The following is a 72,089-nucleotide window of genomic DNA, read 5'->3' on the forward strand; positions in this document are numbered from 1 at the left end:
TCCCAGAATAGACCCCCTACCCATGTCTTCCACCTGCTTTTGTTTGTAGAACATTTCAAAGAGTAAATTTAATCAGAGGAGTGAGAAAATGTGGAAAGAAAGGAATACAGTCAAGACAAAATAATAATACTTTAGCCATTAAACAAAGTCAAGGACCTTTAGTTTTTCCTCATGGACTATAGAAAATATTCTGAACCATGTCCTTTAAGGTATCTTGCAGATACTGAAAACCCCTGCTGGGGGAAGAAGTTAACAAAACACTGCCCATTAGCATGTAGACCCTAGACTGGTTTGAACCAGAAGGTAGATGATGCTATCTCCCAATTACCTCACTACCAACCAATCAGAAGAATGTTCCTGAGCTGATCATGCCCTGCTCATTAAATACTGTAAATACTCCTTATGCTATCTCCCACTCCACCCCCCAACATGGAAGGGATACAGTCTTGAGGGCATTAACCTGTTGTGGTCCCCTTTGTCTGTCAAAGCATTAAAGTTATTTCTTTCTTTTTCACTCAAAACTCTGTCTCTGAGATTTATTTCAGACCGGTATACAGAGGTTGAATTCTGGCAACAAGGGGAACACTAACCATATTGGCTAAATTCAAACAGAATAATTTTAACAACAATAGAATGAAAATTATTTCAGACCAATTACAGTCAAGAATTTACCATTACATACACTAGAGAAGGCAATGGCAACCCACTCCAGTCCTCTTGCCTGGAAAATCCCATGGACGGAGGAGCCTGGTAGGCTGCAGTCCATGGGGTCGCTAAGAGTCGGACACGACTGAGAGACTTCACTTTCACTTTTCACTTCCATGCATTGGAGAAGGAAATGGCAACCCATTCCAGTGTTCTTGCCTAGAGAATCCCAGGGACAGGGGAGCCTGGTGGGCTGCCGTCTGTGGGGTTGCACAGAGTCGGACACGACTGAAGCGAATTAGCAGCAGCAGCAGCACACTTGACAAAAGAAACACCTAAAGATGTACTTCAGCAAGAAGAAATGTAATCTTTAAAGGAGAAACAGGGTGCAGGGAGAAGTAGTGAACCAAGAAACTGGTAAGCACATGGATAAATCAAAGCAAGTATGCCTCAGGAAACTAAAGCAATAATTTGTAATTTGCAGCAGGTTAAAACACTTTGAATTAATGTATGTAACAACTAACATGAAATATATCAGAGGGGTGAACTCAAGTATTATAATGTTCTTGTCTTTTTCTTGAGGGTAGCTTTTTATTTTAAACACAGTTCTATATTAACATTCTAAAGACAAGAAAATAAATGTTTGTCTTCTAAAACACAGTATTTATTTAAAAATGCAAAGTTTTCAGTTCAGTAAAGTCGCTGCAGTCATGTCTGACTCTTTGCAACTCCATGAAACGCAGCATGCCAGGTCTCCCTGTCACCAACTCTCGGAGTTCACCCAAAATCTATGTCCACTGAGTCATTGACGCCATCCAATCATCTCATCCTCTGTCGTCCCCTTCTCCTCTTGACCTCAATCTTTCTCAGCATCAGGGTCTTCTCAAATGTATCAGCTCTTCACATCAGGGGGCCAAAGTATTGGAGTTTCAGCTTCAACATTAGTCCTTCCAATGAAGACCCAGGACCGATCTCCTTTAGAATAGCCTGGTTGGACTACTTGCAGTCCAAGGGACTCTCAAGAGTCTTCTCCAACACCACAGTTCAAAAGCATCATCTTCTGCAATCAGATTTTTTTATAGCCTAACTCTCACATCCATACATGACCACTGGAAAAACCATAGCCTTGACTAGACGGACATTTGTTGGCAAAGTAATGTCTCTGTTTTTTAATATCCTGTCTAGGTTGGTCATAACTTTTCTTCCACGGAGTAAGCGTCTTTTAATTTCATGGCTGCCATCACTACCTGCATTGATTTTGGAGCCCCCCCAAAATATAGTCAATCACTGTTTCCACTGATTTCCCATCTATTTGCCATGAAGTGATGGGACCAGATGCCATGATCTTAGTTTTCTGAATGTAGAGCCTTAAGCCAACTTTTTCACTCTCCTCTTTACTTTCATCAAGAGGCTTTTGAGTTCCTCTTCACTTTCTGCCATAAAGGTGGTGTCATCTCCATATCTGAGGTTATTGATATCTCTCCCAGCAATCTCGATTCCAGCTTGTGCTTCTTCTGGCCCAGCGTTTCTCATGATGTACTCTGCATAGAAGTTAAATAAGCAGGGTGACAATATACAGTCTTGATGTATTCCTTTTCCTATTTGGAACCAATCTGTTGTTCCATGTCCAGTTCTAACTGTTGCTTCCTGACCTGCATATAGGTTTCTCAAGAGGCAGGTCAGGTGGTCTGGTATTCCCATCTCTTTCAGAATTTTCCATAGTTTATTGTGATCCACACAGTCAAAGGCTTTGGCATAGTCAATAATGCAGAAATAGATGTTTTTTTCTGGAACTCTCTTGTTTTTACAATGATCCAGCAGATGTTGGCAAGTTGATCTCTGGTTCCTCTGCCTTTTCTAAAAACAGCTTCAACATCTGGAAGTTCACGGATCACATATTGCTGAAGCCTGGCTTGGAGAATTTTGAGCATGACTTTACTAGAGTGTGAGATGAGTGTAATTGTGCAGTAGTTGGAGCATTCTTTGGCTTTGCCTTTCTTTGGGATTGGAATGAAAACTGACCTTTTCCAGTCCTATGGCCACTGCTGAGTTTTCCAAATATGCTGGCATATTGAGTGCAGCACTTTCACAGTTTCATCTTTCAGGATTTGAAATAGCTCAAATGGAATTCATCACCTCCACTAGCTTTGTTTGTAGTGATGCTTTCTAAGGCCCACTTGAAATGGGCCTTGGAAATAGGATGTCTGGCTCTGGATGAGTGATCATACCATCATGAATATCTTGGTCGTGAAGATCTTTTCTGTACAGTTCTGTGTATTCTTGCTACCTCTTCTTAATATTTTCTGCTTCTGTTAGGTCCATACCATTTCTGTCCTTTTTTGAGCACATTATTGCATGAAATGTTCCCTTGGTATCTCTAATTTTCTTGAAGAGATCTCTAGTCTTTCCCATTCTGTTGTTTTCCTCTATTTCTTTGCATTGATTGCTGAAGAAGGCTTTCTTATCTCTTCTTGCTATTCTTGGAAACTCTGCATTCAGATGCTTATATCTCCTTTTCTCCTTTGCTTTTCGCTTCTTTTCTTTTCACAGCTATTTGTAAGGCCTTCTCAGACAGCCATTTTACTTTTTTGCCTTTCTTTTCCATGGGGATGGTCTTGATCCCTGTCTCCTGTACAATGCCACAAACCTCCATCCATAGTTCATCAGGCACTCTATCTATCAGATCTAGTCCCTTAAGTCTATTTCTCACTTCCACTGTATAATCATAAAGGATTTGATTTAGGTCATACCTGAATGGTCTAGTGGCTTTCCCTACTTTCTTCAATTTAAGTCTGAATTTGGCAATAAGGAGTTCATGATCTGAGCCACAGTCAGCTCCCAGTCTTGATTTTGCTGACTGTACAGAGCTTCTCCATCTTTGGCTGCAAACAATATAATCAATCTGATTTCAGTTTTGACCATCTGGTGATGTCCATGTGTAGAGTCTTCTCTTGTATTGTTGGAAGAGGGTGTTTGTTATGACCAGTGCATTATCTTGGCAAAAAGCTATTAGCCTTTGCCCTGCTTCATTCCATATTCCAAGGCCAAATTTGCTTGTTATTCGAGGTGTTTCTTGACTTCCTACTTTTGCATTCCAGTCCCCTATAATGAAGAGGACATCTTTTTTGGGTGTTAGTTCTAAAAGGTCTTGTAAGTTTTCATAGAATCATTCAACTTCAGCTTCTTCAGCATTACTGGTTGGGGCATAGGATTGGATTACTGTGATATTGAATGGTTTGCCTTGGAAACAAACAGAGATCATTCTGTCATTTTTGAGATTGCATCCAAGTACTGCATTTCAGACTCTTTTGTTGACCATGATGGCTACTCCATTTCTTCTAAGGGATTCTTGTCCGCAGTAGTAGATACAATGATCATCTGAGTTAAATTCACCCATTCCATTCCATTTTAGTTCTCTGATTCCTAGAATGTTAATGTTCACTCTGGCCATCTCCTTTTTGGCCACTTCCAATTTGCCTTGATTCATGGACCTGACATTCCAGGTTCCTATGCAATATTGCTCTTTACAGCATCGGACCTTGCATTTATCTCCAGTCACATCCACAACTGGGTATTGTTTTGGCTTTAACTCCATCCCTTCATTCTTTCTGGAGTTATTTCTCCACTGATCTCCAGTAGCATATTTGACACCTACTGACCTGGGGAGTTCCTCTTTCATTATCCTATCATTTTGCCTTTTCATACTGTTCATGGGGTTCTGCAGGCAAGAATAATGAAGTGTTTGCCATTCCCTTATCCAGTGGACCACATTCTGTCAGACATCTCCACCATGACCCGCCTGTCTTGGGTGGCCCCACAGGGCATGGCTTAGTTCATGGTGTTAGACAAGGCTGTGTTCCTAGGTAAGAAGTATAGAAACACTTAATTCAACCAGAGAATATATATGGAGCTATTGCTGAAAGCCAAGCACTATTCAAGACATTGGGCATACAGAGGACAGACAGGCTGATATTTAACACTTGTTTCCAATTTTTAAAAACATTTACCCAAACTAAATGCTATAAATTCATATTAAACTTAATTCCAAGGAGTAAATAATGATGTCTATTGTATATAAGATTAACATGCTAATAAGAGGAGAAGGAGAAAGGTGATGAGGAAATATTAAACAAAACAAACAAAAGTTAACTCCAAAAACTAGATGCGAATACTTAGTGCCTATTTTCTGTGTGCTGTTGTTGTTTGTACATACGCATCAGTTCAGTTCAGTCACTCAGTCGTGTCCGACTCTTTGCAACCCCATGAATCGCAGCATGCCAGGTCTCCCTGTCCATCACCAACTCCTGGGATTTACCCATACTCATGTCCATAGAGTCAGTGATGCCATCCAGCCATCACATTCTCTGTCGTCCCCTTCTCCTCCTGCCCCCAATCCCTCCCAGCATCAGGGTCTTTTCCAATGAGTCAATCCTTCACATGAGTTGGCCAAAATATTGGAGTTTCGGCTTCAGCATCAGTCCTTCCAATGAACACCCAAGACTGTTCTCCTTTAGAATGGACTGGTTGGATCTCCTTGCAGTCCAAGGGACTCTCAAGAGTCTTCAACACCACAGTTCAAAAGCATCAATTCTTCAGTGCTCAGCCTTCTTCACAGTCCAACTCTCACATCCATACTTGACCATTGGAAAAACCGTAGCCTTGACTAGATGGACCTTTGTTGGCAAAGTAATGTCTCTGCTTTTGAATATGCTATCTAGGTTGGTCATAACTTTCCTTCCAAGGAGTAAGCGTCTTTTAATTTCATGGCTGCAATCACCATCTGCAGTGATTTTGGAGCCCAAATAAATAAAGTCTGACTCTGTTTCCAGTGTTTCCCCATCTATTTCCCATGAAGTGATGGCACCAGATGCCATGATCTTCGTTTTCTGAATGTTGAGCTTTAAGCCAACTTTTTCACTCTCCTCTTTCACTTTCATCAAGAGGCTTTTTAGTTCCTCTTCACTTTCTTCCGTAAGGATGGTGCCATCTGCATATCTGAGGTTCTTGATATTTCTTCTGGCAATCTTGATTCCAGCTGTGCTTCTTCCAGCCCAGTATTTCTCATGATGTACTCTGTATAGAAGTTACATAAGGAGGGTGACAATATACAGCCTTGACGTACTCCTTTTCCTATTTGGAACCAGTCTGTTGTTCCATGTCCAGTTCTAACTGTTGTTTGCTGATCTGCATATAGATTTATCAAGAGGCAGGTCAGGTGGTCCCATCTTTTTCAGAATTTTCCACAGTTTACATATGTACATATGCATATGGTGTTTGAATAACCAGATATATTTAAGATGTTCCAGTACTTTGTCTAAAATTCACTAATTCTATAACGAAGTTTTTCCTAATCTTTCTTCCATCCTGTTTCCTATGTTCATCTTCCTTTTATCATCTGTTCTGTTTCCTTAATACAGCCCTTGGTATCTTTTGACCCCATTCTCTCTAGGAAGTGTTTCATTTTCATTAACCTACTGCTTTGAGCGTACCTATGAATGACTCCAGGGGCCATGATATTTGCCTCAAAATTTCTGTCCTTTTGCCCCTCTTTGTGAGGCAAAATAATAAATATAATATTAAAGAACTCACAAAATTTAATTCATAGAAATGTTTATTTCTGTTAAGATTAATATAAAATTAAAAGTGCTTAATATTCAATTAAAACCAAAATGTAATAAATCAAAAATATACATTATAGAAAATAAATATGAATTTAGAAAATCAGTTCCTCACATTTAAATTCCATTTATTTATGCAAGTGTTACTACAATGGTCTTTTTGATATACATTTTATATTTACAAGTTTTGTCTTGTTATTGAGGAGGATATTTATCATGTTCCATATTAAGAATGACCACTTCTGATTTTGAATTACTATGTGGACAGAATTGAAATGGATACACAGAGCTTAAGAGAATTCCTTTACTGTCAACTTCTATCTTTATCCCAAGAATTTTGTGCATTTTCTGTACGTCTTACATCAAATTTTAAGGGATTTCAATATTGTAAGGAGGAAAGAGAATGTAGAAAGTGGCGTATATGTAATTAAAATAGATATTGATTTGTTTGGTAAAGTAGATGCAATTTCATATAGATTTTAAGATGTCAACCCATTGCCTTTACAATTCATATTGCCTTGAAATTATATCTGCTCCCTAAGTTTTCTTTCCTAATTCCAAAAATGACTACATCATTCAAAATGCCAAAATCCATTTGAAAATAACCGTTATTTCTCTAGATTATTTTCTCATGGGTTTGATTTATTCTTCTGTAAATTCAGCCAACTATTCTACACTGAAAAACAGGGGGAAAGGCACACATGATCTTAACTAGAATTGGACTTACTGCAATTGCTTTCCAAGGGCATATTGAGGAATCATTGTTTAACATGAAATATAGTCTTTAATAATTAATACTGATGTGCACTGGATCCAGGTTGATAGCCGTGAGAGATGAATTGTTTCTTTTCCTTTTTAGAAAAAGTCAGTAGTATATTTGAATTAGAATATTTCTCAAATGCACTCTAGTGACCTTGAATGCTCACAGAAAAATATGAGCAATTTAATCATTTGTAAAAGACTGTCCATTACAATGCCAGGATAAAAGCCACAAAGAACTTTATGTGAAGATAATGCATGTCTTAAATTGAACATGAACATCCTGAAAGTAAGTGCAGTCAATGGAGTGATTATGTAATGTTCTCAGTTGAAATGATAATCAGGTCTCCATTTACATTCTCTAACAGCCAGCATAAAATATGCACAGTATTTACCAGTATCCTTAATTGGTCTCAACAAGTCTCTTGGTATTTTGCCTCTATTTGAATCACATGCTTTTAAGAATATATCTTCCTTAGTTTGTTGTAACAGTATAAGTTAATGTATATATACATATACACACACACACATATATATATATATGAAAACATCTTATTTAAAATATTATTTATGTTAATAGATTATTTCTATTTACAATCTATTAAAATAAGTAAACTATTTAATTCATGTTATTCTCTCTAAGGGATTGAATCAGAGCTTAACTAACATCCATTTTTTAAGCATTTTATGCACATGACATGAAGCATTAGTTTTAGATAGTAAGTAATTTGGAATTCATCTTATCAGTTATCAAGAGATCTCTTCTTCCTAACTGGAAACCTATTAAACCTTTGATAAAATTGAGACCTTTTGTCTATTTCTTCAGTCTTACCTTAGGACCCAAAATAGTACCTTGAGATCCTAGATTCTTCATAAATATTTATTCATTTAATTAAAAAGACCCAATCTAATCTAGGCATTAAATTAATTTTAGGAGAATGATAGTAATTTGTCATGTCAAAAGTAAAGAATTTTTCCTCAGTCTTACACATCATAAGCATTCAGGCTGTAGAAATTATTATTTTATGTACAAATTGTTGATTCTAGAAACAGGACATTTTCATTCAACAAGTGGTATATCTTTTCTACTTGTTTTCTGTTGAGATATGAAAAAATAATAAAAAACTAACCTATATAAATACTTTTAGCTCTGTTCAATATATTTCCCAAAACTAACAAACCAAAGGCAAAATTATAGCATTTACAATTCAACAAAACATAAACAAAAAATACCTCAGGTGATAATGTTAACATTGCCTTAAAAATATGTAAATAAACTGAGTTCAGCTAAGATTTTGATTTTGTGTATAATTTTGCTTCTCATTCTCAATTTATTCCTGATTTCTTCTTTCATGGGATTTTTCTATATCTTTTCCATTCTATGGAAGTAGATGCTTTTATGCTCTCTGGAAACAGTTACCTCTTGATTTGTAAGGTAAATCAAGACAGGAATTTCAAGATTTTAAATTCATTCTTTTATTTAATATTTATGGACCTATAATGACCCTTCTTTCCACAGAGCTCAGATAAAAACACAGCCTCTATTTGACAAAAAAAAATAATAATAGCAATACCTAGATCATAGGGTTTTCATGTAGACTAAATGAAAGGATTAGCACACAGAACTCAATCAAGTTTAACTTTTAGATGCAGAAGCTTTTCACACTTTTCACCCTTAAGACTAATGCACATTTATAGCCGCATTTGCCCAAGTGAGTCTCAGTTTATACCACGTATTCTGGAGTCCTGACCAGTAAGCATCCTTTATCATACTCAAAAGTGTTCCAGTTGTCATAGTAACTGAACAAATCAAGTTTCATGCTAGCTGGAACTGCACTTTGTGAAAAGTGATTATATATATTGGTTTATCTAATTTTCTATTTGAATAACCAGCTGTTTTAGCACAAGGTGTATTGTTTTCTCAATGCTTTACAATATCATCTCTGTTGAATGTCTCATTTTTATACATAAGTTTCTAGGCTATATTTTCTATTATAATAGATCTATTGTTGATTTTGCACTCATATCATATCTTTTTAATTATTAGAGCATTATTAACAATCTGCAATTAAATCAGTTCACCCACCCAATTTTTCTACCTAAAATATTTTTGGCAATTATTAGACCTTGGCTTTTCCACGTGATTTAGAATTAACTTTGCAATTTCTCCTTTGAGTGTAAACTGAAATTTCTTGTGTGTGTGTGCTTGCACTCAGTCGTCTCTGACTCTGTGCAATGCCATGGACTGGGTCCCACCAGACTCCTCTGTCCATGGGATTCTCAGGCAAGAATACTGGAGTGCATTGCTATGTCCTCCCCCAGGGGATCTTCCTGATACAGGGATCAAACTCGTGTCTCTTATGTCTCCAGCATTGACAGGTGGGTTCTTTACCACTAGAACCACCTGGGAAGCCTGGAAGTCATTAAACATTGTAAATTAATTTGGAGATGATTAAAGTATTTTCTCCTCTCCATAAACATATTAATTTCAATTATTGTAGTCTTATAAGATATTTATAAGGATTATATTTTTCTTTTAATGGTTTTACACACTTTAAAATAGATGTACTGCTGGTTATTTTGTAGTTTGGTTGATATTATAAATGACCCCTTTTAAAACTTTTATTTTCTAATTGTTTCTGATATATTAAAATGCAATTGGTGTATTGATTTTACAAGGAGTAAAATTAATAAACTTTCTTATTGATTAAAACATTTTAAGTGTAGTCTGCATTGAATTATCTAAGTATAGAATCTCTTTAACCAGGAATAATGACAGTTTTGCTTCTTTCTTTTTAACCCTCACATTTTTATTTCTTTTGAATAAGATTAACAGGATATTAGAGAGAGTTGGACCATAAAGAAGGCTGAGTACCAAAGAACTGATGCTTTTGAACTGTGGTGTTGGATAAGACTCTTGAAAGTCCCTTGGACTGCAAGGAGATCAACCAGTCAAGCCTAGAGGAAATCAACCCTGAATATTCATTGGAAGAACTGATGCTGAAGCTGAAGCTCCAGTACTTTGGCCACTTGATGCAAAGAGTGGACTCATTAGAAAAGATCCTGATATTGGGTAGGATTGGAGTCAGAAGGAGAAGGCGATGACAGAGGATGATATGGTTGGATGGTATTACCAACTCAATGGGCATGAATTTGAGCAAGCTCTGGGAGATGGTGAGGGACAGGGAAGCCTGGAGTGATACAGTCCATGGGGTCGCAAGTAGTCAGACATGACTGAGTAGCTGAAAAACAACAGGATATTGTTGAATACAGGCATTATGTTGTCGTTTTAAAGGAAATTCTGATGTTTCAACATTAAGAATTAGATTGCTCTAGGATTTGGTGTATATATTTTAATCATTTCAGAAGTCACTTTTTCTGACTTTGGTAAGAGATTTTTTTAATTATAAATTTTTTTTTGAATTTTATCAAATTTTCTCAACTATTGACTTTTAATCTAGCATACTTTTTAGTACTAAAATCTAGTACTAGTGTCTGTTTGTAGTGTGGTAATGTACAATTTTAATGAACTAAGAATCTGAGTTCTAGAGTGCATGCTTAGTCTCTCATTCATGGCTAACTCTTTGCAACCCTATGGACTGTAGCCTGCCAGGCTCCTCTGTCCATGGAAATTTATATGCCAAAATACTGGAGTGGGTTGCTTTTTCCTACTCCAGAGATCTTCCCAACCCAGGGATCAAACCTGCACCTCCAGTGGTTCCTGCACTGCAGGTGGATTCTTCACCACTGAGCCACCTAGGAAGCCCCTAAAGTCTATTTTTACTAAAAAATAATAATAAATAAAATAATATTCCATAATCTGTGAAAAGTACTTGTTATAAAACTGAAACTGTTCAACCAGAAACAGAAATATTCAGGATATTAACTACAATATACATGTGTGTGTTTCCTTTGAATCAGATCAAACCTTTGTAACTCATAGCAATAACAGCATCCACAGTATCATCATAATGCCAGTTCCTCACACCTTGTACTGTACAGAATGACACTCCTAATATCTAAATGTCTATACAGCGGGCTAACCCTGCAAGGAGAGCAACTCTGAAGTTATGAATCTTGGAGTTTACTATATAGATTTATATGGAAATGTGCTTAGTCATTTCAGTGCTGTCCAACTCTGGGTGACCTCATGGACCAGAGCCTGCAAGTATCCTCTGTCCATGGGATTCTCCAAGTAAGAATACTGGTGTGGGTTGCCATGCCCTCCTCCAAGGGATCTTTCCAACCCGGGATCGAACCCAGGTCTCCCACATTGCAGATGGATTCTTTACCGTCTGATTCGCCAAGGAAGCCCTCTATATATACATATTGGTACATGTATTACATATACATATGCTTATACACATATATATTCAGCCCTAATGCATATTGGATTTGAAACATCTGCCCCTCTTCCTCTCTGGAGAAAGAGGGAGAGAGCTTATCTTCTATTCCAGAGTGAAAGCAAATAATTTCTTGGGGGAAGAGGAGAGTTTTCTCTATTCCAGAATGTGAGCATTTGACACCAGGAGAAATGAGAAAGTTTTATACCTTTGAATGAGACCAAGGCTCTACCATAAAAGAGGCAATGGATCCAGAGCTAATAGCTGTCAAATTTGAAAAGCAAGTGGTTCCAAGGAAGGAAAAAAGGGAGATATTTTCTACAATTATAGCATGCTGATTGTTTTTTGCTTAGGATGCTGAAGCCCAGAAGAAACACCAAAACATCCAGAAAGAAGTAGCTTTCAGTGGACACCTGCCTCCAAAAGGCAGAAGCTAGAACCTAATGTTAGTAAAGATACAGGAAAGCAATCAATCTCTGCCAATCACTCAACCAGATGCTATTTTATGTGGGGAGAAAGGAAATTAAGAATTAAATGCTACTCTTTATTGATACCTGGCATAGGAGGTTGGCAAGTTATAGTCCATGGGGTCGTGAAGAGTTTGACATGACTGATTGACTAACACATAGCTGGTATAGCTTTGTAGGGAGACCTCCAACTTTTAGAGGCTACAAACTGGGACCCTGTGTTCAGCACCCACTGTACACAGTGATCAGAGCAGCAGGTGAGCTGATCCCCATATCCAGTTTTCTAGTCTGCTTGCATAGTCTGTCAGCCACTCACTATACCATTAAAAGCTTAACTGTTTAGGGGCAGTCTTATCAATATACATTAGCTGTTTAGTCACTCAGTGGTGTCCAACTCTTTGTGAGCACATGAACTGAAACACATCAGGCTTCCCTGTCCTTCACCATCTCTCAGAGCTTGCTCAAACTTATGTACAATGAGTCGGTGATGCCATCCAACCATCTCATCCTGTCATCCCCTTTTCCTTCTGCCTTCAATCTTTCCCAGCATCAAGGTCTTTTCCAATGAGTTGGCTCTTTACATTAAGTGGCTGAAGTATTGGAGCTTCAGCATCGGTCCTTCCAGTGAATATTTAGGACTGATTTCCTTTAGGATTGGTTGATTTGATCTCCTTGCCATCCAAGGGACACTTTCAAGTCTTCTTCAGAATCACAGTTCAAAAGCATCAATTCATCGGTTCTTAGCTTTCTCTGTGGTCCAACTCTCACATCTGAATATGATTACTGGAAAAACTGTAGCTTTGATTAGATGGACTTTTGTTGACACAATGATGTCCTTGCTTTTTAATATGCTGTCTAGGTTTGTCATAGTCCCTCCAGCCCCCAAGGAGCAAGCACCTTTTAATTTTATGGCTACAGTCACCAACCACAGTGAAAATAGTGTCATTGTTTCTGTTTTTTCCCCATATATTTGCCATGAATGATGGGACTGGATGACATGATCTTAGTTTTTTGAATGTTGAGTTTTAAGCTAGCTTTTTCACTCTCTTCTTTCATCCTCATCAAGATGCTTTTTAGTTTCTCTTTTCTTTCTGCCATTTGTGTGGTATCATATCTGAGGTTGTTTATATTTCTCCTGGCAATCTTGATTCCAGATGTAATTCATCCAGTAAATTTTGATTTCTAACTAATTTCTATTCTTACTGATTTACTTGCTTAATATTTAGCTGACTGGGCAATGTGTTGAAATACTCCAAAGATATAGTGGTTTTGTCGATTTTATCTAATATGTAAATAATATTTTATGTTTATATGTTTAAAATATTCGTTGAGATCCCATAAATAGATTAAAATCATTTGGACTCTCTATGGGTTTTTGATAAATTATTCTTGTGTGGTATTTTCCTGTATCTTTTATATATTTTTGCAGAGTTTGATAGCTTTAGGCTCCACCAGATCAGGAAGATCCTCTGGATGAAGGCATGGCAACACACTCCAGTATTCTTGCCTGGAGAATATCATGGACAGAAGAGCCTGATGGGCTACAGTCTATATGTCACAAAGAGTCACAACTGAAGCAACTTAGCACACAGCTTGCACACAGTCTTTTCTTAAATTATGTTTACTTTTTATTTACATTATTTTAAAGAAATACTTGCTATGTTTCTATATATCTTTTATTCAGTGATTTTCAGACTTATCTTTTTGTCTTGAGAATCTACCTCTCAGTATAATTTTTGCCTCTTTATTTTAATATATTTTGTTTCTTGTGTATTTTAAGAATCATTTTCTTTAGTGTTCTACAATATTATTAGTAAGTGTGTGTTCAGTTGCTGAGTCATGTCTGACTCTGACATCCCATGAACTGTAGCCAGCAAAGCTCCTCTTTCCATGAGATTTCCTAGGCAAGAATACTGGAGTGGGTTGCCATTTCTTTCTCCAGGGGATCTTCCCGACCCAGGGAAGAAACCTGTGTCTACTGCATTGGCAGGCGGGTTTTTTACCTCTGAGCCACCAGCAAAACCCTATTAATAAGTACATAGATGTTGTTTTAGGTGTAAAGATATGACTGGTTTGATTTAATAATGCTTGAACTTGCTGTGCTTCTAAATGAATCCATGTCTTTAACAAATTCTGGAAAATTTTAAATCTCTTGAAATATTTCCTGATACGCATTACCATTTTTCTAGTGTTTTCTTTTTCTTTTAGACTTTCTATTGGAAAAGTGATAGACATGTTTTTAACCTCTGTGTTTCTTAACCTTTATTTCATATATTCTATTTCCTTTTCTGTGGAAATTTCAACTCTGTTTTCCCATTTAATAATTCTTCCACTGCATGTAATTTCTACTGAACCTATCTACTAAGCACAATTTTTTTACCACAGTGTTTTCAATTTCTGTTCTACATATTTTTAATGTTATTGTTTATTCTTAAACTATGCTTGTAGCCAGTCATATTTAAAATTTCTCTTTTAATACTTGTGTTTATTTTTAAAAATCTACATATGAAATAATTTTCTGACAAAAGTAATTTGAATATACTTCCACTAATTTCTTTTTCTTATTCTTTGTCATAGTGAATGGGTACAAAAGTCCTTTTCAATTTGTTGAAAAATTGGTTTATCATTTAAAAATCTGTGCATTTATTTTGTCTGGGCTGGGTCATCATTCTGCATGCCGGCTTTCTCTAGTTGCTGTGAGTGAGCTCCTTTCTAGTCGTGGTGCCTGGACTTCTCATTGAAGTGGCATCTCTGATTGCAGAGTGCAGGCTGTAAGAGCACGGGCTTACTCTATGGCATGTGGGATCTTCCAAGACCAGGGATTGAAACTGTGTCTTCTGCACTCGCAGGCAGATTCTTCACCACTAGATTGCCAGGGAAGTCCAAAGTTTACCTTTATATAGTTTTGGTCATGGAATGTGGAGGTGTCTCACAGAAGTTATTTTGCCTTTATGCAACACATGAATTACCATATTAGGGTCATATTAACATAAATGTCTTGACTTACAACATCAATGAAGATAATGTGGATTTTAACTTTAATTAAACATTTTATGATCTATGGTAGTCCCAAGTTAATGAATTATCACAAGGCCTGCTACAGACTGAATGCTTGCACATTCTCAAAATGCATAGGTTAGAATCTAATCTGTGCCTCAGGTGCATGTGTATGTGTTCACTTGTGTTGAACTCTTTGTGATCCTGTGGACTGTAGCCCACCAGGCTCCTCTGTCCATGTAATTTTCCAGGCAAGAAAATGAGTGGGTTGCCATTTCCTTTTCCAGGGGATCTTCCTGACCCAGGAAGTGAACCAGGGTTTCCTGCATTAAGCCCCATCTAATCTGTAATGTGATTGTATTTGAAGGTGGGGTCTTTGATGAAGAGATTAGGTCATAAGTGTGGAGCTCTCATGAATGGGATTAGTGCCCTAATAAAAGAGATTCCAAAGAGCCGCTCAAAGACACAGAAAACCAGGAAGAGGGCTCTGGGTTTACCAGAACTTTGATCTTGGATTTCCAAGCCTCAGGAACCAAGAGAAATAAATTTTTGTTGGTTAAGTCACTCAGTCCATATAATGTTTTGTTATAGTAGCCAAAATGGTCTAAGACAAGGCCTTACTATTATTACTGTGTGCATGCTAAATCACTTCAGTCATATCTGACTTGTTGTGCGAATTCATGGACTGTAGGCCACCAGGCTCCACTGTCCATGGGATTCTTCAGGCAAAAATACTGGTGTGGGTTGCCATTTTTTCATCCAGGAGATCTTCCTGACCCCGGGATTGAACCTGTGCATCCCACGTCTCCTGCATTGTCAGGCAGGTTCTTTACCACTTTAGTGGGAAGCCACACTAATATTATTATTTTCATGTAATTTCCAACCAAGTTTTTGAGAGATAGGTTTCTCCATCCTCCATACTTGCTAGTGGATGGAATCATTGTAGCCATTCTTTCCCATGTGAAACAGAGTTCCAGCATTGTGCAGGAGTTTTATTTATAACCTCTGTCATGCAGATCCCAAGGTCCCATCTCCTATCACACAGCTGCTAAAATATATCTGCTCACCATCCTGGTTTTCAGGTTTTTCCTTCCTTTTAAGTTCCTGAGTAATACTTCCTTCATTTTTGAAGACAGGACTTATATATAGATGGATGGGTACAGTCAATTCACATTATTTGCAGTCCTTTTATGTTCTGTAAAGTTACCATGAACACTGAATTAGCAAGTACTGAGCCAGTCCTTGTAGGGGAAATATAGGGTTTGATGGCTATGATCCTCAGGTCACAAAATTTTTATAAACTGATTAATATATAATCTTATTTTATGTGTTTCTTTTTTAAAAAACACCTTATTTAACATATGTGGTTGATTCATTAACATCAAACTCATAGCTAATGGTGATGTAACTCATGCCTGAACTAATCTACTCTAACTCAGGCGTTTTCTCTGTAAGGCACATCACAGCCTTCTTGTGCTTAGAAATCAGCACTATACCTGAGGTCATTTTAAACAGCCAAATCACCAATAAAAAACACAAAAATGTAAAATAAATAGCACTAAATAGACTGCAAAAAGGATACAGTATGAAAGCTGAAAGAAGGCCAGCATTACCTTATTTGATCTCAACTGTGCATGTACACATTGAGAAAATAAAAATTTTCACTCTGTGCATGTCCACAAATGAACAGGAAAATCATCAGGGAGTATTGATCTGGGGATTACAAGGAAATTTTAGTAAGTAGGCAAAAATACACAGTGTGTGCATATAGAACCCACAAATACTGAGGTTCAAGGTAGATAGACATATATAGACATAGATATAGATACAGGGTATACTGACATTTCAAAGTAGCTGTAATGTGGTAGTGTCTGAAAGAAAAGCATGTATTTTATATTTTTAACAAAAATATGCAATCCTGATAAAGAGATTATAAACTTTCACAAAATACTGTTGTAGTAAATGGATATAATTTTCTGGAAGTGATTTGGCAACATATATTAAGAAATTTTAAACTATTTAAGCAAATTAATTCAGTCATTACCCTTCAGGGAAAACAATTCTACCAAATTCTAAGAAATATGAACCTAGATTAATATATAGATATATTCACTGTAGCATTATGTTTACTGTATAAAGTTTAAAAAAAAAAACAAAGTGCTCAATCACAGGGTAATGCTTACATGAATTAGATTTATTTGTATAAAAATTACTGAGAAAGTATCATAGAGTATTTGAAAGCAACTTAAATTCATCACATGGAAAGTTTATTCTGATAAAAATAAGGTAAAATAACATGGATATACTATTTTATCTCAGCTATGTAAACAATTGCAAAAGCTAAATCTGAAATCTCTATAAAAGTTGCTTTAAAAGTACATATTTTCTGTTTTCTGTTTTATTGTTTTTATCATGAATATAAGCTTCCCAAGTGTCTCAGTAAAGAATCTGCCTGCTAATGCAGGAGATATGTGTTTGATCTCTGGGTCAGGAAGATCCCTTGGTGGAGGAAATGGCAACCTACTCCAGTATTCTTGCCTGAGAAATCCCGTAGACAGAGAAGCCTGGTGGGCTGCAGACCATGGGATCACAAAGAGTCAGACACAACTTAGCAACCGAAAAACAATAGCAGCAACAACCATGACTATATTTCTTTCTTAAGTGGACAAAATTAGTGGACAAAGGTAATGCAGAATTCCTGCCAGATGAATGATGCCTAGGTATCTAAGTTTCTAGGCATGACTGAATATAATATATTTTTGGTGATAGTAGATATATGCTTGTCAATATCCAAAGGCATGATTGTGGAAATACTTCTGACATTAATATAGTAAATATAATGTGGAAAGACTAGCATATGAGAATATTTCCCCTCTCACTTTATCTTATTCATACTATAACTTGGAATATATTCAAAATCTTGGGATACTTTCACAGAAACATAATGTAGTAAAGTTGTACAAAGAATTTTTAAAATAAATTCTTATTGCCCAGATCAAAAGATTGTGTTTGGATTCTTTGTATACTAAAATCTTGAAAAATCATTTTAACATTGCCTAGTACATTTTACAAGGGACAATTATGACATACTGTGTACATGCAAGAAAATGTTCATTTTAGGAAAGAGGCTCAAATGTTATTATTGAGGAATTTGGAAAAGAATTACAAAATCACATTTGAATTGACAGAACAATGGATATAATATAGTTGTCTTTCATTTCTGACAGTTTTGCCTTAAATAGGCACCACTCAGAAAACTTGATGGGAGATGATCTAATACTTTAAATGATATAAGAAAGACATTATGGAGAAAATGGAATTTTTATATTTTCATCATTTTATTACTTTCATAGTTTATAGATAAATGTATTTACTTGGCATGCTATTTTTTATTCTTTAAAAAATGATGGTTTATTCAAATGTCTTAGATACAACAGATAGCCATTAAATATTTTATTTCTTGGATAGCCTGCCAAGTGAAAAACATATTTCCCTCTATTGAAAGCTAGTTCCTTGAGGAAATTTCTCTGCCTGCAGTTGTGAAACTAATTAATGCTTAATTTCACTGCTACAGCAATGTTGCTGTTATAGAGCAGGAAAAGAAGGTTGACAAAATTTACACAGAAATGTATTTTTGACTTTTTTCCTCAAAAAAAATTGGAAGAAAAAAAATGTATGTCAAAATTTAGAGTTAACATAGAATTTAAGAATTAAAATGTACTTAATGAGAACATGCGGGCTTTTCAGTTGGTGCTAGTGGTAAAGAACCTGCCTGCCAATGCAGGATACATGAGATGCACATATGATTCCTGGGTCAAGAAGATCCCCTGGGGGAGGGCATGGCAATCCATTCCAGTATTCTCGCTTAAAGAGTTTCATGAACAGAGGAACCTGGTGGGCTACTGTCCATAGGGTTGCAAAAGGTCAGACACAACCACATGCAATAAAAGATGACAGCTTTTATTTGAACATTTCTAATTATTTCTACATATTTATATGTAATTTTAATAATTTGATGTCTTTTTTTTTTTAACCAGCATCAAAATAATATTCTTGACTTTGGTAAAAGAAATAATTTCTGCAATTTGCATATACAATTTGATGTCTAGAGTGGATGATTCTCTGCCATTTAATCAACCATATTCTCCATATAGAAATTCCACTGATCTTCTCTAGAATATATTTAATTCTAAAATCACATTTTTCAACATTCTAGATTAAAAAGCTGTCTTATAAGAAATATAATAACCTTAAATTTGCATCTCCATGGCTTGAACTTACTGTTTTGCTTTGTTAAATTAGGCTATTTCTTCCTTGTTTTCTATTTTCTGAAATTGTGATCTTGCCCTAGAGGCGCTACAAAATATTTCTTAAGATTTTCAAGAGACATTGGCCATTTACCATTCTATCTATAATTTTGGATGTTGTCAATTTATTTTGGCTGAAGAATATCATTATGTAATGGAGCAGGACCCGATGAGGACTTCCTGGTATAGATCCCTCACCTACATCCTAGTTTAGCTTTTTTCGGAAGTACTTAAGATACTAACATCCAATGAACAGTTCCTGAGTTGTTACAGATGATAAAATCACTATGGAAGAGATTAACTACTTGATGTCCGTGAGTCTTCAGACCTATTGGAGTGTCAGTATTGGTAATGTTAACACTAGGGACAGCACCCTGTTACCTCACCATCAACCAATCAGAGAACTTCGTATGAGTGATCGCATACCCTGGGACTCCCTTTTCTCACCTTGCCTCTAAGAATGCTTTGTTGAAACAGAATAGGGAGTTTGGACTTTTTGAGCATTAACTGTCCCAAACTCCTTGTAATGGAACCTTGCAGTCAACACTGCACTTTCCTTCACCGCAACCCAGTGTCAGAACCAAATCTGAGTTCAGTAACAATTTTACTGACAGTACAATTTTACCAAAATTCTTCAGACTGTACTTTATGTCTGCCACATTTTGGTTTGAATTTTCCAAACATCAGCTACTATTTCTTGTCATTCCAATTTATTTATCTTTCACTATAAATTGTATTCAAACTACAATAAAAGTATTGCAGACTTAGTGTAGTCTTTTCAGTGGGGTGTTGTATTTGACTTGTCATATCAGTTATGCAAGGCACAGATTTTCTATCAACTATTCCAAATCTCCTGATATGGTCTTAAAGATTCTATGGTTATAAAAATGTAAGCTCAGTTAACTTCTTGTTTCACTCCTGACCATGTTAACAATGCCAGATGAATCCTCTGTCCAGAACACTGAGCAACTCCATAGATTTGTCCAAGACAAATGCTCTATGTAATTTGAAGGTCAGGGAAAGTAAAACAATTGTTGCCAAGAATCATTGAGTTTCACTTTACCCTTAATCATTTTGCTTCAGAGACAAAACTTAAAGGAATTCATTAAGAAACTTTAAGGTATTGGTAAGAGAGATAAGAATGCGAGTAAATGTGTTTTAGGGAGAGGCACAACAGTGTTACATTTAACATGACAGTGACTCGTGTTGTGTTGAGATGGATCCACTAGGAGAAGGAAATAACCTATTACATCCTCTATGGATATATTTTTACTGTTGTTAAGAAAATAAAGCATATCTATTTCTGAAATTTTCTGTAATAGTAATCTGGCAAGTAATATTCTTAACAGACCTTAGAATACTATGACTATCTAATGAAAATTTTCTATGTCAAAAAAAACCCAATCATAGTTATTTCTAATATTCCTTTTCTTCTACTATCAATTTGTCTTTTATATCTTTGATTATAAATCAGTATTGATTAGTTGACATGATCCTTGATATAACAATGTAAAATACTCAACAGTTTTCATGGATTTAAAATATACAGGTTTGAAGTAGCTCAATATTTCACTTTTTAATTCAATATGCTGATTAATATTTAGTCTGTACTCACTCAATTTAAAAAATGATAGTTACAATATTCTCCATGGTATGAGATAGTAATTCTTTTTTAATAAGACAAAAATGAGCAAGCTGTCATGACCTGCCTGACTTAGGGAAATGATAGTAGAATGCAAATATTATAATACAGAGAACTATATTGAATGCCTTGTAATAATTAAAGCAGAACAGAAACTGAAAAATATATGTATATAGATAGATAGATAGCAAGATAGATACATGTGGGACTTCCCAGGTGGTGCTAGTGGTAAAGAACACCCCTGCAATGCCAGGGACATAAAAGATGTGTTTTTGATTCTTGGGTCTGGATGATCCCCTGGAGAAGGACATAGCAACCTACTCCTGTATCCTTGCCTGGAGAATCACATGGACAGAAGAACCTGGCAGGCTACAGCCCATGGGGTCACACCTAGTTAAACACAACTGAAGCGATGTAATATACACATGATACGTGAATGTACATGTATATGTTTTATATATATATATATATATATATGAATCACTTAGCTGTACACCTGAAACTAACACAATATGGTAAATCAATTACTTCAATTAAAAAAACAAAAGCCTAAATGGCACTACCAAAAGTAAGGAAGCCCTGTTGAGGCTTCATTAAATAAGACCATTTCATAATCCATCCTCCTATTTTAGGCTCTGACACTGTAGTGACAAAAATAACTGGATGTTTTTATTTTATTTAAAATATATAAAATGATTCTTTGTATGTCAAGCATGACAGAAACCAACGGATGAATGGAATATACACACAAACTAGAAATAATACCAGGAATTCCTTACTTTGCAGTGGAGATGATCTTTGTCGATTTTTTCCCTGAAAGAAATGTGTGTCCTATCCCTTCTTTTTTTCTTTAAGTTGTTTCTAATTGATCTGTGCCTGTGCATGGTAGTTCACTATGAATTTCTAACACAGACAATATTAAAACCTTCCTTTATTATTTAATAGGAGAACAAAGTGATGTTGAATGTTACATAAATTATTTTTTCTTTACTACTTAAAAGCTTTTTCCCTATGGACATCCCATGTCATACTAGCAAATCTTATTTCTAACACGTTGGCTTCTATGTTAAACTTGACCATATGTATGGCCACTTGCTGCTTCTTCAGAGCTTTGCGACCTAGCCCATCATGCACTTTTATAGTTGAAGTATATTGAATGGAAATGTTAATGCTTTAGCAACTCATGAGGCTTCCGTGAGCAAAATCCTCTGCCAAGAAAACAGTACTGTATTTGCTATTCTTGTACTCTCTGTGTCATTAAATATAACTGGGATGTGTGTTGCTGACTCAGATAAAAATAAACCACCTTCAAGAATTTTTAAAGGTAAAACAGGGAACAGAATCTTTCAAATAATGGACAGGACGTGACTAGTTTCTATGTTCTTACAGTAATGATGGTAGTGCTAGCTCTTTGACTTAGAACTTGAAGAAAAGAAATGTAGGCTTACTTGAAAATAATCCAAAAAAAATCAATATACATTTGTATTACAGTTGAGGTAAAGCATACATTTCTCATTCATGTCATAGAATTCCAGAGTTTGCCAAATATGGCTAAAAGTCATTGCTTTAGACATTCCAATCTTTTAACTGTTATTTTAAGTACCTTTAAGGTGTGTACAGTGCTGAACTCAGTCACTCAGTCGTGATCAACTCTATTTGACCCCATGGAGCCTGCCAGGCTCCTCTGTCCATGGAATTCTCTAGGCAAGAATACTGGAATGGGTTGCCATTCCCTTGGACCTTCCCAACACAGGGATCCAACTTAGGTCTCCTTTGTCTCCTGTATTGGCAGGTGGATTCTTTACCACTGAACCATCTGGAAAGCCTGTGCATTCATGCTCAATTATCTGGCAGGATTATTTCCCACCTTCTTTAACTCTGATTTGGATAAATTTGGGGATCTGGGATGACACTGACACAATATAGCAAGATCTGAACCTCTGAACTACTGATTGCTGCTGCTGCTGCTAAGTTGCTTCGGTCGTGTCCAGCTCTATGCAACCCCATAGACAGCAGCTCACCAGGCTCCCCCATCCCTGGGATTCTCCAGGCAAGAACACTGGAGTGGGTTGCCATTTCCTTCTCCAATGCATGAAAGTGAAAAGTGAAAGGGAAGTCGCTTAGTCGCGTCCGACTCTTCTCGACCCCATGGACTTCAGCCCACCAGGCTCCTCCGTCTGTGGGATTTTCCAGGCAAGAGTACTGGAGTGGAGTGCCATTGCCTTCTCCGAACTACTGATTAAGAATTCCCATTTGAACTATATATGAATGAGTCATTGAGGTTTTTTATTATTTACTTTCTCAGGTATAAGAGTTGCACATCTAACATGGAAAATTTTCCAGGGTGTATCCATTTTTCAATCAATTCCTGAAATATAGGACATTAGCTTTAGAACAAAAAGGAAACTGACTTTTGACTCTTTCCATCTAAGGGGAATGGCTTAAGAAAGAGTGGTAGTATTGTTTTTAATTTATTTTAGGAAGATATCATGTGGGACAGATGAGTTAAAGAAATAATTAGTTATCTTGCTGGCATAAATGAGAGTCATGAAGAGCATCTAGAGTTTTAGCAATGAAATATTAGAAAAAAAAGAATGCTTTTAGATATCAAACAATAAGAGATGCCACTGAGAAAGAACTTGGGAGGGAATGGATCATTAAGACATAGCTCTATGACAACGACCAGATTAACAATGTGCCTATCCCTAAATTAATATTAAAGGGAGTTTTATCTGCCATTAAAATGGAAGACCAGGAGATGTGATTTAAGAAATAAAATTCTAGATATATCACTGGCACATGGAACTTAGTAGCAAAAATCAGAATCCTATTGATAATCAAAGAAAGCAAATGTCTAAAATTACACAAACTTAATCCATAAATGCATTTGAGCCTTAGGCTCTCAAACACTCACTGCAGGTGCAGACACAGATGGATATGGACCAAAAAACAAGAACTATGAGTGAAAAGAAGACATTAAACTTTTATTCAAACAGTCCAAGAGCACTCTTCTGCAGGGAGTAAGTAGCTTAAGAGATTTACATATTAGATTGTGGAAGATCAGAAATGGCTCACTCTTCACATTTTTGGCAGAGGTGAGGGACTTAGATGCATTAGACATGGGACAGGATTGTGGAGCTGTAAGACTGGGGCCGCTGTTTAGCAGATCTTGGTGGGTCAGCTTGAGTTTAACAAGAGGAGTGAGGAGGAATTGCTTTGTTAGAGTTAGCAGAAGATTTTGTAAGAGAGGCTAAAGAGTAGATTGTGGTGGACTGCAATTTTTTTTTTTTTTTTCTTTACCTATACTCACAATCTCCTCTTTCTAGAAACAGACCCATGCCACACTTCCAAACTCTCTCTGGTATTTATGAACATAGGATGGGCACTGAAACAATGTGCACCATCCTGAGACCTGACCCTCAGAAACCTCTCACCAAACTTTTGATGAGGATAAGCACAGTGTTCTTAACACACAGAGGAAAGGACACTGGAACCACAGGTGAGAAGAGTCTAGGATGCCTGAATTACTGCTTGGACATCACTTCTTGCCCATCCTAAATACCCATTTAAATTTCATGTGACAAATAGCTAAACCTCTATTGAGTTACGCCATTGAGACTGTGTAGATTATTTCAGCAGGCAGCCGTTGAATGAAGCTCAATACCTGTATTTTGTCCTGCATTCTTGTTCAGTGGCAGCTTCTGCTCTGCTTTTCTGTCCCCTGGCATGCTACATCTTTGTAAAGTGTTATATTGCACTGTATTGGGCAGGAAAATAGCTTTATGCCTGGAGAGCTTGCAACACAACCTTTATTTTCATCAATGGAAAGAATCACAGGTACTATGCTCTTTTGCATGTGAGCATCTCCCTACTTGTAACATTTCTGTAAGCCCATGCAACCAAGTATATATTGTTTTTTGGGACTCCTGTTAGTCAAGGATACCTGTTAGTATCCTTGTTGGATACCTGTTAGAAACATGTTAGTAACCTTCTGTTAGTCAATTTACCCGGAGAAGGCAATGGCACCCCACTCCAGTACTCTTGCCTGGAAAATCCCATGGATGGAGGAGCCTGGTGGGCTGCTGTCCATGGGGTCCCTAAGAGTCAGACACGACTGAGCGACTTCACTTTCACTTTTCACTTTCCTGCATTGGAGAAGGAAATGGCAACCCACTCCAGTGTTCTTGCCTGGAGAATCCCAGGGACGACAGAGCCTGGTGGGCTGCCGTCTATGGGGTCACACAGAGTCAGACATGACTGAAGCGACTTAGCAGCAGCAGCATACACTTATCAGAAATATTCCCATTGTAGATTCAGTCCAAATTTTCCTTTCATAATTTCCTTTCTCCAGGCTGCTAGCTGAAGAAGTTGGCTCATGTGGAAGTTGAAGGTCAGTTAAAAAATGCACTCCATTAATTTTTTTAAATCTCATCCTTTATTACTCACCTCCCCCATTATCCACTATTCTAACCATGGTGACATTCCATCCCTTCTTTTAGCATGCCAAGTACCCTTCAATCTCAATGTTTGGGGCACTATTTTCTCTGCCTGGAGTACTCTTACACCTCACTGTATGACTGCTATATTTTGTTTGTTTGTTTGTTTTACCATAGAAACTTCAATTCAAATGTTAACTCAGAAAATTTTTCTCCATCTCTTGTAAAAAAACAGTTATTTTAAATTCCATTAAGCTACTTTGTCTTCCCTGGTGGCTCAGACGGTAAAGCACCTGTCTGTAATGCAGGAGACCAGGGTTCGATTCCTGGGTTGGGAAGATCCCCTGGAGAAGGAAATAGCAGTCCACTCCAGTAGTCTTGCCTGAAAAAATCCCATGGACAGAAGAGCTTGGTAGGCTATAGTCTATGGAATTGCAAAGAGTTGGACATGATTGAGTGACTTCACTTTCACTTTTAAGCTACTTTATTATTTTTATCACTTATCATTCTCTGAAACTATTTACTTTACCCGTTCTACACTTTATTTACTGAATCAGTTTCATAAAATCAATACTCGATCTGTACCCTCAATATTATACTCACAACATTACAATTGTGTCATAATGTCACAGTATTAAACCACAAATGGTGGTTGATGAAAACCTGGAATAGATTAACTAATATATTATAGATAAAGAGCAATTAGAGACTATAGTTTGGGTCCAAAGCTTAAACTGGGTTTTCTCATTGTCATTCTGAATTGTCCAGTTACTTGCAGATGCAGCTGCTGGAAAACCATAGGAAACTACATCAGGCCATGATTCATGTTTTTCACTTCTTAAAGTCCTCGCTGGAAAAAGCACAAGCAGGAATCAAGATTGCTGGGAGAAATATCAATAACCTAAGATATGCAGATGACACTAGCCTTATGACAGAAAGTGAAGAGGAACTGAAAAGCCTCCTGACGAACGTGAAAGGGAGAGCGAAAAAGTTGGCTTAAAGCTCAACATTCAGAAAACTAAGATCATGGCATCCAGTCCCATCACTTTATGGCAAATAGATGGGGGAACAGTGGCTGACTTTATTTTTCTGGGTTCCAAAATCACTGCAGATGGTGATCACAGCCATGAAATTAAAAGATTCTTACTCCTTGGAAGGAAAGTTATGAGCAACCTAGACAGAATGTTAAAAAGCAGAGACATTACTTTGCCAACAAAGGTCTGTCTAGTCAAGGCTATGGTTTTTCCAGTGGTCATGTATGGATGTAAGAGTTGGACTATAAAGAAAGCTGAGCACTGAAGAATTGATGCTTTTGAACTGTGGTGTTGGATAAGACTCTTGAGAGTCCCATGGACTGCAAGGAGGTCCAACCAGTGCATCCTAAAGGAGTTCAATCCTGGGTATTCATTGGAAGGACTGATGTTGAAGCTGAAACTCCAATACTTTGGCCACCTGATGTGAAGAGCTGACTCATTTGAAAAGACCCTGATGCTGGGAAAGATTGAGGGCAGGAGGAAAAGGGGATGACAGAGGATGAGATGGTTGGATGGCATCATCGACTCGATGGACATGGATTTCAGTGGACTCCAGGAGTTGGTGATGCAAAGGGAGGCCTGGTGTGCTGCCGTTCATGGGATCATGGAGAGTCAGACATGACTAAGTGACTGAACTGAACTGAACTGAAAGTACAGTCCTTTCTACTATATGAATGGCTAACATGGAAAGAGAAAGAGGGAGCCAGAACCACATGATTCTGCTGAATATCAGCTGTGTGTGCTCAGTCACTCAGTTGTGTCTGCCTCTTTGTGACCCTATGGACTGTATCTTACCAGGCTCCTCTGTCCATGGGATTTTCCAATCAAGAATACTGGATGGGTTACCATTCCCTTCTCCAGAGGATATTCCCAACCCAGGGATGGAACCCACATCTCCTGAGTCCCCATCAGCTGTAACCACTCCCAAATATTACCTTGGGTAAGTCAATAGGGGAGAAGTGTAAGTGGGTAAGGGGACTGGAGAGAAATTGCAAAAAAATTCTCTCCTAGGTAGTTCTCTTCAGTGTAGTGCTAATTAGGACTTAGAAAAATCTAACACAGACATATGAAAACAAAACAGAATATAAGGCCTGTTATGGCTGACAAGCCCAGGAATTGAATTAGCCTCAGACTCAGCATGACAAGAGACTTCATATTAATAGTAAGATAATTTAGTTTCTCTTTACCTCTTAACCTTGCATCTTTTTTTTTTAAATGGGCTGCTCTTACAGGTTACTTAGGGTGACCTCAGTCATTGTTCACCATTAGTTTTAATTCTACTGTCATATTAGGAAAAAGGGGACAAAGGTCGACTTAAAGTCCTAGCAAAATCTCATTGCATATCCTTGGCTCTTCCTGAGTCCCTTGGGCATCCTTGGAGCAATCTCTAATGCAACGAAACATAGCCTGATATCTAGCCATTTATGAGCACACACCAACTTCAACAGCTACGGTCTTGAGAGGAGCAGTGGTTCCCAAAGTAGATTATGACACTATTATTTAAAATGAAGTAATAAATTATTGTCATTCTAATACTTGTTTTTAACCACCAAAGGAGTGAAGCATAAGATTTTAATGAAAATATAAAGAGAAAGGAAATTCACATTCACCCCCCATCATGAAATAAAATGTGCTATATTTTCACAAGTTGAATAATCTGGTCAGGATCAGACCCTCTTAACACATTCAAAGTTCAGGGCAAGAGCATGGAGGCTCATAAAGAATTTTTGTAAATGAATAAATTAATCCATGCTATTCAATCATCCAGTCATGTCAATTCTTTGAGACCCCATAGACTGAAGCACTCCAGACCTCCCTGTGACTCATCATCTCCTGAAGTTTGCCCAAGTTCATGTCCGTTGTATTGGTGATGCCATCCAGCCATCTCATCTTCTGACACCCTCTTCTTCTGCCCTCAATCTTTCACAGCATCAGGGACTTTTACAATAAGTCAGCTGTTCACATCAGATGACCAAAATCCTGGAGTTTCAACTTTAGCATTAGTCCTTCTGAGTATTTAGGGTTGATTTCCCATAAGATTGATTGGTTTGATCTCCTTGCTGTCCTAGGAAATCAGGAGACTTCTCCAGCACCATAGTTTGAAGGCATAAACTCTGATATTCAGCCTTCTTTATGGTCCAGCTCTCACAATGATACATGACCACTGGGAAGACCATAGCCTCAACTATATGGAAATTTGTCCACAGAGTAATGTCTCTGCTCTTCAACACACTGTCTAGGTTTGTCATAGCTTTTTTGTCAAGAACCAAACATCTTCTGATTTCATGGCTGCAGTCACCATCCGTAATGATTTTAGAGCCCAAGAAGAGGAAATCTGTCACTATTTCCACCTTTTCTCCCCTTTATTTGCCATGAAGTAATGGGGCTGGATGGCATGATCTTAGTTTTTCTAATGTTTAGTCTTAAGCTGGCTCTTTCACTCTCCTCCTTCACCCTTATCAAGAGGCCTTTTAGTTCCTATTTGCTTTCTGTCATTAGAGTGGTATCATCCATGTATCTGAGGTTGTTGATGTTTTTCCTGCCTGTCTTGATTTCATATAAGGTCTGTTCTATTGAAAGTTATAAATTAAAGAATTATAAAATATATGGAATTTTTATTCTAATCATACAAAATTTGTACAATTTATCAAAATACAAACTGTGATAAATGTAAAGGATAAATTATGATTATTTTTTCCTGTAAAATATTTATAATTATAAATTAGTATTAAAGGCAAAATACCAAATACAGTGGATGATAAAATTTGTAATCATGCTTAGGTAAAACTTAATGATTTGATTTATTAATTTATATGATGTATTTTCTAAAAACAAAACTATAAAAAAAATAAAAACAAAACTATAGCAATAGTTTAGCATTTAATGTATATTTTATTGCTTTAATATAAGGATTTAATATCATGCTTTATGTGTTATTTCTAGAACTCCATGTACAACTTTGAGCTATATGCATTTTACCATATTGAAAATGTTCCTCACTTGCTATGTCCAACTCGTGCACTTATCAAAGTATCTTTTAAAATCTAGTATATGCAAAAATATGTTATATTCATAAAATACTAAGATTTTAATGCCATGTCTGAAGTTGTTTCCACATTTGACACGTGCTTTTCAAAAGTTTATTTTTTATTGGTGGATAATTTCTTTACAATGTTATGTTGGCTTCTGCCATTTATCAGCATGAATCAGCCAGAGGTATACACATATCCCTTCCCTCTTAACCCTTCTTCCCACCTCCCACCCTGTCCAAACCCATCTAGGTTATCACAGAGCAACAGGCTGAGCTCCTTCCCATTAGCTATCTATTTTTACTTACTTTCAAGTGAAACTGTTCAGAAAAATGACCCTCCAAGATCTCCCTTTGACAGGCACAGTCAGGACTCTGAACCGCAGCCTTCATGCTTTCTGAACTTGCCTAAGTAATCATTTTAAACTTGCATTCCTTATTGCTTACATGAAGAACCGTGGTTTGTGTTTTGCTCAGATCAGTGTTCAGAACAGATGCTTTTTAAAATGCCAATGCAGTTTTCAGCCACAATCACTGAGTCAGGGTTTAAATACAACATCTGGCACTATATGTCAGCACCTGAGGTAAATAACACTCTTAGTGATGTACTTGTCTAGCCCAATAAACGTGTTTATTTGAAACTGTCATGGGTAGATGCTATGATTTATTATAGCTCGTGCTTCTTGAAAATACTCTACCCCCCCCAGTTCAATAGAATATTTAGACAAACAGCAGTGCTGGTTTTCCCCACATCATCTTCTGTTATCCAGGTACTCAGATAGAAAGACTGGAGAACAGGATTTGAGTAATGAGATAGAGAATTCTGTGAGAATGGTAGTTCTTTAGTAAGACAAATATAAAATGACAGCCAATGGCTACTTCCACAGCATCTGAACTTCCTCTTTGTTTTAATGCAGACCAAATCATTGGAGCTTACCTAAAGATTACTAAAAGATTACCATAAGATTCCTAAACCACCAATACTCATGTGAAATATGTATCTTTGAGTTTTTATGAAAAATGATTTTCAGAAGCAACTGAAATAATAAAATTACTTTTAACAACAAAATTGATAGAACAGAATGTATTCAAATATATGACCAGATCAGGATATATAAAATGAAACTTACCTTCAGAATAACCAAATAGATATTACTTATAATAATTTGAGTATTAACAGAATATAGACATGCTTTTTGTGTTTCAGAAAAATGCACCAGATTTAAGATAATTAAAAATGGTAGGCAATATTGTGTATTGTGTCATAAGACATAAAGCCACAACCTTGTAAAAGTTACTAGATCAAAATGTTAAATAATAAAAATTTACCTTTATGGTACAGATTGTTATAACTCGCGTACGTTTATATGAGATTTTCTTAATATCATAATTTCTTTGCTACTATTAAAATATTACATAGTCATTCTTTTTATTGATTATTGACTTGTAGATAGCTTTTAAAGCTATTTGAGAAGCTAAATGTTCTTCTTGGTTAAATATTTCCTAGTACAAAATATCTTGGAACAAACAACTTATCTATAGTATTATGATGACTGTACTTCCAGGTTTGCCAATGCAGGAAATTTGTCAAATATGCTAAAAAAAGGTTTATCACATAAAATATATCTTACATACAAAGAATTTTGGACATAAAATTCAGATATGATAACTGGATTGGCAGAATTTATACTATTAATAACAAGTTCATAAAAATGCTCTCATTTACCATGCCTTTATGGGGCTTCCCATGTGGCTCAGTGGTAAAGAGTTGTCTTGCCAGTGCAGGAGAACCAGGTTTGATCTTTGGGTCAGAAAGATCCACTGGAGAAGGAAATGACAACGCACTCCAATATCTTTGCCTGGGAAATACCATGGGCAAGGAAGCCTTCCCATGGAGTCACAAAGAGTTGGACACAATTTAGTGACTGAGCATGCACGCACACAATATTCTCAATGAAAAACAAAACGTGTTTTTCATTTATACATTGCATACTGTTATATACACTAAATGAGCAGAAGGTTGGTATGATGGCATGAAAATATTTGATAACACACATGAATATAGGCTCATGCTATATTATCAGTCGACTGCCAAATTTTCCTGTTTTTTTGACAGTTTGCTGCTACTGCTAAGTTGCTTCAGTCGTGTCCGACTCTGTGCGACCCCATAGATGGCAGCCCAACAGGCTCCCCCGTCTCTGTCCCTGGGATTCTCCAGGCAAGAACACTGGAGTGGGTTGCCATTTCATTCTCCAATGCATGAAAGTGGAAAGTGAAAGTGAAGTCACTCAGTCGTGTCCGACTCCTAGCGACCCCATGGACTACAGCCCACCAGGCTCCTCCATCCATGGGATTTTCCAGGCAAGAATACTGGAGTGGGTTGCCATTGCCTTCTCCAATTTTTGATAGTTTGAGCACCCACAAAGCATGTTATAGGCTTAATCAGAAACAGCCTCCTTCTGACATATTGATTTAACCATGCTTAGTTATTATGACTATTGTGCTTTATTTTACACATAATTTTATCTTATGTGAGTGGTGTGTGGGTGTGTGCATGTGTGTGCTGTGACTATGTGTAAGTGTAAGTACATGTGTGCCCAGATCTATTTTAAGATTCATGCATGCAGCTGGAATATTGATTTTATTAGTGCTTGCTTTAATGGAAAAATAATATTTTTACTACTCCCTGGCCCCAGTTCTTCACATTTACATCATTTAAAACAATTTTTGTAGTCTTGATAAGTATCATGGTGAAGGCATTACATTAGTCAATGATTAGCCATTAACATTATTGAAATATATGATTACATATATTTTGTTGGAAAGGGTTGGCTAAAATTTTGATTACAGCAAGGTGCTACAAGGTTTTCAGAAGTGTCAGAAAGTCTCTTTAAATGTATTGAATTCCTTTAATGCCAGAAGTCAGTAAAGAAAAATAAGCAGTTATATAAAGACTTTTGTTACCCTATGTATACTGTCACTTAAGTTGTGTTCAACTCTTTGTGACCCTGTGGACTGTAGCCTACCAAACTCTTCTGTCAATGGGATTCTTTGGGCAAGAATACTGGAGTGGATTGTCATGACCTCTTCCATGGGATCTTCCCGACCCAGGGATCAAACAAGCATCTCTTACATCTCCTGTATTCGCAGACAAACTCTTTACTACTAGTGCTGCCTCAGAAGCCCTGATTACTCTATGATCTTGTAAAAATACACAACCTCTGTACCAAATCATGCATTCCTCAAGAAGCCACACATTCAAAATGAACTTTGGGTTTTCAAAAGAGCCTATTGTAAGCTGCAGATTTAAACAGTGTTAGACTTCAATTTATGAGAAAAACACTCCCTTGTGTAATCAAGTTTATGAACAGATTATGAATAGTTACTTCTTTTTAATCAATGAAATTATTTTAAGTCATGCAGCTAAAGGCAAGTGGTCAGGAAATACAAAACGCATAAACCGTTTCCATAGCTATTTAAATAATAAAACTTTTTTTAGCTACTAGGACTAGTATCTTAAAATATATATCATTAAATCATGGAAATAATCTTAAGGGGATATAATACTTTTTTTTTCTCTTTTAACTCATCTTTCTATAGTGGAACAGCTAAGAAACCATGTGAAGTTAGCAATGTATGATATGTAGAAGACTAGAGGGACTTCCTTGGTGGATAAGCAGTAAAGAATCTGCCTACAATGCAGGAGATCCAGGTTAAATTCCTAGGTTGGGATGATCCCCTTGGGTAGGCCATAGCAACCCACTCTAGAACTCTTGCCTAGAGAATTCCATGGACAGAGGATCCTGTCAGGCTATAATTCATAGGGTTGCACAGAACTGGACATGACTGAAGTGACTAAGCAGCATCAGAAGAAGATGGGAGATCTCTTCAAGAAAATTAGAGATACCAAGGGAACATTTCATTCAAGGATGGGTGTCATCAAGGACAGACACAGTAAGTACCTATCAGAAGCAGAAGAGACTAAGAGATGGAAAAGATACACTGAAGAATTATACAAAAAAGTCTCAGTGATCCACATAACCATGATGGTGTGGTCACTCACCTAGAGTCAAACATCCTGGAGTGTGAAGTTAAGTGGGCCTTAAGAACCATTACTATGAACAAAGCTAGTGGAGGTTATTGAATTCCAGCTGAGCCACTTCAAATCCTAAAAGATGATTCTGTGAAAGTGCTGCAGTCTATATGCAGGCAAATTTGGAAAACTCATCAGTGGTCACTGGACTGGAAAATGTCAGTTTTCATTCCAGTCCCAAAGAAGGCAATTCTAAAGAATGTTCAAACTACCATATACTTGTGCTCATTTCACATGTTAGTAAGTTCATGCTCAAAATTCTTCAAGCTCTTTTTCTGCAGTACATGAATCAAGAACTTGCAAATGTACAAGCTGGGTTTCAGAAGAAACAGAGATCAAATTGCCAACATTTGTTGGATCATGGAGAGGGCAAGGAAATTCCAGAAAGACATCTGTTTCTGCTTCATTGACTATGCTAAAACCTTTCACTGTGTGGATCACAACAAATCAGAAAATTCTTAAAGAGATGGGAATACCAAAGCACCTTACCTGTTTCCTGAGAAACCTGTATGCTAGTTAAGAAGCAAAAGTTGGAACCAGACATGAAAAACTGACTAGTTTAAATATGGAAAGGAGTACATCAAGGCTGTACATTGTCACCCTGCTTATTTAACTTCTATGCAGAGTACATCGAGCTTCCCTGGTAACTCAGAAGGTAAAGAATCTGTCTGCAATGCAGGAGACCTGGGTTTAACCCTGTGTAATGAAGATCTCCAGGAGTAGGAAATGGCAACCCACTCCAGAACACTTGCCTGGAAAATTTCACGGACAGAGGAACTCGTTGGGACAAAGACCAAGAGGTTGCAAAGAGTTGGACACGAGTGAGCAACTAAAACTTTCACTTTAACTTTCAGAGTTGTTGTTATTCAGTCACTCAGCCATATCCAACTCTTTGAGATCCCATGGCCTGCAGCTCACCAGACTTCCCTATTCTTCACAGTCTCCTGAAGTTTGCTCAAACTCAAGTCCATTGAGTCGGTGATGCCATCCAGCCATCTTGTCCTCTCTTGTCCTCTTCTCTCCAGCAGCACGGCCTTTTCTAATGAGTTGGGTTTTCACATCAGGTGGCCAAAGTATAGGAGTTTCAACTTCAGCATCAGTCCCTCCAATGATTCTTCAGGATGGATTTCCTCTATGACTGATTGGTTTGATCTCCCTGCAGTCGAAGGAATTCTCAAGAATCTTCTCCAACATCACAGAACTTTCAGAGTACATTATGGGAAATGCCAGGCTGGATGAATCACGAGCTAGAATCAAGATTGCTGAAAGAAATATCAACAACCTCAGATATGCAAATAAAACCACTCTAATGGCAAAACCCAGTTTCCCCTAAGTCAGTATATCTCATCAGGAAGCTTGCATAAGCCTCTTATCCTTCTCCATCAGAGGGCAGACAGACTGAAAACTACAATCACAGAAAACTAACCAATCTAATCACATGCCTTTTCTAACTCAATGACACTATGAGCCATGCCTTGTGGGGCCACCCAAGACAGATGGGTCATGGTGGAGAGTTCTGACAAAATGTGGTCCACTGGAGAAGGGAATGGCAAGCCACTTCAGTATTCTTGCCTTGAGAACCCCATGAACAGTTTGAAGAGGCAAAAAGATAGGACACTGAAAGATGAACTCCCCAGGTTGGTAGGTGCCTAATATGCTACTGGAGATGAGTGGAGAAATAACTCCAGAAAGAATGAAGAGACAAAGATAAAGCAAAAACAACACCCGGTTGTGGATGTGACTGGAGATGGAAGTAAGGTCCGATGCTGTAAAGAGCAATATTGCCTAGGAACCTGGTATGTTAGGTCCATGAATCAAGGCAAATTGGAAGTGGTCAAACAGGAGATGGCAAGACTGAACATTCATATACTAGGAGTCAGCAAACTAAAATGGACTGGAATGGGTGAATTTAACTCAGATGACCATTGTATCTACTACTGTGGGCAGGAATCCCTTAGAAGAAATGGAGTAGCCATCATGGTCAACAAAAGAGTCCAAAATGCAGTACTTGGACGCAATCTCAAAAACAACTGAATGATCTCTGTCCATTTCCAAGGCAAATCACTCATAACCATGGTAATCCAACTCTGTGCCCTGGTCAGTAATGCTAAAGAAGCTGAAGTTGAATGGTTCTATGAAGACCTACAAGACCTTCTAGAACAAACACTCCCAAAAGATATGCTTTTCATTATAGGGGACTGGAAGGCAAAAGTATGAAGTCAAGAAACACCTGGAGTAACAGGTAAATTTAATCTTGGAGTACAGAAGGAAGCAGGGCAAAGGCTAACAGAGTTTTGCCAAGAGAACACACTGATGATAGCAAACACTCTCTTCCAACAACACAAAAGAAGACTCTACACATGGACATCACCAGATGGTCAACACCAAAATCAAATTGATTATATTCCTTGCTGCCAAAAATTGAGAAACTCTATAAAATCAGCAAAAATAAGGCCGGGAGCTGACTGTGGCTCAGATCATGAATTCCTTATTGCCAAATTCAGATTTAAATTGAAGAAAGTAGGGAAAGCCACTAGACCATTCAGGTATGGCCTGTATCAAATCCCTTATGATTATACAGTGGAAGTGAGAAATAGATTTAAGGGATCTGATAGACAGAGTACCGGGTGAACTATGGACAGAGATTCGTGACATTGTACAGGAGACAGGAATCAAGACCATCCCCAAGAAAAAGAAAGGCAAAAAAGCAAAATGGCTGTCTGAGGAGGCCTTAGAAAAGCTGTGGAAAGAAGAGAAGTGAAAAGCAAAGGAAAAAAGGAAAGATATACCCATTTGAATACAGAGTTCCAAAGAATAGCAAGGAAAGATAAGAAAGGCTTCCTTAGCAATCAATGCAAAGAAATAGAGGAAAACAATAGAATGGGAAAGACTAGAGAACTCTTCAAGAAAATAAGGGGGAAGGCAATGGCAACCCACTCCAGTACTGTTGCCTAGAAAATCCCATGGATAGAGGAGCCTGGTAGGCTGTAGTCCATGGGGTCCCACACAGTGGGACATGACTGAAGCAACTTACAAGCAGCAGCAGCAAGACAATTACAGGTCCCAAGGGAACATTTGATGCAAAGATGGGCACAATAAAGGACAGAAATGTTACGGACATAAAGAAGCAGAAGATGTTAAAAACAGGTGACAAGAATACATAGAAGAACTGCACAAAATGATCTTAACCACCCAAATAATCACGATGGTGTGATCACTCACCTAGAGCCAGGCATCCTGGAATGTGAAGTCAAGTGGGCCTTAGAAAGCAACACTATGAACAAAGCTAGTGGAGGTGATGGAATTCCAGTTGAGCTACTTGAAATCCTAAAAGATGATGCCATGAAATTGATGCACTCACCATGCCAGCAAATTTGGAAAACTCAGCAGTGGCCACAGGACTGGAAAGGTCAGTTTTCATTCCAATCCCAAAGAAAGGCAATGTCAAAGAATGTACAAACTACCACACAGTTGCACTTATTGCACGCGCTAGTAAAGTAATGCTCAAAATTCTCTAAGCCAGGCTTCAGCAATATGTGAACCATGAACTTACATATGTTTAAGCTTATTTTAGAAAAGGCAGAAGAACCAGAGATCAAATTGCCAACATCGGCTGGACCATTGAAAAAAAAAGAGAGTGCCAGAAAGACATCTATTTCTGCTTTATTGACTATGCCAAAGCCTTTGTGTGGATCACAGTAAACTGTGGAAAATTCTGAAAGAGATGGGAATACCAGACCACCTGACCTGTCTCTTGAGAAACCTGTATGCAGATCAGGAGCAACAGTTAGAACTGGACATGGAACAACAGGCTGGTTCCAAATAGGAAAAAGAGTAAGTCAAGACTGTATATTGTCACCCTGCTTATTTAACTTATATGCAGATTACATCATGAGAAATCCTGGGCTGGAAGAAGCACAAGCTGGAATCAAGATTGCCAGGAGAAATATCAATAACTTCAGATATGCAGATGACAACACCCTTATGGCAGAAAGTGAAGAGGAACTAAAAAGCCTCTTGATGAAAGTGAAAGAGGAGAGTGAAAAAGTTGGCTTAAAGCTCGACATTCAAAAAACCAAGATCATGGCATCCAGTCCCATCACTTCATGGCAAATTATGGGGAAACAGTGGAAACGGTGGCAGACTTAATTTTTGGGGGCTCCAAAATCACTGCAGATGGTGATTGCAGCCATAAAATTAAAAGACACTAACTCCTTGGAAAGAAAGTTATGACCAACCTAGACAGCATATTAAAAAGCAGAGATATTACTTTGCCAACAAAGTCTGTTTAATCAAGGCTATGGTTTTTCCAGTAGTCATGTATGGATGTGAGAGTTGGAATATAAAGAATGCTGATTGTGGAAGAATTGATGCTTTTGAACTGTGGTGTTGCAGAAGACTCTTTGAGAGTCCCTTGGACTGCAAGGAGATCCAGCCAGCCCATCATAAAGGAGATCAGTCCTCAATATTAATTGGAAGGACTGATGTTGAAGCTGAAACTCCAATACTTTGGCCATCTGATGCAAAGTGCTGACTCATTTGAAAAGACCCTGATGCTGGGAAAGGTTGAAGGCAAGAGGAGAAGGGGACAACAGAGGATGAGATGGCTGGATGGCATCAGCAACTCAATGGAAATGAGTTTGAGTAAACTCTGGAAGTTGGTGTTGGACAGGGTGGCCTGGCATGCTGAAGCCACTGAAGAGTCGGACACTACTGAGCGACTGAACTGAGCTGAATGGCAGACATAGGAGGAACTATGTCTTGAGGGTGAAAAAGGAGAGTGAAAAAAAACTGGCTTAAAACTCAACTTTCAAAAAGCTAAGATCATGATGTCTGCTTCCATCACTTCATGGCAAATAAAAGGGGGACATTGGAAGCAGCGACATATTTCATTTTCTGGGGCTCTAAAAGCATTTTACAGCATGACTTCAGCCATGGAATTAAAAGACTCTTGATCCTTGGATGGAAAGCTATAACAAACCTGCTGTTGCTGCTGCTGCTAAGTCACTTCAGTCATGTTCAACTCTGTGCGACCCCATAGATGGCAGCCCACCAGGATCCACCCTCCCTGGGATTCTCCAGGCAAGAACACTGCAGTGGGTTACCATTGTCTTCTCCGATAACAAACCTAGAAGCTTACTAAAAATCAGAGACACTACTTTGCCCATAAAGGTCCATAGAGTTAAAGCTACATTTTTTTTTTCCAGTAGTCTTATATGGATGTGAGAATTGGACAGTACAGAAGGCTGAGCATGGAAGAACCGTTGCTTCCATATTGTGGTGCTGGGGAAGACTCTTGAGAGTTCCTTGGACAGCAAGGAGATAAAGCCAAACAATCTTAAAGGAAATCAACCCTAAATAGTCATTGGAAAGACTGATGATAAGTTGAAACTCCTATACTTTGGCCACTTGATATGAGGGCTGACTCATTGGAAAAGACACTGTTGCTGGGAAAGATTGAAAGCAGAAGGAGAAGGGGGCGGCAGAGGAGATGGTTAGATAGCATCACCAACTCAAGGGACCTGAATTTAAGCAAAGTCCAGGAGATAGTGAAGAACAGAGGAGCCCGGTGTGATGCAGTCCATAGGGTCACAAATAGTTGGACATTACTTCATTACTAAACAATGACAACAATAAAAATTTAGAGAATATAGTAAGAAAAATCAAATAATTTGTGATGAGTACTAAGAAAAGTTAAATAGCTCTCCAAATACCTATTCTTGGAAATTTTCCACGAGTTTCTACTAATTCTTATGTCTTAATCCGGGGCTACCCTGGTGGCTCAGCAGTAAAGGACCTGCCAGCTAATGTACGAGATGGGAGTTTGATCTCTGGGTCAGGAAGATCCCCTGGAGAAGGAAACGGCAACTCATTCCAGTATTCTTGCCTGGGAAATCCCATGGACAGAGGAGCCTGGTGTGCTATAGTTCAACTGGTCTCAAAGATTCACATATGGATTAGTGACTAAATAAGAAAACAACAAAATATCTTTTTTTAAAATTTAACTTTATTTATTTTAATTGGAGGCTAATTAATTTACAATATTGTATTGGCTCTGCCACACATCAACATGAATCTGCCACAGGTGTATACGTGTTGCCCATCCTGAACCCCCCTCCCAACTCCTTCCCCGTACCATCCCTCTGGGTCATCCCAGTGCACCAGCCCCAAGGATCCTGTAGAACCTTGACTGATGATTCATTTCTTATATGATATTATACATGTTTCCATTACATTCCCCCAAATCATCCCACCCTCTCCCTTTCCCACAGAGTCCAAAAGACTGTTCTGTACATCTGTGTCTCTTTTCCTGTCTCGCATACAGGGTTATCGTTACCATCTTTCTAAATTCCATATATATGTGTTAGTATACTGTATTGGTGTTTTTCTTTCTGGTTTACTTCACTCTGTATAATAGGCTCCAGTTTCATCCACCTCATTAGAACTGATTCAAATGTATTTTTTTAATGGCTGAGTAATACTCCATTGTGTATATATACAACAGCTTTCTTATCCATTCATCTGCTGATGTACATCTAGGTTGCTTCCATGTCCTGGCTATTATAAACAGTGCTGCGATGAACATTGGGGTACACGTGTCTCTTTCCCTTCTGGTTTCTTCAGTGTGTATGCCCAGCAGTGGGGTTGCTGGATCATAAGGCAGTTCTATTTCCAGTTTTTTAAGGAATCTCCACACTGTTCTCCATAGTGGCTGTACTAGTTTGCATTCCCACCAACAGTGTAAGAGGGTTCCCTTTTCTCCACATCCTCTCCAGCATTTATTGCTTGTAGACTTTTGGATCAAAGCCATTCTGACTGGCGTGAAATGGTACCTCATTGCGGTTTTGATTTGTATTTCTCTGATAATGAGTGATGTTGAGCATCTTTTCATGTGTTTGTTAGCCATCTGTATGTCTTCTTTGGAGAAATGTATATTTAGTTCTTTGGCCCATTTTTTGATTGGGTCATTTATTTTTCTGGAATTGAGGTGTAGGTGTTGCTTGTATATTTTTGAGATTAGTTGTTTGGCAGTTGCTTCATTTGCTATTATTTTTTCCCATTCTGAAGGCTGTCTTTCCACCTTGCTTACAGTTTCCTTTGTTGTGCAAAAGCTTTTAATTTTAATTAGGTCCCATTTGTTTATTTTTGTTTTTATTTCCAATATTCTGGGAGGTGGGTCATAGAGGATCCTGCTGTGATTTATGTCAGAGAGTGTTTTGCCTATGTTCTCCTCTAGTAGTTTTATAGTTTCTCGTCTTACATTTATATCTTTAATCTATTTTGAGTTTATTTTTGTGTATAGTGTTAGAAAGTGTCCTAGTTTCATTCTTTTACAAGTGGTTGACCAGTTTTCCCAGCACCACTTGTTAAAGAGATTGTCTTTAATCCATTGTATATTCTTTCCTCCTTTGTCAAAGATAAGGTGTCCATAGGTGCATGGATTTATCTCTGGGATTTCTATTTTGTTCCATTGATCTATATTTCTGTCTTTGTGGCAGTACTATACTGTCTTGATGACTGTGGCTTTGTAGTAGAGCTGAAGTCAGGCAGGTTGATTCCTCCAGTTCCATTCTTCTTTCTCAAGATTGCTTTGGCTATTCAAGGTTTTTTGTATTCCATACAAATTGTGAAATTATTTGTTCTAGCTCTGTGAAGAATACTGTTGGTAGCTTGATAGGGATTGCATTGAATCTATAGATTGCTTTGGGTAGTATACTCATTTTCACTATATTGATTCTTCCAATCCATGAACATGGTATATTTCTCCATCTATTAGGTCCTCTTTGATTTCTTTCACCAGTGTTTTATAGTTTTCTATATATAGGTCTTTAGTTTCTTTAGGTAGATATATTCCTAAGTATTTTATTCTTTCCGTTGCAATGGTGAATGGAATTGTTTCCTTAATTTCTCTTTCTGTTTTCTCATTATTAGTGTATAGGAATGCAAGGGATTTCTGTGTGTTGATTTTATATCCTGCAACTTTACTATAATCATTGATTAGTTCTAGTAATTTTCTGGTGGAGTCTTTAGGGTTTTCTATGTAGAGGATCATGTCATCTGCAAACAGTGAGAGTTTTACTTCTTCTTTTCCAATTTGGATTCCTTTTATTTCTTTTTCTGCTCTGATTGCTGTGGCCAAAACTTCCAAAACTATGTTGAATAGAAGTGGTGAAAGTGGGCACCCTTGTCTTGTTCCTGACTTTAGGGAAAATGCTTTCAATTTTTCACCACTGAGGATAATGTTTGCTGTGGGTTTGTCATATATAGCTTTTATTATGTTGAGATATGTTCCTTCTATTCCTGCTTTCTGGAGAGTTTTTATCATAAATAGATGTTGAATTTTGTCAAAGGCTTTCTCTGCATCTATTGAGATAATCATATGGCTTTTATTTTTCAATTTGTTAATGTGGTGTATTACAATGATTGATTTGCGGATATTGAAGAATCCTTGCATCCCTGGGATAAAGCCCACTTGATCATGGTGTATGATCTTTTTAATGTGTTGTTGGATTCTGTTTGCTAGAATTTTGTTTAGGATTTTTGCATCTATGTTCATCAGTGATATTGGCCTGTAGTTTTCTTTTTTTGTGGGATCTTTGTCTGATTTTGGTATTAGGGTGATGGTGGCCTCATAGACTGAGTTTGGAAGTTCACCTTCCTCTGAAATTTTCTGGAAGAGTTTGAGTAGGATAGGTGTTAGCTTTTCTCTGAATTTTTGGTAGAATTCAGCTGTGAATCATCTGCACCTGGGCTTTTGTTTGCTGAAAGATTTCTGATTACAGTTTCAATTTCCGTGCTTGTGATGGGTCTGTTAAGATTTTCTATTTCTTCCTGGTCCAGTTTTGGAAAGTTGTACTTTTCTAAGAATTTGTTCATTTCTTCCAAGTTGTCCATTTTATTGGCATATAATTGCCGGTAGTACTCTCTTATGATCCTTTATATTTCTGTGTTGTCTGTTGTGATCTCTCCATTTTCGTTTCTAATTTTATTGATTTGATTTTTCTCCCTTTGTTTCTTGATGAGTCTGGCTAATGGTTTGTCAATTTTATTTATCCTTTCAAAGAACCAGCTTTTGGTTTTGTTGATTTTTGCTATGGTTTCTTTTGTTTCTTTTGTGTTATTTCTGCCCTAATTTTTAAGATTCCTTTCCTTTCCTTCTACTAACCCTGGTGTAGAGTTAGGTTATTTATTTGACTTTTTTCTTGTTTCTTGAGTTATGCCTGTATTGCTATGAACTTAATCATAATAAAAATTTCCTCTGTAATGAAAAGACACAATTCTTTATTATTGTCATATTTTCTTAATTCTAAAATGTACACTTCTTCACATTTAATATTTCTGAAATCTGGGTGGTTTAGATCAGTGTATAAAATATCTGTTATTTTGTGAGTGAATCTTCTTCTTATCCTAAAGACAAGAAAATATCAATTTGGCCAGCAATTAATTATATTAATCTTTATAAGTAAGTGATATGAAGCTTAATGGTGTTTATAATTATGATATAAAATTATAGATTTAATTGTCAGTACAAACATACACATAAATTAAAACCCCTAAGTGTGAATTGCCGTTTTCCTTGCCATCAAAGGTTAGGGATGGTGTCTCTACTTCAAATTGTAATATAATCATGACACTGTTTCAATTTTTCAATGTGCTTTATTGAGGTCTTTATTCAAAAGAACAAGCCTTTCCTATATTTGCTATGTTATCTTTATAGCTTTATTTTCCAATTTTTCTTTCCTTTTCTACACTAATAAACAGAATTTTTTAAAATCCCATATTTACTCACAAATTTGCTACAAATATTCATTTTACTTCATTTAACTGACATAGTTCAGATCCCAGAGTCTAAACACAATTTTTACTAAGAAGAAGTTGGTTTTGGACTGGGGTGTCTGGCTAGATTTGAAATTTAAATAATATTTCTAGTAATTTTTGTTGTTGTTTTTATTGTTACTAAACATCCCATATTTTAAATTAAAAACAAAAAAACCCTCTTTAGTTAATAATGTAACTTTAGACACAGAATGTTAATACACCATGCTTCATTTATGCATTACATCTGTGCTTATTCCCCTTAAGTGAATTATACTAATCTTATTAATTCAATTCATACTTACATTGTAGATTTGCTGTTTATATTCAGTTATTTCCACATCATTCTTAGTAAAATGTAACGGTGTGGCATACTAGATTTAGTTTTACTATGTTCAGATCACTTAGTTTTCTGGTCCATGGGATACTGTGCAAGAGTGGCACGGAGGTTTGTGTGATTATCAGTTGTTGTTCAATCACTCAGTCATTTCTGACTCTTCTTGAACCCATGGAGTGCAGCATGCCCAGGCTTCCCTGTCCTTCACCATTTCTCACAGTTGGTTCAAGTCATGTCCTCTGAGTCAGTGATGCCATCTAACCATCTCACCCTCTGCCATCCCCTTCTCCTCAGGTCTTCAGTCTTTCCCAGCATCAGGGTCTTTTCTGATGAGTCAGCTCTTTGCATCAGGTGGCCAAAGTATTGGAGCTTCAGCTTTGGCATCAGTCCTTCCAATAAATATACATGGTTGATTTCCTTTAGGATTGACTGGTTTGATCTTACAGTCCAAGGGACTCTCAAGAATCTTCTCCAACACCACAGTCCAAAAGCATCAATTCTTTGGCACTCAGCCTTCTTTATGGTCCAATTCATACATCCATACATTACTACTGGACTATCAGTGATTATCATCAAATCATCAGAAGAGAAACTGTCTGCCTACACCTGACAGAGACAGATGACCTTTTTAATGGTACACCTTGCATTAGTGTTCTAGGGTTGCTGTACCAAAGTGCCACTTTGTGCCACTGACTACCTTAAACAACATAAATGTATTGTCTCATGCATCAGGGTATTGCCAAAAATATACTCATTCTAAAGGCATTGTGGGAAAAGCTGTTCCAGGTCTCTCTCCTAGCTTCTACTATTTTGCTGATAATGTTTGGCGTTTCTTGCCTTACAAATACAGAGCCCCCATTATCTGTCTTCATGTTCATGTGCCATTCTCTCTGTGTATTTCTGTTTATGAACTTAATTGTGTCAGATATAGGTCAATACCAGTAACATCATCTTAGTTAATTACCTTATTCAATGACCTTATATTCAGGTAAGGTCACATCCAGATGTCCTTGGGATTAGGACTTCATATAAATTCCGAGAATAAACACTTCCATTTTTAACACACCTCCAGAAAGTGGAGCCTTCCCTAGTAGTTCAGCTAGCTGGTAAAAAAAAAAAAAAAAAAAAAAAAAAAAAAAAATCTGCCTGATATGTAGGAGACCCTGGTTCAATTCCTGGATTGGGAAGATCCCCTGGAGAAGGGACCAGCTACCCACTCTAGTATTCTGGCCTGGCGAATTTCATTGGCTGTATAGTCCATGAGGTCACTAAGAGTTGGACAAGACTAAGCAACTTTCACTTTACAGAAAGTAGTCTGTGTCATTTTATTTATTCTGTGGATTGCCACATGATCTCCTAGCCTCCTTAGAAATTGTATGTGTTTATAAAATAACTGAGATTTTACATAATATATAACAAAGGCTAGCTTATACTTTTTAATATAAAAGCATTAAGAAAATGACTTTATAATAAAAATAATTCCTAATAATTTTTATTTCTTAATTTCATTCTTTAGGCCTGTTTTTTGAGCTCTAGAGGTAGGGTTGAGGAGCACTGGGAAGACAATGGCATCAGAAATAGCACAGATAATTGATGAAAATTGATTTGAAAATTATCTGCATGTCAAAGGATTCTTACTGGTTTTGATAGAACATAATCTTATTGTTAAAATTCTTGTTATTGTTAAAGCATTTTAGGTATTTCTGACTTTTCATTATCAATTAACACCCTTTGTTTCTATACCTTCTGAAATTTAAAACTCAATAGTGTTCTCTACCTGAAAGAAAAGGAAATAAATCCTCAAAAGATTTCATACTTTTGAGGATATTTTGAGTATATTTTTGCTGTCTTTTTCATCATTGAAACTTTATCAAAGTAAGAGTTATGTTATTTTTTAAGTTCAAAAAGTGGAAGTGAAAGACTCTCTGTCAGCTGAGACTTTTTGCCACCCCATGGACTATAGTCCACCGAATTTTCCAGGCCAGAATACTGACATGGATAGACTTTCCCTTCTCCAGGGGATCTTTCTAACCCAGGGATCGAGCCCAGGTCTCTCGCATTGAAGGTGGATTCTTTACCAAATGAGCCACAAGGACAGCTCAAGAATATTGGAGTGGGTAGCTTATCCCTTCCCCACGACCCATGAATTGAACTGGGGTCTCCTGCATTGCAAGCAGATTCTTTACCAACTGACTTATCAGGGTATAATTTTAGTACTCATTTTAAATGATTTTTACAATGAACTACTACATGAGATTATATAAAATGTAGAAACAATTGTCTAATTCTTTCAGAGAGGATACTTTTTCTTCTGAAGATATTGTGCCCAGAAAACCCTTCTATGGAGCACCTAAAGTACTCATGTTACATAAATTGAAAAGGCCACGCTCAAGCATCTCTCTCATTACACAGACCGTTAATCAGGAAATCATTGTCTAGTTTTACTTGAAGGCTTGTGGTGTTAGGATCATTTTTTGTAGTTGGAAACCTTTTTTTTTTCTTTCTTTACAATCACTTCGATTTCTGATGGTCCCAGAAAAATATGCTTGTGTCTTTGTTGGATGTAATTCTTGATAGAATTGTGTTGCTGAGTTATTATATTCAATAAACTCTAAGAGTTTGATCACTGCCTGTGTATGAATACATATTTATCTCTGCCATATCCATGTGTCTTCTGAAGATAGAAAGCAATGAGGGTAAAACCACTGAGCAACTAGCACATCATCTATTCAGAAATGTATCTAGTTCTGAATTTAGTATTCAATATGATGGAAAGATGGTTTGCACTTCACCCCACTGAGCCAAATCATTCCCTTAATCCTGGTATAAATTTTTACTTTTACCTTATGCCTCTTTTTCACTTTTTAAATTATCTGCTCACTTTTATTTCCCTCTATCATGAATCAGGATAGGACCTTAGATAATAAGCCAATCTCTGCTACAATATCAATGGATAGATACAGCTGTGTTGGTTAAAAACAACAACAACAACAACAACAACAACAACAAAACATTGTTTTCTTTTATAGACGTTGTTTGGAATATGAAGAAAACATGAAATCCACTCTTAAAACATTTCAAGTAGAGAACATGTCTGCATATTAATTCTATGCCTTTGATTCTTACTAATTCTCATCAATCTGATACTCTATCAATAATTTATTTGTCTATATTGCTATGTATAAAATATTTTTATAAAATGACAATGTCTTCAAGTAGCTTGTTTAATTGTGTTATTCTTTATGTTAAAAAAGACTACAAGCTACAAAATCGTTGGATTCATTCTCATTATTATGGAAAGGCTAAATAAAACTCTCTTTATACCTAATAAAATGTATATAATCCCATTTTACTTGACATAGGTGAACATAATTATAATTTCCAGCATGAAAAGTTAGTTAATAGATGATATTCAGATAGTTTGAATTTTGTTTTAGTCACTCTATGAATTATCTATGTCATTTTTACAAATTGTGTTCTTTCTTTCTTTGGAATATGACATTTAAGAGATGTTCTTTTGGCATCATTTGCTGATTTTCTTGTATGTTATCTGCCTTATAGCATGAAAGGTTCTGAAAACACACCAGGTTCTTCTTGTAGAGCTCAAAATTTTTCCTTGACAAATGTCAGTTATTGTCTAGTTACATAATCAAAACAAAAACACTCACTCTCAACCATAGCACAAATATGATAGGGAGTCCAAATGAAACTAACACAACTAAATAACTAAATCAAAAATGTTAATGAAATTAACAATGTTAATCAACTATATTGCAATATAAAATAGTTAAAAAATTACAACCCATATTCATGTAAATATTACATATACACACAAACACACATATAAATATATATGTATGTATATTCAGTTGGAATATAAGATTAAGAGTTGATGGAATATGTCAAGAAATAAAACTCATATTAACAAAATATATTTCCATTTGCCCCACATGTTGTTGAACATCGGCACCATGGAGACTGTTTGTACGGATCTGGGGTTCTTATTCTAAGCCAGTGGGTGCTGTCCAGACTTCTGAAAGGGTGTGATGAGGCTGGAATTGAAAGGATGGAAATGAGCTAGATTAAAACCAGCCGCAACTGCTAGTGGATGCTACTGGGGAGCTACTGGCAGAAACAGCAAGCAAAAGAATAATGAGTAAGTCCATGTCCCTCTTTCTGATTTCCAGTCTCCCTCTATTGTCCTCTATTAGTGTAGTGTAACAAGAAGCCAGCTGGCAAAAAAGAAATGTAGCTTGCAGATTCTCATCCATAGCATCACAAAGTAGGACACAGATCATTGCGTTTAGAGTTGAAAGAAAATAGTTTAACAACTGGAAGACTAATAATAAGCCAAGAGCTTTATTGATGCAGCAGCCTTCTCTCTTTGTCTGTACACTTGTTCTTGTCCAGTCTGTCAATATTGTTCTGGCAGTAATGCAAGAACAGTGTGCTTTGGGCCCTGGCCATGGGTCTCAGTGCCCATTTACCCCGTCTCTTCTCTGGAAGTGTCCCTGGCTAAGACTTCAACTCCTGATTCAGTTCCAATTCTGGAACTTGAGACAGTTTTTGTAAGATATCAATTTTTGCTACAGTAATCTTTAAATTGATGACACGTTAGTTAAACCTTCAACTAGGTATATTTTTGAATGGAAAAGATGATATAGCTGGACAGATAAAATAATTTTAATTGCAAAAATTAGGAGAATCTATCATTTTATGAAGTAACTAACCTGCCTAATATTGTCCAAGAAATAGACAAATTAATAAGAGAATAAAATTGCAAGTTCAAAAATATAGGAACCACTTCAGTCTAATATTGAGGAAGGTGCAGATTTGTTGTATTTTTAAAATAAGATTGCTGTTTCTATAAATGTTTGGGCTTATATAAGTTTGAAATATAAGTTTGATTCAACTTCTGTATTCAATAACCAAGTAGTAATTTTCTAACTGGGGAATTTCATATAACTTTTCAAAGGCTGATGAAAAAAAGGGAATTGTAGAAGTAACGTAGAGTTCTTTGAAGTACAGTTATTGTTTTATATGTTATGAAAATGTGGCATATGATATACAGTATGAATCAGATTTCACAGACAAGGGGGTGTGATTAAAAAAAAACTCAAATTGATTAAATGTACAGAGACAATTTCAATTTAAAAAGGGAAAATCAATAGATTAGATAGATTTCAGTTAAATTTAATAAGAAATTAGGCTTTTTTCTCTATGCTTCTTTGAGCTCCTCATTCTTCTTTTTTCCTTTATCCTTTAGTGTTGTTGTTTTTGTCACTCAGTCGTGTCTCAGTCTTTGTGACCCCAAAGACTGCAGAATGCCAGGATTCCCTGTCCTTCATCATCTCCCCGAGTTTGCCCAAACTCAAGTCCACTGAATCAGTGATGTCATCCAACCATCTCATCGTCTGTTGTCCCCTTCTCTTTCTGCCTTCAATCTTTCCCAGCATCAGAGTCTTTTCCAATGAGTCAGCTCTTCAAATCAGGTGGGCAAAGTATTGGAGTTTCAACTTCAGCATCAGTCCTTCCAATGAACATTCAGGATTAATTTCCTTTAGAATTGACTGGCTTGATCTCCTTGCAGTCCAAGAGACTCTCAAGAGTCTTTTCCAACACCACATTTCAGAAGCATCAATTCTTCAGTGCCCAGCCTTCTTTATGGTTCTTTAGCAAAATTTCTTCAATAGTCCTGGTCTTACTTATCACTCACTTACCATGGGTACTTTACCATCATGTAGAATAAAAAAAGATACCTCTTCTTTCTGAAATAAAAAATAACAGTCTTGATATCTCTAATTTAGCCATTCTAATGCACATGTACACCTGAACCAGTAAACAAAACAAAAGACCGTCATAGTTGATTGGCTGAAAATCTCAGAGGAAGTATGAGTCTCAAATTAGGTTTTAGCACTCTATTTGTATGCAGTCTTTTAAACTACCTCCTGCTCTTTTGCCCTCTGTTTCTTCCACAGGTTTTCCTCAAGTTAGTGGTATAGCTACCAGTCACCCAGTGTTCATATTATTACATGACAGCTCTGAAAGCAGAAAGAGCTGATTTTCCACAACCACTTATTGAAAGTAGAGGATTTCATTCTTATTAATAAACTTGTTTCATCTGAAATTATTACACTGCAGTGGGGATAATAGAATGTTCCTGATTGGCTTGGGCTGATCACAGACCAGTTCTGAATTTGACAGTGGAATCATCTAGGTAAATTTCAGCCTGTGGAGAAATACAGACTGGAGGGAGGACGTAGTGTACTTTCTTGTTGTTGTGATTATTTTTTTGTTTGTTTTTTACTTTTTATTTTTATTGTTTTTACTTTTTATAGTTGATTTTTGCCAAGAATTTAAATTAATTATCCTTGGTTATAAAAAATTCTAACTATAATATAAATATAGACTTGTTTTATCTAGAAAAAATTCTGAAGTGAAATAATAACTTCTAAAGATTACTTACATAAATTATTAAGCCAGCTAGCACTCTCAGGTAACTCTACCAATTAACGGACTTAAGAATTTGGTACCATTTTATTTGGGTGTGTTAGTTTCAGGTGTACATCAAAGTGAATCAGTTTTATATATATATATATATCTCCACTCATAGTGTACTCATATAGAAACAGTGATGGCAAAAATGATCAACTGATGCAAATCTTGTCCAAAGAATTCCAGAACTGACTAGGAGATAAATCCCACTTTATTCCACATTAAAATCATCATAAAAGCAAAACCATTCACTGATTTTTTTCTTAAAAAAACCTAACCTTGTTTTTTTGCTTCATGTGAGACATAGAAATGCATTTATTCAATGTTCAATGAATGTGTTATGTTATCTCTGTTTTATTTATTTTGCTATATGGATAATATAAATACTAGATCAAATCTTGGTAATTTCAGGAAGTCCCACTTGAAAATGAGCCTGTGATCCAAGCTGGGAATAAAAAGAGAATGAACAGAAGTAATATACCTATGAGTAAAATTATAGGTTAAGTGGATATATGTACATTTAACTTATTAAATAAAATCAATCAGGATTTCAAAATTATTACATCTAAATTTTCCCTCTTGCTAAACTGCAAGACATTAAGTAGGTAAAATGTATACAGATTGGTCTTATAAGAACTTAAGCATTCATAGCAGGACAAAGACATAGAGTTTGTAGAGAGGAGGTAGGGACAAGTTGAGTGTTTCATGGAAAGCTGATCATTTTCATATGGTAGGGAACATGTCAGTAAAGAAAGAAGTAAAGATACAGACAAAGAGAGATTAAATATAAAGCAATGTCACAAAACAAGAACAAAGTCATTGGATATTCATTTATATAACTTTTTACATATTACAAACATAAATGAATTATTCTTGATTGTACAGAAATTCCAACTATAATATCAAGATAGCCCAGTTTTATATAGAAAAATTGTGAAATAATATCTTTCAAAGATTACTTATATAAATTATTTAGCCAGCTATCACTCTTAGGTAACCATAACATTTCAGTTCAGATCAGTTGCTCAGTCATCTCCAACTGTTGGCAGCCCCATGGACTGAAGCACGCCAGGCTTCTCTGTCCATCACCAACTCCTGGAGCTTGCTCAAACTCATGTCCATTGAATCAGTGCTACCATCTAACCATCTTATCCTCTGTCATCCCCTTCTTCATTTAACAGACTTAAAATTTTTGACATCTTTTTATGTGGGTTTATTGTTATTGTTCAGTCATTAAGTCATGGCCCACTCTGTAACCCCATGAACTGCAGTATGCCAGGCTTCCCTTGTGGTGCTAGTGGTAAAAACCTGCCTGCCAATGCAGGAGACATAAGAGACTAGGGTTCAATCGCTGGGTCAAGAAGATCCCCTGGAGGAGGAAATGGTAACCCACTCCAGTACTCTTGCCTGGAGAATCCCATTGACAGAGGAGCCTGGCAGGCTACCGTCCATAGGGTCCCACAGAGTGTGACATGACTGAAGCGACTTAACACACAGGCTTCACTGTCCTTCATTATCTCCTAGAGTTTGCTCATTCATGTCCATTGAGTTGATGATGCCATCCAACTCTCTCATCCTCTGTTGCCTCCTTCTCCTCCTGCCCTCAAGTTTTCCCAGCATGAGGGTTCTTTACAGAGTAGGGTCTTCACATCAGGTGCCTAAAGTATTGGAGCTTCAGTGTCAGCATTTTCCAGTGAATATTCAGGGTTAATTTTCTGTAGGATTGACTAGTTTGATCTTGCCATCTATGGGACTCTCAAGAGTCTTCTCCAGCACCACAATTTGAAAGCATCAGTTCTTCTGTGCTCAGCCTTCTTTATGGTCCAATTTTCACATCCATATGTGACGACTGTAAAAACCATAGCTTTGACTATAGGAGCCTTTGTCAGTCAGCAAAGTGATATCTCTTCTTTTTAATACACTCTCTAGGTTTGTCATAGCTTTTCTTCTAAGTATAAAGCATCTTTTCATTTCATGGGCCACAGGCACCATTCACAATGATTTTAGAGGCCAAGAAAATAAAATTTGTCACTGTTTTCAAGTTTCCCTGCCTAGTTGCCATGAAGTGATGGGATTGGATGCCATGACCTTCATTTTTTGGATGTTGAGTTTTAAGTCAGCTTTTTCACTCTCCTCTTTCACCTCATCAGGAGGTTCCTTAGTTACCCTTCACTTTCTGCCATTAGAGTGGTATCATCTGCATGTCTGAGATTCTTGATTATACTCCCAACAACCTGTTTCCAGGTTGTGATTCATCCGTCCTGGCATTTAGCATGATGTACTCTGCATTGTTGCTGTTATTCATTTGCTCAGTCATGTCCGACTCTTTGCTACCCCATGGACTGTAGCACGACAGGCTTCCTGTCCTTCACCATCTCCCAGGGCTTGCTCAAACTCATGTCCACTAAGTTGGTAATGCCATCCAACCATTTCATCCTCTATTGTTCCCTTCTTCTCCTGCCTTCAATCTTTCCAAGCATCAGGGTTTTTTTTCAAATGAGTCAGTGCTTCACATTAGGTGGCAAAAGTCTTGGAGTTTCAGCTTCAACATCAGTCCTTTCAATGAACACCCAGGACTGATCTCCTTTAGGATGGACTGGTTGGATCTCCTTGAAGTCCAATGAACTCTCAGGAGTCTTCCCCAACACCACAGTTCAAAAGCATCAATTCTTTGGTGCTCAATCTTCTCTATATAGTCCAACTCTCACACTCATACATGACTACTGGAAAAACCATAGCTTTGACTAGATGGACCTTTGTTGGCAGAGTCATATCTCTGCTTTTTAATATGCTATCTAGGTTGGTTATAGCTTTCTTCCAAGGAGCAAGTGTCATTTAATTTCATGGCTGCAGTCACCATCTGCAGTGCTTTTGGAGCCCAAGAAAATGAAGTCTATCACTGTTTCCATTTTTTCCCCATTTATTTGCCATGAAGTGATGGTTGGATACCATGATCTTAGTTTTTTGAATGTTGAGTTTTAAGCCAGCTTTCTCATTCCCCTTTTTCACCTTTATCAAGAAGCTCTAGATCCTCTTCATTTTCTGCCATAAGTGTAGTGTCATCTGCATGCCTGAGTTTGTTGATATTTCCCCAACAATTTGATTCTGGCTTGTGTTTCATCCACTCTGGAATTTTGCATCATGTACTCTGCATATAAGTTAAATTAGCAAGCTGACAATATCAGTCAGTTTTTCCATGTCCAGTTCTAACTATTTCTTCTTGACCTGCATACAGGTTTCACAAGAGTCAGGTAAGGTGGTCTGGTATTCTCATCCCTTGAATAATTTTTTACAGTTTGTTTTGATATACACACTCAAAGGCTTTAGTGTATTCAATAAAGCAGATGTAGATGTTTTCTGAAATTGTCTTGCTTTTTCTAAGATCTACAGGATTTTGACAATTCCATCTCTGGTTCTTCTTCCTTTTGGAAAAGTAAATGGCAACCCACTCCAGTATACTTGCCTGGAGTTCCATGGACAAAGGTGCCTGTCAGGCTACAGTCCATGGGGTTGCAAGAGTCGGGCACGACTTAGTGACTAAATCACCCACTGACCTTTCCAATTCCAGCTTAAATATCTGGAAGATCACTGCTCATGTACTGTTGAAGCCTAGCTTGGAGAACTTTGAGCATTATTTTGTTAGCATGTGAAATGAGTGCAATTGTGAGGTAGTTTGAGCATTCTTTAGCATTGCTTTTCCTTGTGATTAGAATGAAAACTGACCTTCTCCAGTCCTGTGGCCACTGCTGAGTTTTCCAAATTTGCTGGCATATTGAGTGCAGCACTTTCACAGCATCATCTTTCAGGATTTGAAATAGCTCAACTGGAATTCCATCACCTCCATTATCTTTGTTCTTAGTGGTATTTCCTATGGTCAGTTTTACTTCACACTCCAGGATGTCTGGTTCTAGGTGAATGATCACACCATCTTGGTTTTCTGGGTCATTAAGATCTCTTTTGTATAATTCTGTTAATTTTTGCCATCTCTTCTTAATATCTTTTGTTTCTGTTAGGTCCATACCATTTCTGTCCTTTATTGTGCCCTACTTGCATGAAATGTTCCCTTGGTATCTCTAATATTCTTGAAGAGATCTCTAGTCTTTCCTATTCTATTGCTTTCCTCTATTTCTTTGCATTATTCACTTGGGAAGGCTTTCTTATCTCTCCTTGCTATTCTCTGGAACCCTGCATTCAAATTGGTATATCTTTCCTTTTTTCTCCTTTGACTTTAGCTTCTCTTGTTTTCTCAGCTATTTATAAGACTTCTTCAGACAACAGTTTTGCCTTTGAAGTTAAATAAGCAGGGTACCAATATACAGCTTTAGCATACTCCTTTCCCAAATTTGAGACATTCTGTTTTTCTATGTCTGGTTCCAACTATTTCTTCTTGTCCTGCATACAGATTTCTCAGGAAACAGAGAAGGCTGTCTGGTATTTCTATCTCTTTAAGAATATTCCACAGTTTGTTGTGGTCCAGACAGTCAAAAGCATTATCATAGTCAATGAAGCAGAAGTAGATTTTTCTTTGGAATTGTCTTGCTTTTTCTATGATCCGGTGAATGTTGGCAATTTGATCTCCAGTTCCTGTCTTTTCCAAATCAAGCTTGTACATCTGGGAATTCTCAGTTCACATACTTTTGAAGCCTAACTTGAAGGATTTTGAGCATTACTTTCATAACATGTGAAATGAATGTTATTGTGCAGTAGCTTGAAAATTCTTTGGCACTATCGTTCTTTAGGATTGGAATGAAAATTGACCTTTTCAAGTCCTGTGACCATTGCTGAATTTTCCAAATTTGCTGACATATTAAGTGCAGCACTTTCACAGCATCATCTGTTATTATTTAAAATAGCTCAGCTGATGCTTTTGAACTGTGGTGTTGGAGAAGACTCTTGAGAGTCCCTTGGACTGCAGGGAGATCCAACAGTCCATTCTGAAGGAGATCAGCCCTGGGATTTCTTTGGAAGGAATGATGCTAAAGCTGAAACTCCAGTACTTTGGCCACCTCATGCGAAGAGTTGACTCATTGGAAAAGACTCTGATGCTGGGAGGGATTGGGGGCAAGAGGAGAAGGGGACGACAGAGGATGAGATGGCTGGATGGCATCACTGACTCAATGGACGTGAGTCTGGGTGAACTCCGGGAGTTGGTGATGGACACAGAGGCCTGACATGCTGCGATTCATGGGGTCACAAAGAGTCGGACACGACTGAGCGACTGAACTGAAGGCCCACTTGACTTCTCACTCCAGGAAGTCTGCCTCTAGCTTGGTGACTACACAATGGTGGTTATCCTCATCATTAAAACTTTTTTTTTTTGGTATAGTTTACCTGTTTACTCTTGCCACTTCTGCATAATATCTGCTTCTATTAGGTCCTTGCCATTTATATCCTTTATTGTGCGCATCTTTCCATGAAATGTCCCCTTGGTATCTGATTTTCTTGAATAGGTCTCCAGTCTTTCCCACTCTATTGTTTTCCTCCGTTTCTTTGTGTTGATCACTTAGGAAGGCTTTCTTATTTCTCCTTGCCATTCTTTGGTACTCTGCATTCAGTTAGGTATGTCTTTCTTTTTCTCCTTTGCCTTTTGCTTCTCTTATTTTCTCAGCTATTTGTAAGGCCGCCTCAGACAACCACTTTGTCTTCTTGCATTTATTTTTCTTACAAAACTCTCTGCATAGTTCTTCAGGCACTCTGTCTACCAGATCTAACTCCTTGAATCTATTCATCACCTCCAATGTATAATCATAAGGGATCTGATTTAGATCATGCCTGAATGTTATAGTAGTTTTCCCTACTTTCTTCAATTTAAGCCTGAATTTTGAAATAAGAAGCTCATGATCTGAGCCACAGTCAACTCCTGGTCTTGTTTTTGCAGACTGTATAGAGCTTCTCCATCTTCAGCTTCAGAGAATATAATCAATCTTATTTCAGCATTGACCATCTAGTGATTTCCATTTAAGTCTATAGATATTGATTAATAAACACTAATAAATGAAATATATATTTAATCTTCAGTTATCTGACATTTCCCCCTTACTAAAGATAATATGTATGACTGCTTTAGTACTCTAATGTATTAAATTTGGATACCCTCTAACATAAAGTTTAAAGATGGCAAGTTGCTTATTCTCAACAATGAAATCTTATTGGAAACTTAAATGAAACAAAATTGAACTTTAACCTTAGAAATATATTCATATTCTTTGTATTGTTCAAATCTAGAGAAGAATGTTGATTATGATCAGCTCAGTTCGGTTCAGTTGCTAACTCTTGACTGACTCTTGGCAATCCCATGATTGCACTACATCAGGCTTCCTTGTCCACCAACTCCTGTAGCTTATTCAAACTCATGTCCATCAGTTAGGTGATGTGATCCAACCATATCATCCTCTGTTATCCCCTTCTCCTCCTGCCTTCAAACTTTCCCAGCATCAGGGTCTTTTCCAATGAGTCAGTTCTTTGCATCAGGTGGCCGAAATATTGGAACTTCAGCTTCAGTATCACTCCTTCCAATGAATATTCAGAACTGATTTCCTTTAGGATTGACTGGTTTGATCTCCTTGCAGCCCAAGGGACTCTCAGGAGTCTTTTCCAACACCACAGTTCAAAAGCATCAATTCTTTGGTGCTCAGCTTTTTTATAGTCCAACTCTCACATCCATAAATGACCTCAGGAAAAGCCATAGCTTTGACTAGATGGACCATTGTTCACAAAGTAATGTCTCTGCTGTCTAGGTTGGTCATAGCTTTTCTTCCAAGGAGTAAGCATCTTTTAAATTCATGGCTTCAATCACCATCTACAGTGATTTTGGAGCCCCCCAAAATAAAGTATTTCACTGTTTCCATCATTTTTCCATCTATTTGCCATGAAGTGATGGGACCAGATGCCATGATCTTAGTTTTCTGAATGTTGATTTTTTTTTTTTTCCTGAATGTTGAATTTTAAGACAACTTTTTCACTGTCCTCTTTCACTTTCATCAAGAGGCTCTTTAGTTCTTTGCTCTCTGACATAAGGGTTCTGTCATCTGCGTATCTGAGGTTATTGATATTTCTCCCTGGAATCTTGACTCCAGCTTGTGCTTCGTCCAGCCTGGCATTTCACATGATTTACTTTGCATGTAAGTAAAACAAGAAGGGTGACAATATACAGTCTTGACGTACTCCTTTCCTGATTTGGACAAGTCTGTTGTTCCATGTCCAGTTCTAACTGTTACTTCCTGACCTACATACAGATTTCTTCACTTCAGTTCAGTCACTAGTCGTGTCCGACTCTTTGCGACCCCATGAATTGCAGCACACCAGGCCCTGCTGTCCATCATCAACTCCCGGAGTTCACTCAGACTCATGTCCATCGAGTCAGTGATGCCATCCAGCCATCTCATCCTCTGTCGTCCCCTTCTCCTCCTGCCCCCAATCCCTCCCAGCATCAGAGTCTTTTCCAATGAGTCAACTCTTCGCATGAGGTGGCCAAAGTACTGGAGTTTCAGCTTTAGCATCATTCCTTCCAAAGAACACCCAGGTCTGATCTTCTTTAGAATGGACTGGCTGGATCTCCTTGCAGTCCAAGGGACTGTCAGGAGTCTTCTCTAACACCACAGTTCAAAAGCATCAATTCTTCGGTGCTCAGCTTTCTTCACAATCCAACTCTCACATCCATACATGACCACTGGAAAAACCATAGCCTTGACTAGATGGACCTTTGTTGGCAAAGTAATCTCTCTGCTTTTGAATATGCTATCTAGGTTGGTCAGAACTTTTCTTCCAAAGAGTAAGTGTTTTTTAATTTCAGGGCTGCAATCACCATCTGCAGTGATTTTTGAGCCCCCAAAAATAAAGTCTGACATTGTTTCCACTGTATCCCCATCTATTTGCCATGAAGTGATGAGACCAGATACCATGATCTTCATTTTCTGAATGTTGAGCTTTAGGCCAACTTTTTTAACTCTCCTCTTTCACTTTCATCAAGAGGCTTTTTAGTTCCTCTTCACTTTCTGCCATAAGGGTGGTGTCATCTGCATATCTGAGGTTATTGACATTTCTCCCAGCAATCTTGATTCCAGCTTGTGCTTCTTCCAGCTCAGCATTTCTCATGATGTACTCTGCATATAAGTTAAATAAGCAGGGTGATAATATACTGCCTCAACGTACTCCTTTTCCTATTTACAGTTTTCTTAGGAGGCAGGAAAGGTGGTCTGGTATTTCCATCTCTTTATTAATTGTCCAGTTCATTTTGGTCCCCACAGTCAAAGGCTTTGGCATAGTCAATAAAGGAGAAGTAGATGTTTTTCTGAAACTCTCTTGCTTTTTTGAGGATCCAACAGATGTTGGCAATTTGATCTCTGGTTCTTCTGGGTTTTCTTAATCCAACTTGAACATCTGGAAGTTCACGGTTCAGGTTCTTAATATTTGCCATTTTTTATTTGCTGTTTATAAATTGAATAATTCTTACTTTCAAATGTTATTTAATAATAAAATTACTTATAACAATGGTCTCAGTGTTGTACATGGAAATTATGTAACTTCTGTCATATACTATTAATAAGTTTGGAGTTTGAATATTATTACCACAATGAACCATATGCTCAGTATTACAGTTAATGTCTCCAACTTTGCATCACACTTAATCTTACATTCATATTATATAACATCGCTTATTTGGAAAATCTATCAAAGTTATTTTGGTTACTTGACTATGAGTATATGTTGACATATCTACAAGTGATTCCATTTACTTAATTTTTTTCAAGTGAAATAATTACATCATTGTTAAATTATGCATAGTATAATATACGTGCATATCTGTGTGTATAATACAACATTTTAAGAAAATGATGAAATTTTGAATTTCAAGGATGGATAAACATTTCAAGAAATAGAAGGTATATCTAACCCTGCACATTATTTTGAGAAATGATCAAATTCTAAATCAGAGGTATTGGGAATAGCAATAATTAAAAATGCTTCCTGAGGTTTCTTTTGAAGGGTATGAAATGCGTGTCTTTTTATACTAAAATACTACTTTTATGACTTCAGTGTCTCACACTTTTCCTGAATTTGAATTACCTGTTATGAATAATGAAGTAATATATGAGTTTTCCTTTAGCCTGGATAGAGAAGTGAACAGCCAGATGCATTTATTTATGAAGCAGAAGAACATGTGTTGTCATTACTTAATTATAAATTTTTAAAGGTTTTTGTTCACACACTTTGTCTACACTTAAGTAGCAAATTTTGATGTACCTGGACAGAAATATAAGATAAAAGAATCTCAACTATCCCAGGGTAATCCGGATAGTCTTATGTACCAAACACCACATAAAGCTGGAACAATTAAAATTCTGAAGGCAAAATGAAAGCTGAAGAGGAAATAAATTCAAGATACAGGTGCCCCTAGGGCAGTGTAGATCTATATGCTTTTTTTTCAAAACAATTTTTTCAATGTTATACTGCTATTAAAATCAGAAAACATTTTTTCTTGTATGATCTCTTCATTCTTATAACGGCAGATTATGTATGTGCAGTCTGTAAAATTTTCTTTAACTGCTGCCAAATGCTTGAGTTTGCCTTTATCACTTACCTGTTTGTGATTTTTTCATTAGATTTAACTTACTATTGAAAAACCAGGGGAAATGTGGTGGCATATGGCAAGCAGTAGATGTAGATAATATTCTGTTTCTCTGTTTCCAAGAGCAGAGATATACACTGTATTTATCTACTTAGATTCAAGTCCCAATCTCCCTTAATACTATGGCATAAAAAGCCTCTTGATGAAAGTGAAAGTGGAGAGTGAAAAAGTTGGCTTAAAGCTCAACATTCAGAAAACGAAGATCATGGCATCTGGTCCCACCACTTCATTGCAAATAGATGGGGAAACAGTGGAAACAGTGTCAGACTTTATTTTTCTGGGCTACAAAATCACTACAGATGGTGACTGCAGCCATGAAATTAAAAGACACTTACTCCTTGGAAGGAACGTTATGACCAACCTAGACAGCATATTCAAAAGCAGAGACATTACTTTGCCAACAAAGGTTCATCTAGTCAAGGCTATGGTTTTTCCTGTGGTCATGTATGGATGTGAGAGTTGGAATGTGAAGAAGGCTGAGTGCCGAAGAATTGATGCTTTTGAACTGTGGTGTTGGAGAAGACTCTTGAGAGTCCCTTGGACTGCAAGGAGATCCAACCAGTCCATTCTGAAAGAGATCAGCCCTGGGATTTCTTTGGAAGGAATGATGCTAAAGCTGAAGCTCCAGTACTTTGGCCACCTCATGCGAAGAGTTGACTCATTGGAAAAGACTCTGATGTTGGGAGGGATTGGGGGCAAGAGGAGAAGGGGACGACAGAGGATGAGATGGCTGGATGGCATCACTGACTCGATGGACTTGAGTCTGAGTGAACTCCGGGAATTGGTGATGGACAGGGAGACCTGGCATACTGCGATTCATGGGGTCGCAAAGAGTCAGACACAACTGAGCGACTGATCTGATCTGATCTGAATTTGCCTTTTCCTTCAAATCATAAGAGTAGTTCTTTCATCTTAATTTTACTTTTTTAAAAATATTATACTGGCAGTTTTGTAGTAAATGCTTTTACTACTGAGAGCTTGTCACAGACAAGTACAAACCATTAAGAAATATAGCCATGTACAGAAATTCCGAAAATTATGTTTCTACCTTACATAAACTAGACTCATGCTATTTCAATAAGAGAGAAAAATATCTTATATGTTGAGGTATCTTTGTGATGAAAAACTGATATTAAGAGAGTCAAAATCATAAGCCCTGACAAATACTATTACTATATGCATGTACCATTATTCATTATCTTCTACCAGTTGTTAGTTTTGGAAAATTATTTTAATGAATTCCCTCTCAATTCCTCAAATGATTTCAAAAGCAAATATGGGTATATATATCCTTTCTTAACAGTCTCTTCTAGAAAACTTATTATTGAACATCAGTGATTTATAACACAATAATATAGAATTGATGCTATTAATTCTTCCTTTGAAGTTTCAAATATATGAAAGTATGACACAGAAAGCAATTATCTCCAATACAGCAAGACTTATATAATTAAGAATTTGGCCACTTTTGTGCATATAATTAGCCATAACTGGAAGAAAAATGATAATGCTAATGCTTAGAACTAGAGATGTCTCCCTCAGTATAAACATTTATTCATTCTCTCAAGATGGATTAACGTGTACTGGTTACTTCTTATGTACTAGATAGTGATATATTTTATATCCTAAAAAAATATAAATATCTAGTGAGTGGGAAAGTCATGTATGAAAATCACTTAGGGTGCAATGCTGTACATGTAACAGTCAATGCATGAACAAAAAGCTAAGGTCAAAGATGTAGCAACTAGCCCAGAGACAAGAGAATTTCAAACAAGAGGTGGCATCTCATATTCATGCTTATTTAGCTGCTTTTATTTCATGTAAAACTAAATGGATTTTAACCTAATATTGATTGCTCAATCTATTAATTTTGCAAGACAAGTAGTGTCTCTTTGGCTATAATATGGTTCTCCTTAGGGCTGTCATGGTGCTGGTGGGTGTATCATTTAGCATGCTAATTTACTACAAGTGTATGAGATTCGAGGTCCATTGAAAGTCAACTTGTCCACAAGCTTGGGCCTATTTAGTTCTAATCAGTTTATGTCCTGTTCTCGTGCTATGCCATTCTTTTAAAGATTGTGCCATAACCCCTTCTCTCCTGTTTCAGTTTCAGTATTGGAGCATCAGCCCAACTGAACACAAATCCTAGGTCACTTCACTCTGACACCTTTGGTACCTTGTTGATAGTTGATTGTAGCAGTAACCAACAGGCTTCCCTGGTGGCTTGGATGGTAAGGAATCACCTGCATTGAGGAAGACCTGGGTTCAATTCCTGGGTTGGGAAGATTCCCTGGAGGAGGGCATGGCAACCCACCCCAGTATTCTTGCATGGAGAGTCCCCATGGACAGAGGAGCATGACAGGCTACATTCCACAGGGTCTCAAAGAGCCAGAATGACTGAGCTCCAAAGCACACCGAGCAGTAACCAGAAACTCCTCCCAAATCCATAACCAAAACAGAGGATAAGGGTTTTTCACCCATAGCTTTGTCTTTCTTATTTCAAGGGTGAACACTGTTCATAGAAATGTCCTCAAGGTATTTTTCAGGTCCCATAGAACCAGGTCATTGCATACATCCTAGCAGCTAGGAAGACTGAGAAACTGAGTATTTGGAATTTTTAGACTTTATAGGAGAAGAAAAATTCTGCTAAAAAGGCAGAGAAGAGGGGGAAGAATTGTAACCAATATTATTTATGGTAGGAGCTAACATTTCCATATGTCATTTAAAAACCATAACATAAAGTATAAAATTATCGATTTCTGAGAGGATAGTGAACAAATTTTTGAGGTGTATGTAAGTATGTTCAAAACTGCTAAAAATTGGGGAAGAAAGTGCCCCAGGGGAAAGTAGAAAATACGTATCACTCTTTTTGATTACATGATATATATTTATGCAGATGTGTGTGTGTGCTTGTGTGTAAGATCTTAAATCCCTTCCAAAGATGAACTGAGCTATATCATTTTGGAGTATAAGACTCTTGAGAGTCCCTTGGACTGCAAGGAGATCCAACCAGTCCATTCTGAAGGAGATCAGCCCCGGGATTTCTTTGGAAGGAATGATGCTAAAGCTGAAACTCCAGTACTTTGGCCACCTCACGCGAAGAGTTGACTCACTGGAAAAGACTCTGATGCCTGGAGGGATTGGGGGCAGGAGGAGAAGGGGACGACAGAGGATGAGATGGCTGGATGGCATCACTGACTCGATGGACGTGAGTCTGAGTGAACTCTGGGAGTTGGTGATGGACAGGGAGGCCTGGTGTGCTGCGATTCATGGGGTCGCAAAGAGTTGGACATGACTGAGTGACTGATCTGATCTAATCTGTGAGCTGATATTTGCTATCAAATTTATTCTTTTCCATCAAATTTATTTTTAATATCAAAGGAATTCTGGAGCAGGAAATGTGCTATACCCTAAGGAATACCATGCATTCCATCTTCTTTCTTATCTGAGTAAATCAAGCTTACTTCAGTAATCATTTCTCATAAGCCTGTGGGGCCCTGGCCTCAGAATGGGTCAGTGAGAGGCCATGTCACATCCAGGCAATACAAGGAATTCAGCTCACTCTTGTGGGAGTGTGTATTCACGGAGCAGTCATTTAATAGAAAAGCCAAATACCGCCCTAACATAGTTCTGTGCATTGGATTTCCCCGGGGTCATCTTGAATAAGAAAAAAAATTTTTAAAAGGGGAGGGGAAGGATAGAAAATAATTATATTAAGAACAGCCAGAAGACAGTCAGTTATTAAAAAATTATTAAATATCATGAAATTTTGGAGCTTTGTCCTTATGAATCCAATTCATGCATCCCTTAGTATTCCCAAATTGCTACATTTTCCTAAAATTTCTCAAAGTGAGATAACAAGAGAAATGATCAAAGTAGGGAAGGAATTCTTGGGTTACGTCTTTTGTTTTAAAAAATGTGTGTATGTAGATAACACCTTGTTTATATTAGTGGAGATTTCAAATTTAAATATTTTAAAAGTTGTAAGCCACTGAATATTTTAATACCATCCTCATTATGGAACACTGAAAAATACTGAGATATATTCTTGCCCCTGAGAAAATCTGAATATTTTTCAGGATAAAAATATAGACATATACATCTTGATAATCTCTAAATATCCAATAAAATTCTCTATAATTTCTGGGGGTTTTGAGGTTTATGGTAAGATAAGTTAATTTACTTTATCTCACACTGCTGCTGCTGCTGCTAAGTCGCTTCAGTCGTGTCCGACTCTGTGCGACCCCAGAGACGGCATGGATGGAGGAGCCTGGTAGGCTGCAGTCCATGGGGTCGCTAAGAGTCGGACACGACTGTGCGACGTCACTTTCACTTTTCACTTTCATGCATTGGAGAAGGAAATGGCAACCCACTCCAGTGTTCTTGCCTGAAGAATCCCAGGGACAGGTGGGCTGCCGTCTCTGGGGTCGCACAGAGTCGGACACAACTGAAGCAACTTAGCAGCAGCAGTGTGAGATAAAGTAAATAAACTTCTCTTAATATAAACCTCAAAACCCCCAGAAATCATAGAGAATTTTATTGGATATTTGGAGATTATCAAGATGTATATGTCTATATTATCTCACACACAGGTCAAAGAACCAACATTCTTAGATTTACCTGAATTCATGGTCACTGTAATTTTTTTTTTTCATAATTTAACTTATACATTTAACTGCTTCTTCATCCAGCAGTAGCTTACTGACCTAGTGGCTCAACTTAAGACTGAATCTATTTCACCTGGATATAGATATGGTATACTATTTATTCTGATTCATTAAGTGTGGAGTTCTCTCATTCTCTACTGATGGCATGCAAAGTTGGTCAGATGAGGTCACCTGCACAAGACCAAACACCATAACTGTTCCCCATTTGCTCCAAGTTAGTTTTTAACATAGAATCCCAGACATACCCAAGCCCTCCTTGGAATACATGCTTAGTTCCACACAGAAAGTGAGCAGTTACAGTAACTGTCTATGTCAGTAGTTCATTGGATGACTTATCTTATTGGTTTCCTTCCCCATTCTTGCAAAAAATGCAAATAGCCTATAAACTCAATTGAACTAACACTATTTAGCTAGATAACTTAATTTTGCATCCACTTTGAGCTTTCTCACTTTGTTTTGTTTCTCCAGTTTATATCCCCCCCACCCCCTTGCTTTGTATCATGCCTAAATGTTTATTTAAGAATTTTTGAGCAAACGCTATATTATTCTAGATATTTGGGAATACTCCACCCACTGTATGCTCAATTGTGTCTGACTCTTCATGACCTCACAGATTGTAGCCCTCTAGGATTCTCTGTCCATGGAATTATCTTGGCAAGAATACTGGAGTGGGTTGCCGTTTCCTTCTCCAGGGGATCTTCCCAGCCCAGGGATCAACCAGCATATCCTGCTTGGCCTTGGCTGGTGGATTCTTTACCACTTAACCCCCTTGGAAATAATATAGTGAAGAAGAAATATCTAGAAGAATTTATGGGCTTACATTACAAATGATGACTTTCCTGCAGTTTATCTGTCTTCTTGATTTTACTTCTCCCGAAGATTTGTCTTTATAAATGTTCCTTTGGACATATTTAGGTGCTAAAGTCCAGCAAAGATTAAAAGATCCCAGCCTAGGATAGGCACAGTAGCTTCTACTAGTTAGGACAGGTGGGCTGGACAGATACTCCTTTTCATGTCTCTCCACTCTTCTCTGTTCCCTCAGCCCTGCCGACTATTGACCACACAGCTACAGTTCATCCTGGATATTGCACAAGATTCATTTTTATTATTTTATTTATTTCCAGATATGTAATCAAAATAAAATATATTGTATTGCCCATATAAGTCACAAAAAATTCCTGAAGTTTCAGCTTAAGGGAAAGCTAACCCAGTCTATTTTTACTAGTCCCCTTCTTGCCTCCTATTCACCAATCAAATTGAGTTATTAGGTACTCCATGAAATTGAGCTATTTTCAGATTTCATGCCTCTGAAAATACATTTTGGTCAAAATAAAGTGGCTTTCCCCTTATTCTTTTCACATTTCCAAGCATTCTTTCAGTTTAATATAAATGACTTTTTCTTTTTTTTCCACTTAGGCTTCTTCAACTCTCTAAGCTTAAACAGGACTACTTTCTGTGAACTTCCGTAGGCTTTTACCTGATTTGTTTTTCTTAAGACATATCCTTTTCTGCCTTATGTGTTACAGATATTTACATCTATTTTACATTATTTGCTTGACTCAAGGCTTTCAGAAAATAGGTGCCAGAAAACTAAGGAAAGTATAACCTCTTGCTATTCTCATTAGAAATCAGAAAAATAAATTTTTCTGATGCAATATAATAACATAATGGAAGGAACAAACAAGGATTTTAATTTTCTTTTCTTCATTTGTCTTGAAGGGAAAATAGGATATACAAATAGTTAATAGCAATAAAAGGAATAATTGTCTATATAACCAGTTGATTGAATCAGTGTGAGGAAAACAGGTGATGACGATGATGACAATATGATGGAGATGATGATACTGAGGACTTCTCTTTATCCAACACTGATTATTCTACTCAATGAGAATTTTTATAGCATTTATCTCAATTACTCTTTACAACATACTCAAGGAGTTTGTGTCATTCTCATTTTTTAAATGAACTAAAGTCAGTTAAGTACATTTTATAAGTCAGAATCAAAATTTAATCCCACTGCTGTCTAGCTCTGAAGTCTTTGGTTCATAATAGTTTGTTCAAGGGGTTTCTTATGTAGCAGAGCAGTAGTCTTGCTGTGATCTATTGAAATTAAGCCCCCAACACAAGGGTTTATTTAAAAAAAAATAGCTTGTTCACTTTTCAAGAAATAAACTAAAAGATACAGTCTACATTCAACATGCAAAAATGTGTGTGTGTTTTTTATAGATCACCAATTCTTTTATTTTTTTAATTTAATTTTATTTTTAAACTTTACAAATTGTATTAGTTTAAAAAAGATAAATATTCTGAGTTTGCTGAATATACCAATCTGTAAATCCTAGGTTTTTCAATGGAGTATAAACAAGGATAACTTTGTGTGATGAAGATTTTGTATTATTGAGATTTCCTGGGAATACTCAAGGTAAAAATGCATTCCCTGATTTAAAGCTCAACATAAATGTAATATAATACATTTCCTTCAACTATATCAACTCATGCAATTTGGAGACATAAGTTATTTTTCTCTGTTTCAAATATCCATACCAAAACAGGTGAAGTAGAAAATGTAGCCAGGTAATATTTTGTAAAGAAAAAATCCCCAAGGAAGTGAAGGCAATATAATAGAATTCATAGACAAAACATTATCACCTACTGCAAGCCAAATGTGATGCTTATTTTATCATTGTCATCATTGTCCTCTTACTTAATAAGTTGGCAGCATTGGATATCATTGACTTCTTCCTTTGCTTGTCTTTGTTTCCATTACATTCTCCTTATGACTTTTTGTTTGTTTCTATTTTACTTTTCTTTTAAATTATTTTTTAAGGCCCTCCTCTTCTAACCAACACTTGAGGGGGTAGACTATTTTGAATGTTTGAACCTTTTTTGGGTTCCCTTCTCACTTTATATTTTCCCCCCAAGTTATCCATTCCCTAAAGTTCAAGAGTCTTCAAAATTGTCTTTTGATTTCTTTCAAGTACATACACACACACACACATATATATACATATATATATATGTATGTATATCTGTGGGATTCCATGGTAGCTCAGGTGGTAAAGAATCTTCCTGCAATGCAGGAGACCCAGGTTCAATTCCTTGGTCGGGAAGATCCACTGGAGAAAGAATAGGCTACCCACCCCAGTATTCTTGGGCTTCTCTGGTAGCTCAGATCCTCTCAAGAATGGAATGGCTACCCACTCCATTTGGGTTTCCCTCATAGATCAGTCGGTAAAGAAGCTGCCTGCAATGTAGAAGACCTGGGTTCAATTCCTGGGTTGGGAGGATTCCCTGGAGAAAGAAATGGCAACCTACTCCAGTATTCTTGCCTGGAAAATCCCCATGGACAGAGGACCCTGTCAGGCTACACCCCATGGGGTTGCAAGAGTCAGACACGACTAAGTGGCTAAACCACCACCACCTACTCTAGTTATCTGTCCTGGAGAATTCCATGGACTGTGAGTCCATGGGGTCGCAAAGAGTTGGACACGACTGAACAATTTTCACTTTCACTGAATATACATCTCTGTATTTAATGTATTTATTTGAAATTTCCAAGGACTGAATTAAGAAAATTTGGCATTTTCCACTTCACACTGTTTTCAGTGGTTTAATACCTGATGGTGATTGCAGCCATGAAATTAAAGATGCTTACTCCTTGGAAGAAAAGTTATGACCAACCTAGATAGCATATTGAAAAGCAGAGACATTTCTTTGCCAACAAAGGTCTGTCTAGTCAAGGCTATGGTTTTTCCAGTGGTCATGTATGGATGTGAGAGTTGGACTGTGAAGAAAGCTGAGCACTGAAGAATTGATGCTTTTGAACTGCGGTGTTGGAGAAGACTCTTGCAAGTCCCTTGGACTGCAAGGAGATCCATCCAGTCCATCCTAAAGGAGATCAGTCCTGGGTGTTCATTGGATGGATTGATGCTGAGGCTGAAACTCCAATACTTTGGCCATTGATGTGAAGACCTGATTCATTTGAAGAAAGCCTGAATCTGGGAAAGATTGAGGACAGGAGAAGGGGACGATGGTGGATGAGATAGTTGGATGGCATCACTGACCCAAGGAGATCCAACCAGTCAATTCTAAAGGACATCAGTCTTGGGTATTCTTTGGAAGGAATGATGCTAAAGCTGAAACTCCAGTACTTTGGCCACCTCATGCGAAGAGTTGACTCATTGGAAAAGACTCTGATGCTTGGAGAGATTGGGGGCAGGAGGAGAAGGGGACGACAGAGGATGAGATGGCTGGATGGCATCACTGACTCGATGGATGTGAGTCTGAATGAACTCTGGGAGTTGGTGATAGACAGGGAGGCCTGGAGTGCCGCGATTCATGGGGTCGCAAAGAGTCGGACACGACTGAGCAACTGAACTGAACTGAAAGGGTACTATTACCTCCTGAATTACTCAAGCTGAATTCTTGATACTTACCTTTGAATCACTATCCTCACCAAGTTGGGCCAATTCTAGTATCTAAATATCTCAAATCCTCTACATCTCCCGTCTCCTAAATGCCAAGCCCTGAATCGAAATCTCCATCATCATTCCTAATCTGTCTCATAGGATGCACTATTTCTCAACAACCCATCCATTTTTTCTGTAATACCATGTGTGTATGTGTGTGTGTGTGTGTGTGTGTGTGCGTGTCGCACGCGCATGCGTGCTAAGTGCCAAGTTGCTTTAGCTGTGTCTGACTCTTTGTGACCCTATTGACTGTAGCTTGCCAGGCTCCTCTGTGAGTGAGCTTTAAAATTAAAATAAAATTATGCCACATCCTTGCTTAAAACATTTTAGAGGTTGTCTATATGAAGTGTGATCTTTACATGTTGTCTGAAAAGGGCATGACTTACTTTCTTTCCAGTCTGTATATCTCACTGTTTCTTCCTTGTTTTCTATGTTCTGGTTGCAGTTTTCTTTAATTTCCTCGAAAATCCTGTGTTTTTCTCCTGCTTCATAGGCTCACTAGTTATTTTCCATTTGGAGCATGCCTCCTCTTCACATTCAGCTGCCTAGCCAACCACTACTCTCTCTTCTTCTCACACATAAGCCATCTTACTTAAATCCTTCTTCATCAAGAGCTCAGAGCTTTCATGCATCTTTGGAAAGAGTTTCCTAATTCCAATCTAATTAAGTGTCTCAGCTACACGCTTCCTTGCTTGATTTCATAACACTTAATCAAATGTTCAATATCCCTATTTTTGATAAGATTGTGATTAAAAATAAAAATTATTTAGGCAGTGCCATGTCCTAGTTATGGCATATGGGACCTTCGGTTGCAGCATGTGAACTCATTTCCCTGGGATCTAGTTCCCCGACCAGGGATCAAACCTGGGGCCCTGCTTTGGGAGCATGGAGTTTAGGCACTAGACCACTGGGGAAGTCTCAAGATTGTGATTTTTATGTGAGGATGGACTGTACCTTCCATACAATGTATAGAGCCTAATATATCTCAGTGTTCACTGGATGGAGAAATTAATCTATATCTTGTAGTAAACAGGAATATAGTAAAGAGTTGGGTAAGTATATAGAAAGATTTTTGACTCATGCTTGAATAATAATACAAAAAAAAAAAAGAAAGGATATGTAGGTGTTAATAAATTTTTTTCTTCCCTAGAAAAAATTCAAACAAATAAATAATAATGATTTATTGACATTAGCACTAATATTTATTTTTGCGGTATTTTATGAAAATGAACTTTTTGTTATGAAACATAGAGTGAAAATGTTAAAAGAAGAATTGGAATGTCTCAGCTGTAAATTAAAAATCAAAACTTATTAGTAATCTGTCATTGAAAACAAATACAAATTTTGAGAAAAGTATACTTTACTAGGGTTTTTATTTCAAATATGAATGATTATGAAAAAATGTAGATCATCTAAAATTCTAATAATAGTACAAATGATGTTTCTGTTTGTAAGAGCAATTTGTTGAAATTTGTAACTGTATATTAATATCTAGAATTTCTAATAAAGCTACATTATAAGGAATTAAGACCTCTGGTATTATTTTCTTTTACATATTTAGAGTTTATAGAACAAAGTAAAAGGTAGCTACCTGGATGGTAAAACGGTTTCCACACTCTGATTTAACTTGAGAAGAAGATTAGTAATGAAGAGAATTAGCAGGTTTATACATCTCAAATTTCCCATAACTTACTAAAATTTAAATTAAATTAGAGTAAATCTTCTTCTACCTAAGACCCTCACATGATATTGTTTTTCTTTAGTGTGACATAGTTCAGATTTTTCAAAAGTCAAGGTGGTATATTATTTCCATTTTCTCTTTGGAAATGAAAATGAAGTTCATCAACTTCTTTCTCCTTTCCCACAAACTCTCTCTAGCTTGTATGCAGGCTTTATATTTGATTTTATAACTTAGCTTCTGGAGATTCTTTTTTTTATTGACATCAAATGATTAAGCACACCCATTGAGCCCAGTAATTTTGAAAAAAGGTTAAACGTCACTTGAAAAAATCATACAGCCTACTTTTCCTATTTTTCCACATGGTAATACTTGAAAGAATTTTGTTTTTAATGCTTGTAAGTTAAAAATTAATATTGAAAACTAAATCTAAGCTATTCCTTAAAGTTATAAAAACTGCCAAGAAAACATTGCCAGTACAGAGTGATTAACAGAGTATGGTTGGCAAAGAACTAACAGGGTGGCAAAGAATTGGGAGCCAAATAGGTTTTGGAGGTATCAAGTGAGTTTATGTCAGTTTATGTTTTAACAGTGACATAGAAATTTTAAAGTTTCTTTTGCATATAGGGAGATTTTGTTTAGTCTTTTTGGAATATAAGCACAGCATCTCTGGTTTTAATGTTAACAAAAATTCTAGACATAGACATCAAATGTCAGGTTCTGTACTGGATGTTGAACTATAAGGATTAACTATAGATTATCTAAATATCATCCATTGACCTTCTCATTTCTTTGAACAATATGGCTTATATAACTGCTTATTGTTTTGAATCAACTCTTGTTCCTTATAAAATTTTCTTCCAATGTTACTTTTAGTAGATATTTCTCTGGAAAGGCTTTGATACCTATTGTAATAATTAGAACCCAGTTCTTGTTCCAGCTGGAAGCCATCATAGAGTTTTGTAGAAGAGTCTGACATTAAAAAATTGATAACATTGTTTATTTAGTAGTGAAAGAATCACTCGGAAGATGATATCACTGGTATCAAGATGCAAAGAGAAAAATATTCAAGGTAAGAAATCACATCCTGAATGAGTATTTGAGCAAAACTAAGGGATAAACCAGAGAAGGCAATGGCAACCCACTCCAGTACTCTTGCCTGAAAAATCCCATGTACGGAGGAGCCTGGTAGGCTGCGGTCCATGGGGTCGCTCAGAGTCGGACATGACTGAAGTGACTTACCTTACCTTAAGGGATAAACAATGAAGGGCAAGGATAAAATATTACTTTAGCTATAAACTATTATCTTAAACCACATTTAAATGAAAAAAAATAATAAGCAGCAGATCTCTGAAGAAAGAATATTGTCATATTTTTTAAGAGACCTGAAATGTATTATCACTGAAAGAAATTTAAAAAATTTCTTCCCTGCTGTTCTGAGAATGAAATAAAATAATAAAGTGTCTTAATCTGTTTGGGAAAGGAGATATACTAATTGTATTCTCAAGGTCTTTCCAAAACCTATAATTTTATGAATACTTCATTAGCTTTAGTCATATTAAATAAAAACTGTCATAAAACAAAGCTTTATTTCCATGATCATAAAAGTTATATTTTAACCCATAGTATC

The sequence above is a fragment of the Bos mutus genome, chromosome 1 (assembly GCF_027580195.1).
Source record: "Bos mutus isolate GX-2022 chromosome 1, NWIPB_WYAK_1.1, whole genome shotgun sequence".
In the NCBI taxonomy this organism is placed as follows: domain Eukaryota; kingdom Metazoa; phylum Chordata; class Mammalia; order Artiodactyla; family Bovidae; genus Bos; species Bos mutus.